At 46.8% G+C, this 70,321-nt stretch overlaps 3 protein-coding genes across 4 annotated transcripts; all 3 read right to left on the bottom strand.

The window, feature by feature from the left end:
- Positions 1-24,008: 24,008 nt before the first annotated feature.
- On the bottom strand, positions 24,009-26,029 carry LOC138391358 (eotaxin-like). Of its 2 annotated transcripts, XM_069481016.1 has the most exons (4): positions 25,847-26,029; positions 25,450-25,455; positions 24,562-24,673; positions 24,009-24,174 (listed from the first exon to the last, which is right to left on the bottom strand). In XM_069481016.1, the coding sequence occupies exons 1-4, from the start codon at positions 25,920-25,922 to the stop codon at positions 24,069-24,071; spliced, it is 300 nt and encodes a 99-aa protein (XP_069337117.1). In that variant the 5' UTR covers positions 25,923-26,029; the 3' UTR covers positions 24,009-24,068. The 2 variants fall into 2 exon arrangements, with proteins under 2 accessions (XP_069337117.1, XP_069337116.1); XM_069481015.1 differs by lacking the exon at positions 25,450-25,455.
- Positions 26,030-33,083: 7,054 nt separating this feature from the next.
- Positions 33,084-34,541, bottom strand: LOC138391359 (C-C motif chemokine 7-like). The gene is made up of 3 exons (XM_069481017.1): positions 34,460-34,541; positions 33,621-33,738; positions 33,084-33,189 (listed from the first exon to the last, which is right to left on the bottom strand). Exons 1-3 carry the CDS (start codon positions 34,533-34,535, stop codon positions 33,084-33,086), a joined length of 300 nt encoding a protein of 99 aa, XP_069337118.1. The 5' UTR covers positions 34,536-34,541.
- An 8,914-nt stretch (positions 34,542-43,455) lies between these two features.
- Positions 43,456-45,080, bottom strand: LOC138391357 (C-C motif chemokine 2-like). Its single transcript, XM_069481014.1, has 3 exons — positions 44,921-45,080; positions 44,001-44,118; positions 43,456-43,633 (listed from the first exon to the last, which is right to left on the bottom strand). Exons 1-3 carry the CDS (start codon positions 44,994-44,996, stop codon positions 43,468-43,470), a joined length of 360 nt encoding a protein of 119 aa, XP_069337115.1. The 5' UTR covers positions 44,997-45,080; the 3' UTR covers positions 43,456-43,467.
- Between the last annotated feature and the right edge of the window lie 25,241 nt (positions 45,081-70,321).

Raw genomic sequence — 70,321 nt, 5'->3', positions numbered from 1 at the left:
AGTAGCATTGGTTTCATTGATTTTTTCTCTACTGTTTTCCTATTTTCAATTTCATTGATTTCTGCCCTAATTTTTTATTTCTTTTCTTCTGCCTGCTTTAGGTTTATATTGCTCTTTTTTTTCTAGTTTTCTAGGGTGGAAGTTTAGATTATTAATTTTAGATCTTTCTTCTTTTTCAATATTTGCATTCAATGTTGTAAATTTCCTCCTAAGTGCTGCTTTTACTGTATCCACCAAATTTGGAAGTTGTATTTTTATTTTTATTTAGTTCACAATATTTTAAAATTTCTCTTGAGGATTCTCCTTTGACTCATGTGTTATTTAGAAATATGTCATTTAATTTCCAAGTATGTTGGGATCTCCCAGTTATCTTTTTGTCATTGATTTGTAGTTTAATTCCATTGTGGCCTGAGAGCATACTTTGTATGATTTCTGTTCTTTGAAACTTGTTTATGTCCAAGAATGTGGTATATCTTGGTGAATGTTCCATGTGAGCTTGGGAAAATGCATATTTTGTTTTTGTTGGATAAAATATTTTATAAATGTCAAATAGATCTAGATGACTGATGGTGCTGTTCAGTTCATCTATATCCTTACAGATTTTCCTACTGGGTATGTCAATTATGAACAGAAATATGTTGAAATCTTCAACTATTATAGTAGATTTGGTATCTGTCATTAATTTTGGAACATTTTCAGCCATTAGTGCCTCAAGTATTTCTTCTATTCCTTTCTCCTTTCTTCTCCTCTGACACTCCCATTATGCACACGTTATACCTTTGTAATTATCCCATAGTTCTTGAATATTCTACTCCTTTTTTTTTTCATTTTATTTTCCCTCTGCATTTCAACTTGTTAAGTTTCTATTGACATATCTTTAGGCTCACTGATTCTTTCCTTGGTTGTGTCCATTCTGCTGGTGAACCCACAAAAGGCATTGTTTATTTCATTTCTGTGACAGTGTTTTTGAGTTCTGGCATTTCCTTTTGGTTCTCTATGAGAATTTCCATCTGGCTGCTTACATTACACATCTGTTTTTACATGTTTACTTTTTCTATTAGAGTCCTTGTGTTGTTAATCAAATTACTTTAAATTCTCAGTCTCATGATTCCAAAATCTTCGCCATATCTTAATCTAGTTCTGTTGCCTGCTTTTGCCTTCAGAATGTGGATTCTTTTCTTGCTTTTTAGCATGTCTTGTAATTTTCTGTTGAAAGACATTTGGGTAATAGGAACTGAGGTAAATAGGTCTTTAGTGTCAGAGTTTATGTTTATCTGGCTAAGAGTCAGGCTATGTTTACTGTTTGCTATAGCTATAGGTATCTGAGGCATCAGTTTCCTCTAGTGTCCTTGTTTTTGTCTCCCCACTGTCTTTGAGTTTCTCTAGAAACTCCTTGCTAAATAGAATCTGAGCCTTACAGTTCTTTCAGTGGTAATCTTATTAGGATATACCTGTTATACCTGTTAATATGATGGCATGGCTTGGGGGGAGGAGAAGCATTCTGTAATCCTGGGATTAGGTCTCAGTCTTTTACTGTGTCTGTGCCCCTGGGCTGTGACTTGTACACGTGCATTTCAAACCCCTTTTCAAGAAGGCTAGAGGGGCTGGAGTTGGGTATTTCCTTCCCCATATAGGTTATGTTGACCTGAAAAAAAAATAGCTGAGGCAAAATTAATAGACAGAGTTTATCTGGGCCAAGGTTGGGGACTGCAGTGTGGGACACACTTCCAAGTCGCCTTGGGGAGTGCTCCAGAGAACGAAAGAAAGGCTCAAGTTTTCAAAGGAAAAAGAATGAAACAATAGAGTGGGGGGTGATGCCAGGAATTCTCAGTGGTTTACAGAAATAACATTAATTAGTGGTTGGCTATACATTGTTGAACTATAGGGTGTGTAGCATTTTATGGCTACTTGCCACCAGTTAGTCTCGTTCCTGCATAGCAAGCAGTTTCAAGAGGTAATCATTTAGCTCAAAGGGAAATGACTCAACTGCTGTTCTGTGGTTTCATTCCAATGAGTTCCAGGTCTTCTTTGTACCTGATAATTTAAAGGGGCTCACATTCCTCAGATAAAAAAGCTTTTCCTCTTCTCCTCCTCCTCTTCCTTTTCTTTCTTCTATTCCTCCTCCTCTTCCTCCTCCTTCTTCTCCTCCTTTCTTTTCCTTTCCCACAGTTAGGCTCTGGTAAAATAGTTTCCCTTATAGACAGTGGGGTGCACAATGCTCTGAGCATTTTTCAAAATGTCTACATCTCCTCTGAGTGCATTTTTAAGTTGTTACTTCCCTCTCTGCTCCTGCTGGAAGCATGAGAGACTATTTCTCTGATCTTTATTGTAAGAACCTGGTGTAGCTCCTGGAAGTAAAACTCATGAAGATGCAGAGGCCTCCTAAAACTGGGTCCCCAGAAATTTTTAGCTCTCAAACAAGTCCACGTTCAGTCTCCAGCACTTTGTTGATAACGGTTTAAGTTTTCTCAGCAGTTCCTGGGTCCATTGTCTTCTCCTGGTAAACTGTGGCTCTCAGTAACTCCAGTTTGGGGGCGGCAGTTTGCCCTGTGACCTCAACTCTATGATTCAACTAAGGAGAGTTGTTGATTCTCAGTTTGTTCAGCATTTTCCTTTTTCTGAAGGCAGGAGTGCTTGCTGACTTCCAAGCTCTTTCCATGTCAAAGAGGAAACTCGTAGTCACTGAGCATCTTTTCACATGTTTATTTGCCATTTGTATGTCTTCTTTGGTGAGGTGTCTGTTCAGATTTTTTACCGATTTTTAAACTTCTGTAGTGGTTTTTTGTTTCTTGCTTTTTTACTGCTGACTTTAAGAATTCTTTGTATATTTTGGCTGCAAGTTCTTTATCAGATACATCCATTGCAAATATTTTTTCCCTATCTATGGCTTGTTCTTTTACCAGTGTCTTTCACAGAGTAGAAGTTTTCAACTTTAATAAAGTTCAATTTATCGATTTTTTCTTTCCTAGCTATTGCTTTTTGCATTATATCTTAAATCTCATCACCAAACCCAAGGCTAAATACTGCCTTTTCAATTAACGTGTCTAGACTTCTCATAAGGCATTAAATATTCTCCAATTACCTTGAACTTTAAAGGCTCCAAAGCAGTTCATGTATAACAGTGCAGTATAACTAATTTAAGCATTTCTCTATAGTTGGGAATTATACAGTTTTCATTTGTTTGCAGTTATAAACAATACTTAATAAAAGCTGATATAACATTATTATTAACATCTCCATGTAATTCCATAGCAAAGAAATTAATAAATCAAAATATGTGGATATTACTAAGGCTCTAATCAAATTATCACATTGCTCAAAAATTTGCACCTTCACTGAAATATTAGTCTATTATTGTTAAAATAATTTGAAAACTGTGGAGAAGAAGACATACATCTTGTTAAAAAGCAAAAGTAACTTACGGTGATAGAGGTTAGAATAGTGGTTTCTTTGCAGGTATTGACATTGTGAGGGAGCCAGGAATGTTTTACATTTTGATCAGAGTGGTGGTTAAAAGGTTGTCTATATATGCAAAATTCATGAAACTGTATGCTTAAAATGTCTGCACTTTACTATATATAAGTTATACTTCAATATAAAGAAAAAATTATTTACATTTTAATTTATTTGCTTTTTAAAAGTACACGTTAATTGCTTTTTTCCCCCTGTGATTAGTATGTTCTTGTTCTTAAATCAGGGAGATTTTAATTTTTTTTTATTCAGAATAGATTTTTAAATATTTACCTCATGCAGTTTTCATTTATTACAAATACTGGGTGAACTTTTAATAGCAAGGAATCTATAGAATGTGGAACACATGAGTGTCCTTATTGTTTCCTCTGGCCAGAAAGGAATTTTGGCTGCTCCAGGCTGGCAGCTTTGTCCTCATTCTGGGGATGGTTCTGTGCCGGATAAATTGTGTAGCACCAAGCTCTGTGCGGGCTCAAGTTTGTGTATGTTTATCATTCAGAATGAAGTCCATGTCTGACGACATACCCTCAGGACTTTGTCAGTTTCTCCTCTGTGCTGACTTCATGTGAAAAGTACACCCATACGCAGACAACAGAAATAGTTGTGAAAATAATGGTTTTGGGGAATCAAAAAGAGCTAGTGAAAATGAAGGGAATTTAGTGTGAAGCAACTGGGTCTAGTCCTGATTTAAGCAATAATTAGCCACTAAGTTGCCCAAAGTGACCATGTACAAGTCGTCTTGACTTTGAGATTCACTAGCCTCATCTCTAAAGCGTGGAGTTTTGACAAGTTCAGTGACGGCAGACAGTCTTCAGTCATGTGTCAGCTTTATGCATTGGTGGTGGATGACCAGAAAGTTTTATTGTGAAAACAAAGCAAAGCAGTGAGGCATTGTCTTGGGTTTTTTTAAATATAATGCTGGGATTGATTAGTGATGTCTGCTATGGGCCCAGCAATAGGGAGTGGTGCTGCCTATGTGACATAGTTGCTATTCCAGGATTAAATAATACTTAAGTTCTTCTCTAACTTGATTCGTCCATGATTGTCTGAAAGGATCAAGTCAGAAGCAAAGAGGCTAGGATGCTAGGAATTAGCAGAGGAGTGCTCCCTGCTGTCAGCCCTAAGAGAGGTGGAATAGCATGGTGGTTAAAAGTCTGGATTTGGATACTGGGAACACTGGTTAATATCTGTGTCAGAGAAGGCACAGATTATTTAACCTCTTTATATTCAAATTTCTTACTATTCTTTAATTTTCTTGTGTAGAAATGGGGTTTATTATGAATACTAAATTATCTGACACCAAAAACGTATTTGGAAGAGCAAGTGGCACATGGCAAGTGGTCACTAAGCTGGCTGTACTCAGTGGTCAGGTAAGGTGGGTGGAGTGCCCAGAAAGTAAGTGGACAAAGATGGGTGGTAGGGATGAACCTTGGGGAATGCTTGTGCTGTAGATGAAGAAAGAAAAAATGTCTCCCAGAAACAGGGGACACACGAGGTCCTGGGATCCTGCCCCAAACCAGAAGAGTAGTATGTCCTGGGAACTCAGAGGGAATGGGAATCAGATCGCAGTGTTGACAGATGCCAAGGGCGCCAAGACTCTAGTTCCATAGGGAGTTTGGAGATGTCAGTTGACCAGCCACTTTGATTATGCAATTTCCCTGTCTTGTTTTGTTTTTGAAATGAGTTTGAGAAATCCCTACATAAAAAGTTAAAACGAAACTTGAAAACATGCAAGTTCCACAGCTGTTCTGTCCAGTGGTCTGGCTATGTTGCTCAGAGAAGTGGTTGTTCCACCTTTTCTCTTTCTTTTCTCCTCGGTGGCTTCCCAGTGAGCAATTTTCTAAAGCAGATTTGACAACTGTCTCAACTAGGACACATATGACAAATGTCTATGGCTCGGTGGCTAATGAAGCAGACCTTGAGATCAGAAGCAAGTATCTGTGATGAAAGGCAGAAAACAGCCACCCTGCAGGGAACCAGACTTTCTGCTCCTCATCTGGTTCCCAAGGAATGTGACTAAGTGGGAGAGCTTCCCGGGAGTCAGGATTTCTGCTTTCCTGTGTCAGCTCTGACCCAGGTGTTCTTAATGATCACAATATTACAGGATGTGTTGGGAGAGGCACTTGCATTTAACTTAATTGATTCAATCCTTTCCCTAGACAAATGAAAGGAAGAATTACAGAGGTGAAATGATTTGTCATAGGTTGTACAGCGACTTCATGACAAGCCAGGACTGGCAAGTGGAAATGTCACAACAAAAGCCGCCATGCAGTTCTGATTCCAGGGTAAGAACCAGGCGGAGACCTATAGTGAGTTTCCCAGGAACCTCAGAGACCCTCTGCTGCTCTAGTTTCCAGACCTGCCTGTGATATCAGGATGCCCTGGGCACTTGCTAGTAACATGGCAGGGAGGCCTTAACCCACCCCAAAATACAGCATCAGAATCTTTAGAGATGATGCCTCAAATTCTCTGTTTTTGAATTGCTCCAGGTGACCAGGTGATTTTTGACCAAGTCCATTTGGGGAACCATTAATCTAGTTCACATGTATCCCTTACATATATAAACTGAGGCACAGGGTAAGAAGAGGGTTTCCCCAAAGTCACGTTGACAATTGAGTAAAGAGCCAAAACCAGAACTCAGAGGTGGGGTCGTCCTGCCCAATTATGCATTGGGTCTCCTTGTTTGGTCCCTGGGACCTGGTAGAGTCTACATTCTAATGGAGGCTCCAGCATCTTCAATTTTGTCTCCGTAAGTTCATGCAGCAGGGTTAAGCAATCCTGGCCTCAGCTGGAATACAGATGATTTCAAGGCGGATTATTTGATGTGTCTTAACAAATGGAGCATGAACAGATTCTATTTGAACTTGGAAACACGTAGCACACCCCTTCAAGTCCTTGCAGCACCAGTCCCCACTCAATGTCTAATATTTGCTCAGCACAGGGGACCTTCTGAGACCCAGTTAACTATCTGTTGATGTCTGTACTTGCCCTTTATAACCCCATGAAACCAACTAGAATTTTGGGATAAACTCTTAAATGGTGGTTGGAAATAGGGCTGGGTGTGAGGAGGAGAGGTAGGCAGGGCTATTTTATTATGAGAACTAAGTTTTCATGATGACAATGAGCTGTCCAGTTGCTCCTGGGGATCTGGGAGTGCCATTGGATGTGTATGGAGGTATCCTGGCCTGCCCTGCTGGTTGTTTGGGGGATATTTCATGATCCTGGGCTCCTGGCTGGCTTGGTCGTGTGGGTTCTAGGCGCTGCCTCACCCCACTCTTTCCCTGTTGGCGGCTGTGGTGATGTGATCCAAGAGTGACGGATTCAGGAACTAGGGGTGACATGGTGTTTGACTGCCGAATCTCCTCATTTCCTACATGCACACATTATTATCTCAACTTTATTGATGGAGCAGCTGAAAAAGAGAGAGAGAGAGAGAGACAGCATACACACAGAGAATTTATTTTCCCTAGATATCATGAAACAGAGCACCCAGGTCTCTGGCTGTTCAGAGCAGGCTCTTCCCAGTGCCCCTGGCTGGTTTCAAGTGTGGCACATGGAACAGTGTGGTAGCGAGTGGCACACCATAACATGGGCTACCTCTTATCCAGATTCTAATAGTTTTCTCCCTAGCTGCAGAGAAGGCCGTTCTGCTCTGCTGTCTCCTCACTTGGGCTGTTGGAGTCATTATCATTGGAACGTCCCTGGTAACTATGGCAGGTGAAAGAGACTCTTGTCCTCACTCCTAAATGCCTCTGCCTGGAATGACACATATCACTTCTGCTTACCTTTTTTTTTTATAAAAGCGGAGCATGTGGCTTGTCCGTTTTCAAGATGACATGAAAGTACAGCCCTGCCGTGTGCACAGAAGAATAAGAACTGGAAATAGCAGTGGATATCTCTAAGCACTACCACATGTTCACATTATCCGTATCAGTTTAGCAACTGTTACATGTCGAAAGAAGTGACTGGACCATGTAACGTTACTAGACTAAACAATTGCTAATGCTTCCCATTCAAACAGTCCATTCATTTAAAAAATATTTTTTAATTTTAATTTGGAGCAAAGTGGTGGATCCAGATGGCTTCATAATGTTTAGTGAACTCCATAGCATTCTAAAGAAAACATACAAAGGAACCCACAAGTGATTTTTATCTAAATGTCAGAGAATGGTGTGATCATTGCCACATCAAGTTACCCACATCAACTCAGAAAAGTGGGAAATCATTATAAAGCCCTCAGTGGACACAGGTGTTAGTTGGTACTTAGGGTGATATTTTTCCTTCATTATTTATTAAGATCACAATTAAGCTTATGAAGGCTAGCAAGCCTCTAGGTTAGTATCTGGTGAGCATTGCAAAGGGGACATTGGACAATTAATTGTTCCACATCACATACAAAATAGTTTTGTTTATATCGCTGTTTTAAAAAAAAATTGAGACCCGATAGTCTACTTGATTTATTACTATGTATTATACTCCATAACATTCTCAGCTACACATGTTGCATTATCTTTGTGTCAAAACTAGCAGTTCATTTTTATTCTACATTTTTAAAGATAAGAAAGTATAATATTAAGTCAGCTGCAGAGTCTTTTGGCCAGTGTAAAATAAACACTAATGTGTTTTGTATAACGTGAACTGTTTAAAAAAAGGAAGACATCTCTTTCCAGGCACCCGCCAGCATTGGCGTTAGTGGTGGACAGCCACAGGGTGGCGCCTTCTCCCAAGGGAGCCCCACGTTCTCCAGCAGCCTCTGTGTGGGAGTCTTCCCATGCAAGAGGTGTTCAATAAGAAATTGTTATTGCAATTTACAGCTCCTCAATTTTAGCTTTGTAGTTTTTGATTCAATTACTTTTCTCATTCCAGTCTCTGAGATTGCTCCAATCATACATAATCAAAGGAGAGAAAGTTTTTTCTTTTTTGCTGACCTGTGGCTGCTGCAATCCATGGAAACACTGTGCTTCTTCGAGAATCTGCCCCCGGCAAAGTCAGGAGGTTTCTGTTTCATTGGTGGAGGGTACTATACTTCCATCACTTATCTGAAGCATTTTGAGGATTTGCTATATTTCTAAGAATGTCTTCTGAAATGTTTCTGAGACCCTAACTCTGGCATTTTTCCTAACAGAGAATAAGACACCTGAACTACTTTTGATGACTTTTAAATGATTGCATGTTCTTTGTAGAAACCATAAACTATATTTTTGCCTAAAGAAACGGACAAAATTTATCTGCATTTAGGGTGACCAACTCATCCTGACTTGGCCTGGATTTTCTTTTAGCACTGAAAGTCCAGTGTTCCAGGAAACCTCTTAGTTCTGGGCCAATCGGGACAGCTGGTCACACTATGTGTGTTTTAAACACTTAGGTTGGCCGGGCACGGTGGCTCACGCCTGTAATCCTAGTACTTGGGAGGCCGAGGCAGGCGGATCGTTTGAGCTCAACTCCTGAGCTCAGGAGTTCAAAACCAGCCTGAGCAAGAGCAAGACCCCATCTCTACTAAAATAATAGAAAGAAAATTAGCTGGACAACTAAAAATATATAGAAAAAAATCAGTTGGGCATAGTGGCGCATGCCTGTAGTCCCAGCTACTCAAGAGGCTGAGGCAGAAGGATTGCTTGAGCCCAGGAGTTTGAGGTTGCTGTGAGCTAGGCTGACGCCACAGCACTCTAGCCAGGTGACAGAGCAGGACTCTGCCTCAAAAAAAAAAAACCAAAAAACCCCCACTAAGGTTGAACCTCACTTCTGTATTTGTGTATTTTCTCCCTTTCTTCTCTCTCCATCTCACTTTGTGTATGCATATGTATATGTATACATATATGTATGTACATAGATGTATGTATATAAGATATATAAGAATATACACATACACATGTATATATATATAAATACAAATACATATGAAAATAACGCACATATGATTATGTTTACAGCTTTTTCCACTTAACATGGGTGATGCACTCTTCCAAGTCATTAAATAGTCTTCAATTGCTTGAATGTTAATGACCTCATACTATTTCATTATATAAATATACCATAATTAAAGCATTTCATTACAGTTGGGCATATATTATTTATGTTTTCACTTTAAGAATAATTTGAATCAACATTATGATGAAAAATCCCAGTTTAAAAATCTTCATTCACACCTGTATTTCTGTAGCTGTGGAATTAATACATCAAAATATACGAAATGTGAAGCTTTAACATATATCACCAAATTGCTTCCTGTAAAGTTTTTACTCAGGACAACATCTATTATTTGTGGTAGGCAGAATAATGGGTCTCTAAAAGTTTACTCCCTAAACCCTGGAACGTGTGAATCTGTTACTTTCCATGACAAAGAGGTCTTTATGGATGTGATGAAGGGTACAGACCTTGATATGGGAGTAGGATCCTAGACTACCCAGGTGGGCCCAGTCTGACAACATGAGTTCTTAAGAGCAGAGACTCTTTGCTGCTGCATCAGAGAGAGGAGATGGAAGAAGAGATTCAAAGTGTGAGAGGGACTTGACCCACTCTTTCTGGCTTTGAAGATGCAGGAGGGAGCTATGAGCCATGGAACACAGAGGCTTCTAGAAGCTGGGAAAGGCCCTTGACTGACAGCCATCAAGAAAATGGGTTATCTCAGTCCAATAACCCAAATGGAATGAATTCTGCCAACAAAAAATGGGTCCTTCCCTAGAACCTCTAGGAAGGAACATATTCCTAACAACACTTTTTTTTTTTTGAGACAGAGTCTCACTCTCTTGCCTGGGCTAGAGTGCCGTGGCGTCAGCCTAGCTCACAGCAACTTCAGACTTCTGGGCTCAAGTGATCCTTCTGCCTCAGCCTCCTGAGTAGCTGGGGCTACAGGCATCTGCCACCATGCCCGGCTAATTTTTTCTGTATATTTTTAGTTGTCCATATAATTTCTTTCTATTTTTAGTAGAGACAGGGTGTTGCTCTTGCTCAGGCTGGTCTCGAACTCCTGAGCTCAAACAATCCTAGCCACCCAGAGTGCTAGGATTACAGGTGTGAGCCACCGCGCCCGGCCAACACTTTGGTTTTGGTCTGAGATTCATGTTTGACTTCTAATCTTCAGAAGTGTATGACAAATGTATGTTGTTTAAATTTGTGGTAATTTGTTACAACAGTAATAGAAAATGAATACATTATTATTTTAAAATTTATGACACTTTGTTAATAGAAATATTATTTTGTGTATAGGCAAAACTAACCTATAGTGGTAGAATTGAGACTGGATGTTCCCTCTGGTGAGTATTGACTGGCAGGGGCATGAAGGAGGTTTGCAGGGTTTGGAAATCTACAAATGAGCTGGGTGGTGGTTCCTGGGGTGTACGTATGTAAAATTGATTCAACTTTATTGTAGGCAAGTATTACCTCAATTAAAAAGGAAGTAGAAAAAGAAAAACATTCCAGTATCAGCTTGTTTAAATTTTTATTGATTGATTGGTATTTTTATATACATGTTCAATGGTTTATGCTTTTATCTTGTGAATTCTCTGACAGTCTCCTTGGCTTAGAAGTTCAGTTATTTTTCTTATTTATTTATAAGAAACTTTAGAACTTCTACCTCTTGTACATTCCATTTAAAAATAAAAACACTATGTCACCTCTTAACAACACAAAAGTGGCAGAACTTGAAATATATCCCTGACCTCAGGATTTCCTCTCACAAGAGGGAACTTAAGCCCTTAAAAAAAAACTTTTGGGACTGTCCCCTGCCAATTGCATCACATAACACTGATGCACAGAGTCAAGTTTTACTTAGAAATTAAGTTTCTATAAACCCCTAGTCCGCATGCAAGGCCAGTGTCCTGCAGAATAAGCTCAGGAAATTTTCATCCTCCAGCAATGGGGCTTGATACAAAGGTGCATCCAGAGGTAAGAGCTAGAAATAGGAGTCAAAGTCAGTTATGTGGAAGCAAAGTGGGTTAGTAGCAACACAGGGGATTGATATCAAGTGTTGGGCCCAAGCCCAGCCTGCCTGTCAAGTAGCCATGTGGCCTAACTAGATACCATTAGATCCATTTTGTGCGCAAAATATGGGGATGTGCAAGACCAAGGATGGCGAACAGGTGTCAATGTGAGTATCAGCCTGAGAGGTTTATTGGAAAATATAGTGAGTGAGGCCTTAAATGGGCTATGAGAAATAGGGACCTGATTCTTTACTGATCTCCTCCATGGGCACAGGGTTAGGGATGAGCCCAGCTCTGGGACATGTTGGCCATATCTGGGCCAGGAGATATCTATGTTCCTTACCAGTTTATTCTCCCAGGATTGATTATTATCTTGAAACAAAGTGTATTCCGAGACCTGGACGTTTAGGGCAAAGAGTTCTTGGCTGCTTGGCCCTAGGACCGGCAGGATAGTGGTTAAGATGATGGACTTTGAAGCCAGACTGCCAGGATGTGGATGCTCAGGAAGCTTTCAATGCTATTGCCGCTCCCTGTCCCACAGTTTCCCTAGCAGGAAAATGGGTGTGAGTTAAACTAACTGACACAGGAAAAGGTCATTGAACAGTGAGTTAATAGCATATGGTGAGAATTTCATAAGTTAGTTGTTATGGATATTGACAATGAGGAGAATGCAGTGATCAGAGGATGCTGTGCAGAGACCCAGGATGTGGACTACTGGACAGAAAGACTCCCTTAACTATCTTCAAGCTTCCGGATAAAGACATGGTAGAAGTGGACCTTCAGGAATGCCTGTGCTATAGGTAACGAAATAAAAACCGTATCCTGGAAACTGGGGGGCATGAGGTCTGAGGATCCTGACGTGAACCAGAGGTGCAGAACACTCTGGGTCCCAGAAGGAATGGCAGAGAGAGCCCAGGTACGACAGACACCAAGAGGCACCGTGCCCAAGTTCTGCAGGGAAATCAAAGATTGCAGTCAGAAAGTCCCTTTGATTTTGCAATTTCCCTTCCTTTGGTTTTGGTCTTAATCTGAATTTGAGAAACCTTAGTGTTGAAAGCTGAAATGAAACTTTAGGCTGCCACGCTTCTGCAGATGTTTGGGCCCCGCAGCCTGGGTGCATCCCCCAGACAGGCAGCCACTCTGCTTTCTCTCTCTCCTCCTTGGTGGCTTCCTGGTTAACACTTACCTAAAGCAGACATAACAATTTGCTTGTAGCTTAGGGGGTGGTGCATGACAAGACTGTGGTCTAGACACTAAGTTGGTAGTGGACAGGTATAAATTAGCATTGGAAAAGAAATGAGTTTCCTGCAATGGATGCTGTTCTCTGTCTTAAGTGATCCTCAGGGAATGTTAGCAGGGTCAGGTAGAAGAATGTCCTGGGAGTCATAAGTTCTGGCTACATTCTTCAGCTTTGGCCCACATCTATTTCAGAGATCATAAAAATCACAGAGATAGTGGAAAGAGATATTAGAAGGAGAGATGAAGGCTTCTCAGCAGGCCACGCAGCTGGTCTATGGTGTGTCAGGACTGGAGAGTGAGTGGAAGGCAACATGGGAGTTGGGCAGGTCATTCATTGCAGAGGCTGCCCTTCGGGTTCAGGACAGTGGGGTCAGAACCCAAGCGTGAGAGCACAAAGGACCCTCGGAGAACACCCAGTGTTCTAGTCCCAGACTGGGCTGTAGCTTAGGATCCCCGGGAAAACTGGCTACAAACTTGATGAGGTTTCCCACAACCCAACGTCCTGGCTCAGAATCTTGGGATGAGGCCAGGAAATCTGTGTTTACAGAAGCAGCCCTAGCGATTTTGACTCACAGCCAATTTGGAAATGATCAATCTGGTGCAAAAGCTAAGCTGAGTTCCCCAGAAGGAAATGGTTTGCACAGGCTCACCTGAGAGTGTAGTGCAGAGGCACAGCCTAAGGGAAGAGTTGAGGCTGCAGTCTCAACACTGTGCAACGCTTTGGCCCACGGGCTCTGCTGGGAGCTCTATCAGAGGCCTTGACATCTCCAGTGCTTGGGTTCACGGACAGGTTCATACTACAGGAGTTGGAGGACAAACAGGCTGAAGACTTCTTTAACATAAAGAGATACGGCATTCACCGTTCCCCACCTTCTGCCCCAGCCTGCCTCATGCTAGAGGGTCTTCCGAGCATTAGTGCATATGGTGACATCTCAGTCATTTCTATTCCAACTCACCGTGTGCTTCCACACTTGGTTGGCGTTTTAGGCTTCACTCCTGATTGGTGTTTGGAGACGAGATCTTGGTGGCGGGAGAAGAGATACACAGGGCTACTGGATCTGTGTATGATGAATGATGTTGTCTGGTTGGCATGAGGATGAATGACGTTGTCTGGTTGCTAATTGTTCCCAGGGCTTTGGGTGTATCTGGGCAGGGGAGCTTTGATAAAAAATCTGTCTACACAAGCAGTGCATGAAGGAGTGGATTCATTATAATCCAGGTTTCTGGCTGCTATGTGAGGGCATATTTGAAATACTTTCCCTTCCAGCTCCTTCCTGGCCAGTGCCCAGAATGATGCTCACCAAGATAAATGACTCCTTGAGAGGGGGAAACGTGAGATCATCTGCTAGATTCTGTCATTTCCTGCCTGTAACACAGAACTATCCTCATTTAATGGAGAATTTCCCTCTGAGGCCCGGCAGGAGAGCCGGATCTGCTCAATGCCCAGGGAGTCAGTGCCGCTTATGGAATCAGCGCCGGCGTCTCCTGCTTCCCCGGCCGGAACGTTTCCAGTGCCCCATGCTTCTGAGTGCATTGCTGTCTACAGAAGCCACTCTCTCCCCAAGCCTGGCAGGCGTGGGCTCTGCTAGTTGGTCTTTACTCTTGGTGAAGAGGCTGGTTTCTATACAAGTGGGTCCCCTTTTGGAAAGAGGAGCTGGCCCAGGTCATGTTCTGCAGTGGAATCTTAGGGAGCATCTAGGAAGAGGGGGCCCTGTCTTTCTAAATGCATGTTCCCAGATCTCTGTAGTTGGGGTTTACAGGGATAGTGAGAGAGGGAAGGAAACTCAGAGCTCAGGGTGGGCCTGCCCCTAAATATCGCCTCAGGGTATTCTGAGAGCTGGTTCTAGGCCCTGGGCCCCTGGCCATCCACTTTGTCTTCTTAACTGAAGGTCTTCAGTAAATCCCAGCTTACCCCGTTCTTCCTATGAGCTTCCACCTCTCCTCCCCCCTCGCCATCCCTTCTTGCCTGGATCATTGTGGAGACCTGCTCGTGGGTCCTCCCTTCCACTTCCCCTCCTGACTCAGCCACCAGCTCTCTCTTCTTCAAGCACAGCTCAGCTCGGGCTGCCCCCTGCCCTGCTGGCTCAAACACCTTCAGTGTTTCCCAGTGACCTTCAGAATGGAACCCAAACTGTCCATCTTGACATTAAGGAGCCTTCAAAATGCTGCTCCAAAATTGCATTCTAAAATTTCTAAACATTTCTTCTATTCCCGGAGCAAATTCCAGCCAGACAAGATTTCTGCCTCTTGCTCACTCTTCTTCTGTCCACCCTAAACCAGCTCAGTCTAACCCTCATCTCTGACGTCTCTCCAGCCTTTAAGATAGGTCTTGCTTATGCCTCTTCCTCACTGGAAAGTGCAACCTGACCACTGGGTCCATTGCCACCTGTTCCTCCTCTGAGGTCTGGATTCATAGACGGTCGGTTTCTCTGGGTTGAGGGTAGATCGGATGGGAATGACCAGAGGTAGAGAGGACATTTCACAGACTGTTGCATCAGACTGGGTGGGAGACATCCCCTGGTAGCAGTAGGGGAGTGGGCAAGAGAGGAGAGGGGGTGGTGGGCAGGAGAGGCTGTGGGCTGATGCTAGACAAGAGACTGAAGTCCTTGGGTCCCAGGAGGCTGGTGTTGGGCACTCGAACTACAATGCCAGAGAGGTCCTGTCTGTCTTGAGTATGCATAGAGACCAGCCAAGTCACTAGAATCCTGGCCCTTACACTTCCTAAAACCATGCTCCCACTCCAAGCGCCACCCTTCCAGCTTCATCGTGCCCAAAAAGAAAATATAACTGCCCAATTTCATAAGCAAAGTGTATTCTTGAAAACCCCAGACCATATAATAATCAGGAATGGGTCTGTGCCCATAGCTGGTGTTCTGGATAGAGCCCAGAGGCTGGCTTTGGTGGCCTTGACTCCCAGTTCCCTCTTATACCAGTCTGGTCCTTCTTGAAACATGCTTCTCATTTCTAAAATGCAAGGTTTGCAGTGACATTCTGAGGACCGTCATTGCTCTGACTGTCCTGGAGGTGGCCCACACTGCTCTGGGAAGGAGCAGGCTTCCTGGCTGAGCAAGCCCTGGGGAGCTCACTGCGGCCGCCCAGGGAACAGACACAGCAGCCCTGTGGACCCCTTCATGCTGGAGGGCAAGTGTCGGAGGCTTCTGGGTTTTTCTCTCCTCCTCTCTCCTCCCCTGGTTGCTTTACCTGATTTTTGTAGACTCAGGATCTGTTATTTTATAGGAGGTGAAGAGTTAGGGAGGTGAGAGGGAATTCCTTGGCAGGGTCATGGTCAAGGAATGATGAACTGAGACCAGAGACCTACAGGGTAGGCTCTGGGCCCTGGAGAGGTTTCCAGGAAGTGAAAGGGAGAAGGCGTGGGCTGGGATGGGGCACAATTTCCATTCATTGCTGGGGCTACTGGTGGAGGGGTGGGTAGGACGGGGGGGTGCAGTTGTGCCCAGTCTAAAAACAGAAAATGCTCTGAGTCGGATCATTTCATGGGCTCCACTTCCTCTGCGCTAAAATGCCTTCTGAAGAAAAGGGAAGAAGAAAGGAAATTGGGTCACCAGGGAGAAGAGTAGATCTAAAATTTCTCCCATCTCCGCCTCTGGCAGCATCCTCATCATGGGCTCAAACTGTGGCTGGGATTCCGACCAGAGATTAGTGAAACCTCGACTTTTCTAAACTTTGCTAGCTCCTTTATGACCTAGTGTGGTATTAAAGTAGAACTTTGGCTGAATGAAGGACTCCAGGAATCCTGTAGCGGTTTTTTTGTTTGTTTGCTTTTTGTTTTGAGACTGAGTCTCGCTCTGTCACCCTGGCTGGAGTGCAGCAGTGTCAACCTAGCTCACAGAAACCTCAAACTCCTGGGTTCAAGTGATCTTCCTGCCTCAGCCTCCCCAGTAGCTGGGATCATAGGCACCTGCTACCATGCCTGGCTAATTTTTTTCTATTTTCAGTAGAAGCAGGATCTCACTCTTGCTCAGGCTGGTCTCGAACTCCTGAGCTCAAGCGATCCACCCACCTCATCCTCCCAGAGTGCTAGGATTACAGGTGTGAGCCACCGCGCCCGGCCAGGAATCCTGCAGTTGTGACGCACTTGGATCTGAGCATCAGAGGATGTCAGAGCTGGGCAGCACGTGAAGATGGAGGAGTGCTGTGGTTTTCCAACCTTGGTTTAGCTGTCAAAGTCTTTCCCCGAGTGAAATCATAGGGGGATTCCCACTAGATGGCCAGGGCGAGTGCAGCGGTCTGTGAGATGGAGAACAGGAGGCTCCCACCCCTCACTCCCAGGGAGCAGCACAGTGTGAGAAGGGCTGATCCCATAAAGGCCCCTCCCTGCCAAACGCACATCAAGGCAAGGTATCTGACGCACTGTTGATAGACCAGGTGCGAACACAGTCCAGGCATAGCCTCGACTTACTGCAGTGGACGGTCAGCGCAGGGTTGGGAAACTCGGCATCACATGCCAGCCTGGAAGTATTTTGGGGACATTTGTCCAGCTACCCGTGCACTCTGTGCTCATCTCTGCTTCTGACTTTGCCCATGGTCAGCCGCACCATCAACTCCTCGGATGCTTGTCTTTTCTTCTCCACTATTCCAAATTGACTTCCACCCCTCTCCTCTCTGCAGCCCCCCAGAGTTCAGATTTTACCCTAGACAATGGCCCTTCTACCACCTGAGTTGTACATTTCATGCAATTGACAGTGAACCTGCCAGGCCAGGCCTGCATCTTCTTTCCTAATCAAAGGAGCTTCCCTAGGCTCCCTCTGGATCCATGTCTTCACTGAAACCCTTTGAATGGCATAACAGCATGGAAGAAGGCACAGGGGTCTTGCCCAGAGGGGACTGGACACCTCCATTGGCTGTCAGATCAAGAATAGGTCAAGAGCTATGACCTTCAACTGAACTTCCTCAAGGTAAAGCCTTAGGGTGTCCCTGTCCTGAGACCGGGCAAAATGCCCACCTGTGCCTGCTATATAGACACACTGTGCTCATTGATCATTGAATGTGGAAAGGACAAAGAAGAGGAAGCTGCCCCTTGGTTTCCCCTTCTGAAAACAGTGTGACAATAGTGTCTTAAGGGTTAAATGAATTCACAAATGCAAAGTGCCTGGGCCAATGACTGGCACATTGTAAATTCTCAATAAACTCAACAGTCATTACTTTTAGGAATCTTGGAAGAAGTGCGACCAGGAAATGCCAGGAAGGGACTCGAAGTATAAGAGAATGGAATTTTTACAATTTCTCCAAACCCTGACTCATGCTTCCAAATTGACATGTATTGCAGCGGTCATGGTTTTCCAAGGAATGTTTCGTGTCATGGGAAAAAAATGATGAGGAATGCCAGAGATAGGGAAGAGGTCCAGGTATCTTGCCGAGGTTCAGATGTTTGGGGTGCTCTGGGCCTCAGAGAAATGGGGCCCATGTGGTGCAGGGATGGCAGCCCCTGAGTGATGCCAGTGTCTTCACTGGGCAGGTGTTCAGGGACCCCAGGCACCTTGTCTGTTATTTTCCTTTTTCAGATTCTCTGTCCAGACTTCAGCTTGGTGCTACTTGAAGAACTTCAGCATGGAACGTCAGGCCAGCATTTCAGACCTTCCGGGTCTGGCTGTCTGGCTCCCTGGCTTCTTCGTGTTTCTCTTGCTCGGTGACTTCCTAGCAGCAGCTGTCTAGAGTGGATTCAATTCACATTCTCTGTGGCTGGAGAGTGAGAAGCCTGTGGTCAGAAATCACTCTGATGGGGGCCAGAAATGAGCCCCTCTTCTGGAAACAGATCTCCTGTCTTCCTACCTGGTCCCCAGGAATCCAGAATCATCAGGTGGGAGCCAACCTGAATATCGGGACTCCCAGCTTTGTGCTATAGCTCTGACTCAGATTTCCTCTGAGACCACACAGTTAGAGAAAGAATTGAATAGGACCTGAGAACTCACTGTATTCCACCCTGTCCTTTCTCAGATAGAAAAACCGAGGTCCAAGGATAGGAACATATCCTTTTTTAAATTTTATTTTTATTTATTTATTTATTTTTGAGACAGAACCTCACTCTCTTGCCTGGGCTAGAGTGCCGTGGCGTCTGCCTAGCTCACAGCAACCTCAAACTCCTGGGCTCCAGAGAGCCTACTGCCTCAGCCTCCTGAGTAGCTAGGACTACAGGCATGTGCCACCATGCCTGGCTAATTTTTTCTATGTATATGTATTTTTGCTGTCCAAATCATTTCTTTCTATTTTTAGTAGAGACGGGGTCTCGGTCTTGCTCAGGCTGGTCTCAGACTCCTGACCTCGAGTGATCCTCCCGCCTCGGCCTCCCAGAGTGCTAGGATTACAGGCATGAGCCACAGTGCCCAGCAGGAACATAATCCTTAAAGCCATGCAGGATATTAGAGGCCCATGTGCCTCAGTGCCTGGGTCCCCTGACATACCCTATGAGTTCCCTACTCTAGTGTGTTCTCTCATGCCTGGGCCTCAGCTCTCCTTCCCACAAAGCAAAACCAGCTGGGATTTGCTCCCAGCCTTTCACAAAGTTGCTTGGAAATCCTTGGAAGAAACATTCTACAAAGTCATTTTCATACTGAGCTTAGCAGTGCCGCTGACGCGCAGTAGATAACTCAGTAAATAATGACAGCTGCTTTCGTTGAATTCCTTCCCCGTGCCAGGGACTGCAGAGTTTGTGTGTGTTATCTAACTTAATCCTCTTGACCTGCCAGTGCAGTAAGGACCTTTTTGGTGCTCATGATAAAGATAAATGAACTGAGGCGTAGAGAAGCCAAGTGCCTTACGTACAAAGCCTGTGAACACGCACACACCCTCGCACCTTTGTTTACAGAGCTCGCTGCCTATTATTTCACGTAATCCTCTGATGACAGGTGTCTTTATCCCTGCTCTACCCATGAGATTAAGTGATTTAGGGGCAAACCAGAGCTGGAGCAAGCCCAGGAGGTACGATCTGGTCGTAGGGGGCTGGGGCTCCATTCCCACCCTGCTACATTGAACTAGAATCTTGGTGAGGATAATCTAGAGTCTGTGCTTTTAGACACGTCTCTGGTGATTTTAATACGCAGTGCATTAGAAGCCATCTATCTAGTTCAAGAATTCATTTTATGGTTGGGTAAACGACAGCCCAGTGAGAAAACGTTAAGTTTCCCGAAGTTCTTTTATAAGTTAACAGTGACAAAGGAAAAGAAAAGGAAAGCTCTGGAGGATCTTGAGTGGGCACCGTAGTCTGGCTCAGACATGACACATGTCGCCTCATCTCCTCCCTTATCGGTCAAAATGAATTAACCCAATTTTGATGATAAATGGACAGTCACAGCAGCCGACAGCCTCGTCCTGAGAAGACCATGAAGACCAGGGCTGAGCCCCTCCGGGGGCTGTGAGTCAGTCCTGAAGGGAGGCCACCTCGAGCTGCAGAGGTGCTGGCGGAGACCGAAGGAATCTAGAACGAGTGTCTGAGCAGGTGGTGACGAGCACTGGCTCTGGCCTCAAGGTCAGCGGCAGCAGCTGTGTGTGTGTGTGGGGGGGGGTCAGTTCACCCCGTGCAAGTTTCCCAGAAGAAAGAGGCTCAGCGAGTTCCTGGACGGGTTTCCAAAGCACAATCTATAAACATGTGGATCTGAGGCGTGACAGGGGCGGGGTCCCTAGCGGAGCCCGGGTGAGCGGCCCCCCTTTTCCCCTCCCAGGGCTGCAGCGCTTCTTCCCCAGCTGCTGAGCATGTTGGCAGCCAACAGCCCTCGGCTGAGTTTCCTCTGCGGGACCCGGCCTCGGCTGAAGAGAGCCACCTTGCCCAGAGTGGTGTCCTGTTCCGGGAATAGCCTGCAGCCACGACGGGATGGGATGGGGTAGCAAAGCCTGGTCCCTTGTGCTCACTCGGGTTGTCGCAGTTCTAAAGCTCCCTGTGGGATTTCTGGGGGGTGGGCTGCGACCGCCCTGCGACGTGAATTCTCCCTCTGTGCAGTCCTGCTCCCCACTCTCACAGGACACGCTGCGTGATCATTTTCATCTAAGAGTTTGCTTCCCAGAGGAGCCAGCTGCTGACATCCCTGGCTCCTGGCTGGGGCTCCCTGTGCCATCAGAAGCTTAAACACCTCCAGTGCTTTGCACCTTCAGTGCCACGCTGCAGGGGTGGTGATGCTCTTCCCAGCTGGAGGTAAACTGGGTTCAGGATTCCTTGAACGAGAAGAGACGAAGCTTGGCATAGGGGATGTCAATACCCCCTTCAAGGCCTGGCACCTGAGGGCCTGCAGATCCCAGTGAGCGAGTCTGTGGCCATCCTGTGGCTGGTGCATGCCTCCAGGACATGCTGGGATTTGGAGGTACGTCCCAGGTTGGTGTTTAGGGCCGAAGTCTGCCAGGCTGTAGGAAAGGCAGAGAGGCTTGCCGTACTGGAGCGAGGGCCAGGGATTGCTCTGAGTGGAAGCCGTTCTGTGGAGCCCGCAGCAGCTCTCTGATGGCTCCTGGTTTCCATGCTTCCACCTGAGGCTCTCGCAGAGAAGCCTTCCAGAACTAGAGCAGGTGAGCCAGTGACCTCAGCCCTGTCTGACCCAGGAGTGCAACTGTAGAACCTTCTGCCAATCTTTCCAGCCCCAATAGGTTAAGCTAGTGATGTTTTCCAAGAGAATACTCTCAGAGTAGACCTTGTTGGGTCGTTGGTCAGATCCTATAGAAGATATTATTAATATTACCCCTTCTCTGGATGGGGTGGGTAGCCAGGGCCCACGATAACACAGTGAGAAAGATCAGTTCTAGAGATAAAACTGAGGCCACCTGCCTCCCAGATCAGAGCTCTTCCCAGTGCCTAGTGACATTCACATCACTTTGTGCCACAGCCATGACGCAGAGTGGCACGAGGGGACTTCAGTGTGAATGGTGGCCCCTCTGAACAGAGTGTGACACAGCAGGCCACTGGCCCTGCAGATCGGCAGCCTCAGACCATGCAGAGTTCCATCAGCGAGACACCCGTGACCATTTTCTACCCGTGGGGACATAGTTGGTCTCTGGGTATAGGTGCAGGGGTCACGTGACTGATAGAAATGCAGGTTGATTTTACATGCTGAAGGGGAATCCCGAAGATGAGGTCTTGTCCATTTAACTGGAAGCGCTCAAGCTTATCAAGTCAGGATGTAAGGGAAGCCTGATAGAGGGAAAGGAATTTTCTGGGTCTAAGCAGTTAACCTTTAACTGCAGCTCTGTGGGGTTCTCGAAGTTTCCATGTCACCGTCCACAATGTTCAGCATTCCACCCTGCCTTGGCCCATCCTGCTCCCAGTTACCTTTACCCCTCCCCACCTACCAGTGCTCTGGTTCCACCCCCATTCCCTTGTGTCTATACATTGCACGGTGCGCCAACTGCTTCTCCCTCCCCCAGACTGGGCCCACGGCTGCTGGCTGCCTGTCCTAAGCCCCTGTGGTCATGGCACTCCTCCCCACTGAATCACAACTTGCAATGCCTATGATTACTAGGGTGACCACATGCTCCAGTTTGCACGGGACAGTGTCCTTTTATAACCGTTATTCCATAATAATTACTAACAGTGTCACCTTTTGCTCTCAAAAGCTTCCTAACTTGGGTGATAAAAAGCATATGTTCATCTTACTTATTACTATCTGAATGGAGCCAAAACGCCCCACCCTGACAGTGAGAAATCAAAATCAAAATCCTAAGTCATCCAAGCTGACTGAACAAAACTTTTCTTAGCCAAGGGGACCCCAGAGAAACCTTAGAAACTAAAATCCCAGCCATGACAAGAGGAGAGGTCAGACATACCTCATAACACCCCTCCCTTGTTAACTGCCTTTAAGCTTTCGTCCCTAAGGGTTAAACAGAGCCAGCCCTTGGCAAAGACTTGTTCCACTGCTGACTTCAACCAGCGCCTAATGCTGCTCCTCCCCTGTTTGGTTTCAGCACAACTGTGAACAGCGTTTCTTCCTGATAAGAGGCCACAAACCATGGAGTGGAATTGGCCAGTGTACAGAGGATGTGCACAGAGGGACTTCATGTCCTCTGCTTCACTTTTTGAGATCAGAGGGCCCAAAACTCCACCCTCGGATCGCGCTAAGGCCATTTTTTTTTTCTTTCCTTTTTTTTTTATTTTGTGCATGGGACCTAGGAAGGGGCATGAAGCTCAGATGTGCATGTGCAGGTTTCTCTTTTCATAAGCATTCACGACTCCTCCTATAGCTTGTTAAATATGCATGTTCAGCCACCCTGCTTAGCACAAATTCCTGCTCCCCTTACTATTCCCTCGGAGTGCTTGCTCTCTGCTTCTGGCTGGAGGCCACGTTCCCAGCCTGCAAGCTGGCCGGCCTGCAGGCTGCCACCGTTTATGAGGAATAAAGCTCTCCTTTTCACACTTACGAACCTCAACATTCTTCAGTTGACAGCAGCCTGGCCGCAAGCTTCTTCCCAAATTTCCCTGCCATTTCACAGGTGCTCCAACCCTAACATCTTTGGATGGGCTCCCACCCCATTGGATAAACACATCACGATCCTCTCTACTTCTTGGTATTTGCCCAAGCAATATCTCTTCTCTTCGATCGAGGCTGAAATACCTCTAAGAGAGCCCCACTTTGTGCATCCACCAAGACCTCATTTAAGTTCCATCCCGCACATAAAGCCTTCGTCTAAACCGCTGGTCAAGGGCCATCTAGCCTTCCTCTGATTTCCCAATGTCTATAACGTAGGTACAGTCTGGGCGGAGAACGGAGGAGTAAGGTCGGGGAGAGGGAGAAAACCACAAGGCTGTTGAAACAGGTCACAGGAGAAGCAACCAGCTGCTGATGAACGAGTGGCTGGAGTCTGTGGAGTCTGGGAAACCGGGGTTGGGACTGGGAACCAGAGGGCTGGGACGGGTTTGTCAGTTTCACTCTAAATCTGACAGAAGACCGGCCACGCCCAAAGGTCACTTCTCAGGACCACAGTACCCAGCCCATAACCGTGCCTCCCCCACCCTCAGCGCCCTCCTCCTCCCCCATCAGCGCAATGTGGATTCCCCACACACCAAAAAACGCAACTGCTGACTATGATAAAATATGCATATATTGTAAATACTCCTAAAACAACATTTACTTCCATTTAACACGATGAGCCCACACTTTAGGCTCACGAGAGCAATGTTGCCCTAAAAACACAAGCCACTTTTACACTGATGATCTTTGCCAAGTCCCTTATGCGAGTCCAGGGAGGTGGGGCGGAGAGGCACAGTGTGCCCACACTTGGCAGGGGATTGGACTGGGGCTCACGGCAGGCAACGGACCTGCTCAAAGCTTTACATTTTTTAAATGACTGCTAAGTTTGAAAACTCCAATACCTTAAATACAATATATCTTTAAAAAATTATTAAATAAAACTAATTCCTTTAGAAATGATAATGAGATTATCTCAGAATGCATCTTAGGACGGGAAAACAAATCAAGGGGTTAGCTGGGTCTCAAAAAAGGTGAATATCTATGGCTTCGGAGCTGAGGATTTGTGGTCCAGGTACTTCATGGCATTCTGGACCCACTTCTCCTTGGGGTCAGCACAGAGCTCCTTGGCCAGTTTGGTTTTGAAGCTGTGGGTGAGAGAGGAAGCAATTAGAAGGATCCTCTTTGAAAATTCTGCCCATATGACCCTAAACCTTTCAGGACCACTTGCCATGGGGCAGAGGGGTTGCCGGCATGGGAGAGGAGGAAGGGGACAGAGGAGGGATGGGACTCCAAGGTCAGTGCTGCTCTTGATGGCCCAGTAGAGCCATCTTTGCTCTTGACTCAAAGGAACTAATATGACCTGCTCAAGTTCCCAGGCAGGGAGCTGGGAGAGAACATTTACTGCTGTGAAAATTCTCAAATTGGATTATAGGGTCAAATGGTCTGACTCCAAATAACGCCGACACAGTTCTTGACTCTGTGCCTTAGACACTAATTTTTGGGCTAGGGCAGGGCGAGCTTTGCCTACTTACATCACGGCTTTCTGGGGGCATTTGCTGCCGGTGACCCTTCTGTAGCTCTCCAGTCGCTGAGTGGGGATCTTCCTGGGAGCCATAGCGAAGCAGCAGGTGGTGGGGACAGCAGCTATATTCGGGGTAAAGTGAACACAAAGAATGAGCCTCTAACGAAATGTAGCTACTTCCAAGCATGAGTTTTAAGGGAAGAAGGCAGTTAGGAGAGGGTGAGGAGCTGCAGGTAGAATCCATCAGCTCTGACATCCTGTCCCTCTGCCTGTGACTCAGGAGCCCACCACTGCTGACAAGCTATGGAAAGGGCTTGGTCGATGTGACAAGCTGTGGCTCTGTCATTACAAGGAGCTCTGTGGCTATGTGATAGTCATGGTACCATTCACCAAATAGTCTCCATTCTCTGCTCTCTGGACACAAGGTAGACTTGCATTTCTCTACCACTTCTGTGTGGTTAGAGCCACTAATTAACTTTGACTGATAAGGGAGGAGACAAGGTAACATGTGCCATTTCTGAGCCAGGGTGTGTTGTCTAGGCAAGACCCTCGAGAGCTTTCGTTTGCTTTGTCACAGTAACCAGCAATATTCCCGAGGGCACTGCTCCATCAGTTTAGAATCTGGAGTATATATATGCAGAAGCCTGAACCATGCATTATAGAGGTTTAGTATGAGTGAGGAATGAATCTTTGTTAATTTAGTTCATTTTGTTAAGCCATTGAACATTCAGGCTTGTTCATTACCACAGCATGCAACTAGCTTATGCACTCAGGAAACGTAAGCCATCAGAGGAGGAGAGCATGAGTTACGGAACAAACTCCTAGATGTTTTTCCCAAGCAGAGTCAAAATAAGTCGCATTGAGAGATTTTCCTGGGACCTCATCCCCTTCTCTTAACCACTGTCTCTAAAAGCTGTCCTGGAGTCTAGTGAACATTCTGAGCCTCCAACCAACAGATTACCCCAACTCCACCCAAAAGATGCCCACCATGCCCACAGTGAGAGAGGGTCTTTCTTTTGTGTGCCCCATCCCCAAATGCTGTAAATGCATCTGGGTCGTCCCTTTCAATATGCGTATTCTGATGTCAGGACGTGAGCACTGAACGTGAGGACTGGCCTCGGGAGCCTGGGCTTCTAGTTCTGGCTCTTCCAGCAACTGGAGGTTGGGGCATTTCTTGTCCACTCCTGAGACCTGCTTGCCCATCTTTAAAATGCAGAGTTTGCAGTGAGTCTTTAAAGAGCCTGCTCTGAAGGTGGTTAACTTTCCCTGCAAGGAGCTGGGGGGAGGGTCCTTACCTGGCTGAGCGAGGCCCTGGGGGCTGAAGGTGGAGGCCAGGAGCAGCAGGCCCAGGAGCGCTGCAGAGACCTTCATGCTGGAGGACGAGGGGCGAGTGAGGGGCGAGCGTCCGTCAGCGAGAGAGTGGAAGGTTTCTGTGTCGTCTCAGCCTCTGCTCCTCTGGCTGCTTCGCCTGCCTTTTATAGAGAGTGGAGGGAGTGGGAGCTTCCAGGGAAGCCTTTGCCTAGATAAGGTCGTGGTAAAGAGGGGTCCGGACGGCTGCCTAAATTCCAGATCCTGGGTGTGTTAGCCAAACAAAAAGAGAGGCAAACTAGCAGGCGTGACTTGGCACATCCTTCGCCTGTCCTGGGACTTGGGGTGAGAAGGAGGGCAGCATGTGATTATGAAAGACACGTAAACGTCTGTAGTGGCTGGAGGGGGAAAGAGGCAAAGAAACCGAGGGCCTAGGAGATGAGTCCATCTGAGAACCGTCATATGTCCCTGTGTTCATGGGTGGTCTTGATTTTGGAGGCCAGGAAGTCATCCTAAAACTTGTGCTCCCACCCAGATGCAGAGAGAGCTCCGCAGCTGTGACCATTGCTGGGTCTCTGTGAGCCGGGAAAGACAGCACACCACAGCCTCGCTCTTAGGATTGAATCCAGTGAGAACAGAATCTCAGTGCTCTGGAACGCAGTGTCACGGGACATTGGAACTGGATGGTTCCTATTAATCTTGACCACCTGTGCATTTTTAAATTATTTGCTTAGCCACTACAGCCGTTTTCCAAATGGAGTCAAAAACAAACCCCTGTACATCAAATACACTGCAGTGGAGTGGGTTTGTTTGAAGCGGAAGCGGCAGCGCCCCTGTCCCCATGCCCCCACACCCCAAAGACTTAAGGAACACATTTGGAAAACCAGCCGTCTAGTTCACCCTCACCCCTGAGCACACACCACAGATAAGGTATCTGATGACTAAACATATCAAAGAGAGAGGGGACACAGAACCCATACGTAACCCTTTGTGCATAACACCAGGTCCCCTAGTCAGAGAGGGCGTAAGGGGAGGCAAAGTCTTTAATGGGGTCACTGTGGTGAATTACAGCATTGACACTGGCACGCAGGCGCTGCAAGGCTGTTTCCTGGCTTTTCCTGGACATTCTCATTTCAGATTGATTGATTGGTACAGGAAGCATAGATAAGTGTGTTAGGAAGGACTCTGAGGACTTGCCTTGGGTCAGTCGCATACAGTATTGTACTTGACTGATGATGTTTGTCATGGGCACAGGAGAGAGTGTCTTTGCTGGCCTATGAGGTCTCTAATCGCCCATCTAGAATAATTGGTCTATAAAAAGGGACCAAAAAAACCTGGGCCTCCCCTCCTCTTTCCTGCTCAACTCCAGGTGAGATGGTCTAGTGTAGACTCTGGATCCAGGATGCCCGGGTTTGGATGATGGCTCTGCGACTCACTAGCTTTGACACCACGGACAATTTAGAACAATTTACTTAACCACTCTGTGCAAGGGTAAGGGGAGGATGATAATCAGGCCTGCCTTGGAGGATTGTTGTCTGAATTAAATGAGTTCATATATATACAAAGTGCTTAGAAGGGTGGCCAGATCACTGCAGGTGCTCAGTGAGTGAAAGTTAATATTTATTATTATTAGGATACGGGGCAGATTTTGTGGACCAGGGGATGCTGGAAAGGGACTCAGGGTCTGGGCAGATGGTTCTCTTCATATATCCTTCCAAATCTTTCCACTGCTTCCAGGTAAAGGCACGCCACCCTAGGGATGGTTTCCATGAATTCCTGAGTTGCAGTCGTGGGAGATGTGAGGTCTCGAAAATTGTGTCAGAACAAGAAGTTTGGAATGCTCTCGACATCAGAAGTGTTTGGCTGACGTGGTTGAGAGATTCTATTTCTTTAGTAGGAATCGTTTCGTAACCCTGTTAAGAGTCGTTTTCTGTTTTTGTGTCTTCCTCCCTGGGTTTTGGATTTAATCTGAACCAGAGAAACCTCAGTGGAAATAAATAAAATCAATTTTTCGATATCTGAGTTCTACAGCTGTTTCATTCAACTGCCTGGCTTCCTCTAGCAAGGGGGGGCAGCTTCATGGGCTTTTTTTTTCTCTTTCTTTCTTAGGGGCTTCTGATTCAGCAGTGACCTAGAGTGAATTCACCACTTGCCAAGCGTCTGATGGATGGAGGGCGTGGGTCAGAAATGATGGGAAGGAGATGGGTCCCCCACAGCGAAAACAAAACCTTGGCTGTTTAAGTGTCTTTCAAGGGATGGTGAATGATCAGTAGAACAGGATCCCAGGAACCAGGACATCCTGGCTTTTTTTTGCAGGTTTCCTCTAATATTAAACAGTTATAGACAGACTTGAAAGAGACATTGACATTTACTTTATTCCAACCCGCTCTTTAAAAAATAAAAATAAAAAACGTAAAAGAATGTCAGTGTGACAAAAATCCCTCAGACAGCTCGTACGTTTTAGGCTGAGCTGATTCTAGAGTCCACTCTCTTGATTCAGGAGCAAGTAGGGTTCATTATCTCTCCTCTAGGGTCACTGAGACAATGTCTGCTGTTTCTTGTCACTTTTAGAGGAAAATTGCCCCAAACTGTATGTTAGTATAAAAATTCTAACAATGTGTCTCGCAAATTGCAAGTTGCCAATAACAACACTAACCTATGTGATCTATGCAAGGAACTATATTAGTTCATTTCATGTAAGTTGGCTTATTTAATCCTTTTAATAACCTCTTTTAACTAAGTCCATTTTAAAAATGCAAAAATGGAGACTTAGAGAAACCAACTTATCTTCCTCTTCTGTGAAATCATTTATGAAAGTGAATCCTGTTTCCCCGAGTTGCCTTGAGAAAATCTAAAGCTTTTTTATTTAAAATATTCCTACTGCTACATACAGCAGCACAATTCACAATCACATAGCTGTGGAAACAACCCAGGTGACCATTGATTAATAAAATGTGGTGTATGTATATCATGGAGCACTATTCAGCCATAAAAAAGAAATAGTGGACTAATACCTTTTGTAACAACCTGGATGGAACTGGAGACCATCCTTCTAAGTGAAGTATTGCAAGAATGGAAAAACAAACATCACGTGTACTCACTATTAATTTGAAAGTAAATGATCAACACTCATGTGCACGTATGGTAGTAAAATTCAACGGAAATCAATAAGGTGGGAGGGGGAGGAAGGGATGGGTAAATTTACACCTAACAAGCACAGTGAACACTATCTGGGTGATGGACACACTTACAACTTTGACTCAAACCATATAAAAGTAATTCATGTCACAAAAATGCTCGAACCCCTGTAATATTCTGAAATTTAAAGAAGAACTTAAAAAATATTCTTACTGCTATATAATCCTCTTGGAGTAATCAACTTTATCCACGCACAGAGGTGAAAACTGAGGCACAGAATGCTGTAGCTATTCCCCCAGGCCAACTGGTGATGGCAATGCTAGTCCATGCTTAAATAATCACAATGATAACAATCTCAGCAGCTTATTGCAACAGATATTTACTTTTTGTGTCACAGACTGATGTTGGTTAGGCAGCTTGGCAAAAGTGCTTTTTCTCAGGAGTGACTCAGAGATTCAGGCTGCTTGTGATTTATAGCTCTTGTTCAGAAGATGTGGCCTCCAAGTTTATCAAGGCAAGAGGAGAGAGGGTTGACAGATTGTGTAGGATGTTGTGTCGAATCACACATAGAAGCAGCTTACATCACTTCTGCCTGTATGCCATTGGCCTTAACTCATCACACAACTCCAGTAAAACTGAAAGGAGACTGAGAAATGAAGAGGGACACATGAATATTTGGTGAAGATGAATAGTTCCCACTAGAATCTGTCCTTTGCTCACTGCCTCTTACATATAGAGAACACAATTAACCCTTCCCCAAGAGAGACAGCCCCAAGTTCCATTTAGTCACTGTGTCAGCCTAAATGTATAGGATCTCTTGACCATGAGGGGTCCTCTCTTTCAGATGAGGATATGGATCTACTTTGTCCAGTGATCTGTGAACTAAAAGGACAAATTATTTGCCCCTTACCCAGATCATCATGTTTGAGAAGGACAGGGTGTTTGTAATCAACACTCCCATTTATGGTGGGGAAGATGGTAGACGCCCATAGCCAACACCTGGTAGCAAGCCTGCAGCCCTTCAGGCAGGTGTCATGGAAGCCCTTCACCCTTGATTAGGCTTGCTCCTTGGGAAGCTGTCCTGTCTCTCTGATCCTGGCTCCTGGTTGCCCTCAGGAGGCTGCTCCTTTTCCACTCTTCCTCTTGGCCTCCTCTGAAATGGGCTTTGAAGAGAGACATGCTCTTCTTGGGGCTCTGCAGCCTTTGAGGACTGCTTGCTGTACTGCAGACCTTGGAGTTTGTTTTCATCTTGAACTTTTCAGGCTCACTCATGGTTTCATTGACAATATAGTACAGTTCTTTCACTTCCTTAGTAGGCTTCTGATCTCTTTGCACGCCATCAACTAATTCCATATGCCAGCAGCCACACCCACTTTCCTTTCTAGGCATACTTCTCAAATTATTCTTCTGCCTTCTCTTCTCTTCTCTTCTTCTATCCTCTCCTCTCCTCTCCTCTCTCCCTCTCTCTTGATCTCTCTCCTCTTAATGAGGCTATTAGGCTTGAAGGAGTAAGGCTACAACTTCAATCTGATTTTTGTCACCTCATCCAACTAAGAGGTTTTTTTTCCCTGGACTTTTATCACTGATTTTTTTTTTTTCATCTTTAAATACCTTTTCTTAATGTTTGGGACCTAGAAACAGATGACTTTTCCAGCAAGGTCCTGAGTTTGTGGACTTTATTCTCTTTTGTTTCTACTTTAAATCAGCTAATTTTTCCCCGAGCTCATCTCTTTCTTGCAACCCCTTAACAAATGTAGCCAAAAACAACCAACTTACTACTGATGCATATTTTTCAAACTTTCTCCCTTGGAGCCACAATTTCAGCAGAGGGGACCTGACAACGTTGAGACTTTGTAACATAAATCTCTTTTCAACCTGGAATGTCAGCTTCCTTGCTGTCTGCTACTGAATGTCTAGTCAGTGCTACACATTTCAGGTTTTTAATGGCAGTACATGATTATGGTACCAATTCTTCTATCAGTCAAGGTTAAGCTAGGCTCCAAACATGAGTGGCTTAACACGACAAATGTTAACAATTTATTGGTGACCATTCACTGCCATCTATGAATTCCATTGAACTCGATGCCTGGTTAGGTATCAGCCTCTCTTCCTGGTCGTGGGATTTCTCTCTAACTCTCTGTGCCCAAAGAGGACAGGAGACCCCAGGCCTGCATGAAGACAAATGAGTTTAGAATTCCTTGGAAGTGAAAAGATAAGGCTTGACAAAGACAGTTGGAGCAGATTCTGTTTGGGCTTGGGCACATGGAGCCCCTCTCTCTCCTTGCCTGTCCTACCGTCCAGCACTCTGCTTAATATTTGCCTGGGCCAGGGGGCTCGCTGAGTCTCATTAGGTCTATTCGTCTCCTCTCCTAATCCTGTCTGCCTCTTGGTTGTTCTCTCCTGGAATTTGAGAATACACCCCTTTATTGGTGTGTGAAATTAAATAATTCAAGCTTAAAGCTGTTTGAACTTTAAATTATTCTGAGCCTTGAGAGGAAGGTGGCTACGCAACCTGAGTTGCGTGACATGCAACTACAACTTCTGCCTTCTTTTTTTTTATATATAGTTAGGAAGACCAAGCAGCACCAGAGATAAGATCCCTCCGATCACTATGTTTCCTCAGGGAGTAATAAAGTAATCGTCCTTGGAATGTAGCAATCTGTAACCAATCAAGTTGCTGGGGCATATGCCCCTGGTCTCGCATGGAAAATGTCGCAATTCTACTGGAACTTCTCTGTCTCTGCCTAGAGATTAAAACCTTAACTTTTCCACTTTGGAAACACAGACTCCAAATAAATAGACTCCATTTATTTGGAGTCTGTGTCTCTCAAGTGGCTATCCTCAAGCTTTGCATTTGAATAAGCTCTAAATGTAATTATATTTTCTGAATCTCATTAGTTAGGGTTGGCCTTCGTGCGTGGGGATGACGACCGTGGGCTGGAGAAGAGGGAGAAAGTGCTATCGGACCTGGCCTTAGCATCAGTGATGGCAGTGAATGGTCACCAATAAATTGCTTGCCTCTGAGGTGTCTGATATCACCTGAAATCTTGGGATTTTAACCTGGTGCTTCGGTGAAATTCCTGTCTCCAAGAAGCTCAGCTTGAAGGTATCAGAGGTTTGTCAATAAGCTGTATTGGGTGCAGGGCTCTCCCATTCCCCGCTCCTCAACCTGTAGAGATGGAATTTTTTTTTAAGGCACATGGTTTCCAGACGGGGAAGGGAACGCTCAAGGTCATCTGTTGGTCCCCTACCTGATTTCTCAATACAGATGATGTTTATATTACTCTGGGTTAGAAGATTGACCAGAAGGGGAAAACCAGCCATTCGCAAGGCTGATGTAATGGATGAGGGGAGAGAATTGTGGGTAGGGCTTGGGATGGTGACAAACAGAAAGACAAGGTATTTGAACAAGTGGCTGAAGCTGCTGGCAGACCTGGAGCTGTGGAGCTGGCTCAGCCTGGCCCTGGGCTGTCTGTCTGTCTGTCCATGACACGCAGGCGAGTCCAGGCTGGGGGAAGCCCCCGGGGGCCCGTCACATGCTCACTCCTCCACAATGCGAGCCCACCCTCTGCAGCCATGCCCTCCTCCCTGTCACCCCCTTGCTCCCCCACCCCAGCTTTATTTTATCCTTTAAAAAGACATCAAAGTCAGGTGTTAAACAAAAATATGTTTTCTGTATTTAATAAAAATTCAAGATTCATACATATAAATATATTTAATTCTATAATAACATTATGGTTTCATAGGGCCATCACCTGCTAACGTGAACAAACAACTTTGCATTATGCTTGCAAGGACCCGTCTAATGCCACCAAGAGGTAGAGAGGGGAGTAGCATCCCACAGTGTTTATAAGACTGAAGTGACATGATGTGTCCAAGGCTTTACATTTAAAATTCACTGAAATCAATGACGGATTAAATTAAAATATTAACTTTAAAACACATTGAAGAAAAACTACGATTCACATTATTACACAAAGCTCATATTCCCTAGAATTGTAATAAATTAATATCAGAACAGCCGTCAGAAAGGATGGGAGATACAAATTGCTTCTCAAGTCTTGGTTTCAGTTCAGGCATGAGTGTTCAAAGCCTTGGAGTTTGGGTTTGCCTGTCCAGATACGCCATGGAATCCTGGACCCACTTCTGGTTGGGGTCAGCACAGACCTCCTTGGCCAGTTTGGTGGTGAAGCTGTGGGGGGAGGGGCACAGTTAGATGGAGCATCTTGAGGATTTGACCTGGGAGTATAACCTGCCTTATGGGAAGCCTGCCTGGCCCTTTAGCCCAGAGAATGGGGGAGCCTTGGGACCGAGGAGGAAGATGACAAGATAGAGGACGGAGCCTCAGGGAGGTGGCTGCTTTTGCTGACCCAGGGGAAGCCCCCTTAGCTCCTGGGTAAAGAAATTGGGATCAGAACCAATGGCTGAAAAGGGAGCTAGGAACAAAAGTCACTTTCTTTTCTTGGATTCAGTTTTTCCATTGGAAAAATTCTGGAACTGAGTTAGAGATGGTCTAAGTGTCTGAGTGCTTGACTCTAGCCCATTCTGATACTAGCCCTATCCACTGCCACAGGGAAGAACTTGGGAGTGAGGGTCGAGGGTGGGCAGTCCCGGCTCACTCACATCACAGCTTCCTGGGGACACAGGGTGTTGGTGATTCTCTGGTAGCTCCTCAGCCTCTGGATTGGGATCTTCTTATTGGTGAACCTATAGCAGCAGGTGGTTGGGGTATTAACCCCATCTGCAATGAAACAATGACAAGGAAAGGCTCTTGAGGGTGTGCTCAGGATCTTTCTAGAGAGAAAGCTGCCCACCCCATGTCCAATGTCTCTGCCCTTCGAGACAGTCCTTAAAATCCCTCTTGCTTTCGTGGACTATGAAGTAGGAATGCATCACCCATAACAGGTAGAAGAAAAACTGAGAAAATGCTAGGTGTTGCTAGGAAGGGCTATTATAACAGTCCAATGCCTTAGAGCACAGGGACCCCAGCTTTGGGTCCCTTTTAGGCTCAGAGCAGTCTGTGCCGGGTAGTGACTTACCCTGATACCCACTTCCCCGCAGAACCTCTGCCTCTGGAAGCCGGGCTGAGTGAAGCAGAGACCAGGTTCTGTGTCTCCTCTCCCCTGCCCCATGTCTGGAAACAGCCTGCACACCCACCCCAGACGCCTCATCTCTTTGATCACCCTGATCCCCAGACTCTGCTGGAAGCAGCTGGGGCAGTAACTGCACTGAGGGCTGGAGTCCTGGGAGGAACTGGATTCGGGGTCCACAGCTGAACTTGTAGTTCAGGCTCTGTCTGGGAGCAACTGTGAGATCGGACTCAGTCCTCGTCCTTCTCTGAGTTGCCTTATCTTGGAAAAGCAGCTGTTAAAGTGAGACTGTGGGTACCCCTCCTGCTAGGACGGTCCATGATGCCCCAGAGAGGGGCAGTGTGCTCCAAGGGGATGGAGGAGAGCCCTTACCTGGCTGAGCAAGGCCCTGGGGGCTGAAGGCGGCTACTGCCAGCAGCAGGCACAGGAGGGCAGCAGAGATCTTCATGCTGGAGGGCGAGAGGCGAGCCGTGAGCTTCAGTGGGCGAGTTGGTGGCTTCTGCGTTGGTCTCAGCCTCTCTGCTCCTCTGATGGCTCTGTCGCTGGTTTTTATAGACAAGAGTAGAGAAGGGGTGGGGCGAGAAGCCTTTGTTATTCTGAATGAATCACAGGATGGAGTAGCATATCTGCCTCCCCCTGGGGAAAATAATAGGAAATCCAGGGAGGACAGTGTGAGTCAAGGGTGGCCTGCTTTTCACCGGTGGCGTGGTGGGTGAGGGGTGTGCCTGGGCAGACCACAGCATGTGATCTGTGGCTATTATTTACAGCTTAGCTTCTTTGAAATGAAACACGTTCTGTAGAAAAGGGAAGGAAGCAGGGATGCCAAGGTGGAGGAGTTGCAAGGGATTTCCCACTCTTCCCTTTCAGGCAGCACCCGGACCCCAGAGTCCACAAAGAGGCCCTGAACCTTTGGCTGGACTCTACAATGGACTCAAAGACTTTTCACCGTCTTATCTTTACAGTTAGATGGTGGCTAAGGTTGGGGTCATCATGAGGTCTTCGCACAATGTGTGGGGTTTAGGCTGGGAGGACATAAACAGCTGGCAGTTAGACCAGATGAGGCTCCTGGGTCTCTCTCTCTCTCTTTCTCTCCTCCCAATGGTCCTTCCACATGGCTAGATATTTTACATGATGGCTTAAGAATCCCAGGTGCAAGGATAGGGAACATAGACTGCACCTCTTAATGGGAGGAGTATAAAAGAATTTACAGACACGTTTTAAAACCACTGTCTGTTTCATGTGCTATCAGAACTGCGTGGCGTATAAAGATCTTAGAATGCTGTGGTTTAAAAAATATCCGATTACCTATGAAAATATTTTTTTAAGGAAAAGAATACAAAGAAGTGAAATTTATGAACAAATTCAGAGTACCCTCAATTTGAAGCACAGACAAGAGACTTCCTGTCTCCTTCCCCACACACAAATCTCAGAGACACAAAGTGTAGATTTTGGAGACCGCTGATCTAGTTTCCCATCACACACACACGTTACAAGATCACCAACTAATTGCCGATGATGCTAATGAAAAGGGGTTTGATGAGAGACCGTGTGTGGCCTCCTCACACCTGTCACTGCACCGCCTGTGCTGGGCACGGGATGCAAGGGAGGAAAATTCTTCAGTGGGTGAGACTGGAACATTGTACAACCTCGAACGCTGATTTGGAAGCAATTCAAGGCTTTGATGTACGGCTTGAGCTTTACATCAAGTTTATTCTTGCCTCTGTGACTTTGCTCAGGCTACCCACTCTATTAGCTCTTTTTCAAATCGCTGTTACTCCCAGTTCTAGAAATTGGTGAAGATTCAACCTACTTCCTACTTCCTTATCTATGGAGTCCCAGCCCACTCTGATGTAACACATTATAACAGTGTACTTTCTACCCCAGTGTGTATGTTTCATCTGCTTGGTGCTTCTAAGAAGCAGAACTCATTCTTTCCATTGTTTTTTTTTTTTTTTTTTTTTTTTTATCTCGAAGACAGCAGTCATGGATAACCTGCTGATGACCTACAAATTGGGAGGAGAACACAGGGGTCCTGCCCGGAAATTACCTTTCCTAGGTGGGTCTGGTCAGTAGGTCAAGGAAGTGCTCACGGGCTCCAGTTGATGCAACCCCTCTCCTTCATAAATCCCCAAACTGAAGTCCCCCAAGATGCCTCTGCCTAACACCCCTGAGACAATGCCTTACCTATGTTCATGATGAAAAAGCCTGTGCTTGTCACACCCACAGGAGCGGGGAATGGGACGAATAAAAGAGGACGTTGAATTGTTGCAGAATTTTATAAAATCTTTTTAATGATTTAAAGACCTGATGGCAAAATTAGAAACACTTAAAAAAAAAAGGACAAAATCATGTTGCATTATTAGTAACACCCAAAGATATGTGGTTAATTTTCTTCTAGATTAAAAAAAAATTTTAACCTTTTATCACTATGAAGATTCTTCTTTGTCTCTAGTAACAATTTTTTGTCTTAAAATCTATTTCTCTGATATTACTATAGCCACCAGCTCTCTTTTGGTTACATTTTGCATGGGGTAACTTTTACTTTCAAATTATCTGAGTTTTTGAATTTACAATGTGTGTCTTATAGATAGCATATAGCTGGTTTATTTTGAAAATCCATTCACTCAATCTTTGCCTTTAGTTGGATAGTTTAATCCTTTTACATTTAGTGTTACTAATGGTAAGGTAGGATTAATATCTGATTTTTTTTTTGTTTTCTATATGCTTCTATCTTTTTTGTTCCTCAATTCTTCCTTTACTGATACATAGAAATTTTTAGTGTGCCATTTCATTTCTTTATCTTTTATTATGTATTTTGAGTTTTTTTCTTAGCAGTCACCCTGGTTATTACCATTAACATCATAATTTATAACAACCCATTTCAGATTAATACCATTTTAGTTTCAATAGTATATAAAATTCTTGATCCTTTTATAGCTCCATTCCCTTTCTTATCTTAATGTTGTTATGGTCACAAATTATACCTTTATATATTGTGTTCCCTTCAACATAGATTTGTAAGTATTGCTTTATGCATCTGTATTTTAAATCAGATACAAGAAAGAAAAAGTAGTTATAAACAAACAAATAACATTTATACTGCTACCAATAATCTAGCTTTTGCCAACTGGATATAAGCAGAAGTTACATGTGCCATCTCTGAGAGGAAGTTAATAGCCATCCTATGGTTCCACCATGGCTCCCACTTCCCCCTTAACTATGAGGATGGCATAGCCCAGATGAGGTTGTCCCTTCAACCTGGATCCCAGACTGAAAAAGATACATGAAACAGAGAAATGGCAAGGTTTACAAGATATGAAGAAAGTATGATGCTAACATTAGGGAAAACTAAATGAGGAATTACAAGACCCACTGTACTATTTTTGCAACTTTTCTATAAGTCTACAATTAGTTCAAAATAAAAAATTTAAAACACAATATTAAAAAAACTTATGAGATACAGAGAAATCTAAGTGGGAAGTATAGAGCTGTAAATGCTTACATTAGGAAAGAAAAGATCTCAAATCAACAGTCTAGCTTTACACCTGAGGAACCCAGAAAAAGAGCAAACTAAACACAAAGCTAGCACAAAAAAGAAAATAATAGAGATTAGAGCAGCGATAAATGAAACAGAGAATTTAAAAAATAGAAAAAAAATCAGTGACACCAAGAGTTGGTTTTTTGAAATGATCAACAAAACTAACAAACCCTTAGCTAGACTGAGAAGAAAAGAGAGAAGACTCCAATAACTAAAATCCAAAATGAAAGAGGGGACATTACAACTGAGCTGCAGAAGTAAAAAGGACTATTAGAGAACACTGTGAATATTGTATGCCAACAAATTGTATAACCTAGAATAAATGGATAAATTCCTAGAAACACTCAGTCATGAAGAAACAGAAAATCCGAGCAGACCCGTAACTAGTGAAGAGATTGCATCAGTAATGGAAAAACCTCCCAACAAAGAAGAGCTCAGGACCAGATGGCTTCACTGGGGAATTCTACCAAACGTTTAAAGAAGATTTAACACCAATGTTCCTCAAACTCTTCCAAGATATTGAAGAGGAGAAAAATACTTCCAGATTTATTCTATGAGGCCAGGAGTACTCTGATACCAAAGCCAGACACAAAGATACTGCAAGAAAAGAAAACTACAGGTAAATATCCTTGACGAATATTGATGCAAGAATCCTCAACAAAATGAATGGCCAGCAAGCATTTGAAAACATGCTCGACATCACTGATCATTAGAAACATGCAAAGCAAAACCACAGTGAGGTACCACCTTCCGCCATTAGGATGGCTAGTATCAAACAGAGAGAAAATAACAAATGTTGGCAAGGATTGTGGAGAAACTGGAACACCTGTGTACTGTTGGTGGGAATGTCAAATGGTGCAGCCACTATGGACAACAGTATGGCAGTTCCTCAAAAAATTAAAAATAAAATTACTCTATGATCTAGCAATCACACTTCTGGGTATGTATCCAAAAGAATTGAAAGAAGAATCTGGAGGAGATATCTGTGTGTCCATGTTCATAACTGCATTATGTGCAACAGCCAAGAGATGTGAGCACCCAGTTGTCCATTGTTGAATGAATGAATAAACAAAATGTAGTATAGACATACAATGGAATATTATTAAGTCTTAAAAAGGAAGAGAATCCTGTTACATGCTACAACATAAATGAACCTTGAGGATATTATGCTAAATAAAATATACCAGTTACAAAAAGACTTATGTTGTATGACTCCACTTAGATGAGGTATCTAAAGTAGATAAATTCATAGAAAAAGAAAGTAGAATGGTGGTTGTCAGGGGTTGGGCAAGGGGGAAATAGTTTATACCCATTGTTTAATACCCAGTTTTGCCAGATTGAAATGTTCTAGAAACCTGTTGCACAACAATGTTAAGGATATTAACATGAACACTACTGAAGTATACACTTAAAATAGTAAATATGATAAATTTTATTATGTATCTTTTACCCCGATTAAAAAAATTAAAAATTACAAAAAACAGAGACAATGAAGCTTCATTGGAGTGAATTTTATAGCCTCCAAATAAAAGATTGATGGTGTTTTAAAAAAAATAAACAATTTATCTGTTCAATTTACATCCCATATACAAGGTGAAATAGGAACAAGACAATTGCAATAAACACTCTCATTGCACAAGGAGACAGGGAGAACCGGCAGTGACTGATTATAGCAGTTCTGATACACTGCTGGTTAGAGTTAGGGTTAGGGTTAGGGGCCTGCTCCAGAGGGGCTCTGATCCCTCTCTCTGGAGGAGCCTCCTTGTCCAGATTTCTAGATCCACCTGCGGTGAGGCTCTTTCATGTCTATTTCTTCTCCTTGGTAACAATGGACGTGGTATTTGGTGGACATGCCCTCCTCTGGTGGCCACCATCACTTGTCTCTAGCTCAGAGAAGATCTGAAAGTTGTTTTACAGTTAGAACAATCAAAGCCTTTTTCATTCTTGGCTTCTGATTTTCTTGGCAACATAGTCCCTCAAATACTTACTAGCACTTTCCTGATCTACAAGTGAAGACACGTAAAATCCCTCCCTATGTGTAGTTCTTAGCGATGTCTCTGCTTCCTCCACACCCAAAGCATGGCTCTCTTTTAGGCTAGGCTAGGATGGGAATGCCACAGGCTTCTTAACCCACTCTCTTCCTTAAGCCACCCTATCCCACTAAACGGTTTTGTAGATATCTTGTTGTTCAAAGTCTTTTAAAAATTCCATCTCATTGCTTCGGATGGTGAAACAATTGGTATTTCAAATTCTATAATGTCCTAAATTCCTGGACTCTGTATACCCTTTTACTCCTGATTGTAAATTGGCCAAGTCTACGTCAGAACCAAGGACACTATGAAAACCCAAGTCAGAGGTCACAGGAGTGGCTGTCAACTCTAATAACCTGAATGTGAGAGAGCTGAGGAGCACGGGGCCTCAAACTCATGCACCAGGACCTTCTACAGAATTTGTAAAATCTACCCATGGGAGGGGGAGCCTTCTCCCGTTCCGACATTCTAAATCAGAGTCTTCGGAGATGCACTGACGTTTTGGAAGGAACTCAGGTGACTTTAATGCACAGGCAACTAAGAAGCACTTAACGCATAAATGAAGTTCATAAGCTGTGGACCCACAGAGGAAAGGTGACTTGCACAAGGTTATCTGACAATCTAGTTAAACCCAGATCTAGATCTCAAAGGCCAAGTGGCAGTGCCCAGCTACCTGTTGTAAATGTTCACCTGACTCCTGGCTGTGGTCGTCTGAGTAATGTCCTCCTCCCAAAGATGCACATACACATACCCTTATCTACTCCCTCTGACCTGGGAGTATGTTACCTGACATGGCAAAAGGAATTTTACGGGTGTGATTAACTTAAGAATCTTGAGAAGAAGATATTAGTTTGGATTATCCAGATGGGCTCAATAGAATCACTTTTAAAGATAAAAGCAGGAAGGTCAGAGTCAGAGACAAGATTAAACTCAGAAACAGAGGTGAGAGGATGAGAGAGAGAGACAGAGAGAGAGAGAGCAAGAGAGGCAGGGAGGGAAATTTTGAAGCTACAGGAAGAGACCACGAGCAAAGGAATGTCGGTAGCCTCTAGAAGTTGGAAAAGGCAAAAAAAAAAAAAAAAAAGTATTCTCCCCAGAGCCTCCAGAAGGAATATAGCCCTATTAGTAGATTTCTGACTTCTAGAACTCTAAGACCACATATTTGTGTTGTTTTAAGCCATTAAGTTTATGATCATTTGCTACAGTGGCAATAAAAAACACTATTAATGATATAGATTTCAGTACCTAGGGGTGTGGTGCTGCTGTAACAAACACCTGGAATGTGGAAATGGCTTTGGAATTGGACAGCGGGCAGAGGCTGGAAGAATTTTGAGCATGATAGAAAAAGTCTAGATTTCCTGGAACAGGACTTGGCAGCCACAGGAAATGAATGCATTGCTCTTGGCATTCTCTCCTAAAATAGCTCCTCAATGCTGCCGGGGCCTTGTGCTCCGTTTCGTCGTGTAAGGGACAAGGAATCCCATGCTTGGCCGGAAAAACATATAGCTTCAAGATTTCCTGCAAATGAATAGATGTGACTTGAAAGGGGAATGTGAGCAGATTCTTTTGGGGGTTTGAGCACATGGATTCCCCCTCCCTCTGCCTGCTGTCCTCGCAGACCCTGCGCCTCAAATCCGCCTGGCGTCAGAGGGCCTGCCGCTCAGTGACCTGTGTGATCAGGTCACATTTGTGTGCGTTCCACTTTCTTTTTGCCTGTTGGCATCCACTGCAATTTGAGATTTCGCTCCCGATTGGTGATCAAGGCTGAGGACTGGAGGGGTAGAGGAGGGGGCAGGGAAGGGGGTTTGACCTGGAATGAGGGTCAGTGAGTTTTATAAATAGCTGCCAATAAATTGTCTGCAGACTGATGTAGAAGGGCACTTGCAGCTTTGAAGGAATTCTTTAGTGTGATTCAGGGACCCTGGATGGCTCAGGAATGTAGAAGCAGAATCCCCTCTCTCTCTATTCAGCTCCAGAGGGTAGAAATGGAAGTTTTCCAAGAGATCCCAGATCTGGAAGGGAACCTAAGTCCCCCTGTGTGTAACACATCACCCCGCGTTATTGACGAAGAAGACTTGGAATGCCTGACTTGCCCCGACTGACGGAGTGAGTCAGTGTCAGCTCTGGGATTGGAACCCACGTGACTTTCTTGCAGCCGGAGGTGTCCTCAGCTCCTCGTGCTGCCAAACGCACTGCCTGGTCTAGCCTGACACAGTGGTCATTTCCCCACCAGACTGGGAAGCTGAGAATTATGCGGTTTATTCAACAGAGTAAGATATCCATGTATTTTCCTGAGTGAAGGGGCTGTCTGGGTGCCCACATGGCCCAATGCCTTACAGGTGCATCCAATATCATTCAGGGGAATGACATTTAGGAAAAGGAGGCCCATCTGTTTAAATGGTTGATTCCAGGCTGCAGGGATTGGAATGGGGCAGGGATAGTGATGGCGGGAAGTACATTCTGGTTTCAGGGAAGCTGCCCCCTTAAAATGTGGGTTTAGCAAAAGGCTTCCATATCTGAAATCACAGGTCCTTCTCCTCCATCGACAACATGCAGCATTTCAGCCTGCCTAGCTCATTCTTCTCCAGCATTGCATCTCAGGCTCCATCTTTAGGCCTTCATCATTGCTTGGACCATAGCAGTAGCCCTTCACTCGCCCTACTTCTCCATGTCTGCACGAAGCCAATGCGTTAATTTCCTGAAACGCATCTCTGACCTCTGAAAATGGGACATCCTTCCTCATTGGAGTGAGGATTTTTAACATTTCCCTTTAACCTACAAAGTTGAGCACTGACTCCCCCCACCCCCATCATTCGAAACACTTTATCCGGCCTTCCTTTCTTAACTTCCCATTCCTTTGTATGGGCATCGACCCTGGCTCCCATGTGACGGCTTTTCGCCCTCTTTGATGTACACATCCTCATCATTTCCGCCTCCAGGTATTTCTCCTTTTCTTAATGATCCTGCAGTTCTTCCAGAAAGACCCTATGCGTTCCTCGAGGATAAGTTCAAGTCTTATGCTCTCTGTGAAACCTTAATCTAACCATCTTATTGGTTGATTAAGTTTTTTCTCATTTCCTCATATCTGCAGGGTCTGTCTTACTCCAGGTTGGAGGATTAATTGGAGGGGCACAGGTTGGCGGTGGGTAGCCCAGCTAAGGGGGAAGTTGTGATATATTATGGGAAGCATTGTGGGCAAGGGTCAGGGGCTGTGAGAACGGGAAAGAAGGTGGGGCTCTTGCTAAACAGGTAACCAGGGTTGTTGGGATCTGGGTAGCTGACGTTGAGGACTGGAACATTGGCACTAGAATTCCTGACTGGGCCCTGCCTTAAAGATTCTCCTGTGAGACCACCCAGTAGAAACAAACAGGACCAATCCACATTCCCATTCCTCTAAAACGGGAACCGCCCCCACCAAACCCATGCCTCTCCCTCACCACCAAGCTCATGCTCTCAGCTTTGTAACTTCCTTCAAGAAAACACCAGAGCCAGCTTTTGTAAAAAAATATACATTTTATTCAATAGTTACATAATATTCATTTCCACAATAATATTTTTAGCAATGCCTTGGAATTTAACAACAAGAACTCGTTGCATTAACGATCCTTGCAAGGACCCGCAAAATATCCCATTTGGGGTTCACAGAGGAAAAACAATTTTCCCAAGTCTCTAGATCTAAAAAACACTAGCATCACAGAAGACAAACGTAAAACATCAATAACTTAAATAAGATTAACATTACTTAAGGCATTCTGCTTCATACTGATAAACGCTTATACATTTTGAAATTATAATAAAATAAAATAGGGTGTTCAGGGAGAGCTAGGGGACAATAAGTTAGCTGCAGGTGCTTGGGTTGTGGAGTGAGTGTTCAAAGGCTTTGGAGTTTGGGTTTTCTTGTCCAGTTTGGCAATGTAATCCTTGACCCAGTTCTGCTCGGGGTTCGCGCAGATCTCCTTGGCTAGTACGGTCTTGAAGCTGCGGGGAGAGAAGACACAGTTAGATGAAGTTTCAGCCTAGACATACAGCCCATTCTGCACCAAGGGGCCACCGTGGGACTAGAGAAGGAAGGCAGGTGGAAGGATGGGACCCGGAGCAAGCTGCTCCTAGAGGTGTCCCAAGTGAAACCATCCTGACCTCAGGCTAATGAGATTGGGGTGGTCTGAATAAGCACCCACAGGGACAGTGATGTTAGGAGTCACTTTTTCTCTCTTGGCCCAATTTCCCCTTTGAAAATCTTTGGTTATTGGGTTAGATGGTGTAACTGTCTGTGAGTTTGTGAAGCTTGTCCCCTGCTCCCTAAGGAAGAACTCTGGACCAGGGAGGCTTGGTGTGCTCCACTCACATCACAGCTTCTTTGGGACACTTGCTGTTGGTGACTCTTCTATAGCTCATCAGCCTCTGCAGTGGGATCTTCCTACTTGAGAATGTATAGCAGCAGGTGACGGGGGCGTTAACTGCATCTGGAAAACAAACCACAAAGAAAATCCATTTTAGGATGAGCTGAATTCTTTTGATCTAAACCAAAGCAGGGAAGAGTCATGAGAAGAAGGCAAAGAGATGACAGGAGAAGTAGAACCCATTAAATCCCAATATTTCTGCCTATACTTCAGAGCTAGAATGCGATCTTTGACACATTGACTCAGTTTCCTATGCTATAAAATGGGTACACAACATTGATAGTGCTCAGACAGAAATGGGAGCTGTTAACACTAGGTAACATTAGAGGAGCTAATAATCCAAACTGTCAGGGCCAGGGAAGATCAGCTGGGGACCCCAGCTATGGGTCCCCTTTTAGGCTCGGAGAAATCTGTGCCTGATTGTGAGTTCCCCTGATACCCACTCCCCTGCAGAGCCTCTGCCTCTGGAAGCCGGGCTGAGTGAAGCAGAGACCAGGTTCTGTGTCTCCTCTCCCCTGCCCCATGTCTGGAAACAGCCTGCACACCCACCCCAGATGCCCCATCTCTTTGATCACCCTGGTCCCCAGACTCTGCTGGAAGCAGCTGGGGCAGTAACTATACTGAGGGTGTTCCCAGGGCTGGAGTCCTGGGAGGAGCTGGATTCGGGGTCCACAGCTGGACCTGTAGTTCAGGCTCTGTCTGGGAGCAGCTGTAAGATTGGACTCAGTCCCTGTCCTTCTCTGAGTTGCCTTATCTTGGAAAAGCAGCTGTTAAAGTGAGACTGTGGGTATCTCTCCTGCTAGGACGGTCTATGATGCCCCAGAGAGGGGCAGTGTGCTCCAAGGGGATGGAGGAGAGCCCTTACCTGGCTGAGCAAGGCCCTGGGGGCTGAAGGCAGCTACTGCCAGCAGCAGGCACAGGAGCATTGCGGAGACCTTCATGCTGGAGGGCGAGGGGCGAGAGACGAGAGGAGGCGAGAGGCGAGCCGTGAGCTTCAGTGGCAGAGTTGGAGGTTTCTGGGTTGGTCTCAGCCTCTCTGCTCCTCTGCGTCTGGCGGCTCTGTGGCTGCCTTTTATTGAAAGCCAAGAGGGGTGGAACCCAGAGGGAGGGCTTGGCCAGGGCAGCATCTTCAATGAATGATGCAGTGGAATGTTAAATCTGCTGAGCCAGGGCAGCACCCTGGGAGATTTCCAGGAAGCAGGAGAGGGAAGTGGAGGGTCTGGATGGGGCATGGTTTCCATTCACTGTTGAGACCAAGCGAAGTGGGGGAGGATGGGGTGCCGTGAAGCCCAGACTGACCACAGACAGATGTGGGCCAAGCGCATTATTCTTAAGGATTCAGCTTTCTCTGAAGTGGGAACTCTGCGAAAAGGGAAGGAAGCGAGGAAACTGAGATCACACAGCAGTATGTGGGGCTTGCTGCTGGCTCACCTTCTGGCACCAGTCCAAGGGCCCTCTGAGCCAGGAAGGGCCTGAAGCCTTGGTGGGCTCCCCCAAAGCACATTATAGCCACCTGGTCACTATCGTCACCTGGTGACGACACAGTGGAATCCTGGCAGAGTTGTAGGGTTTTGCAAACACTGAGCTGAATTCTAAGAGTCCTGGAGTTTCAGACTTGGAGGAAGGTACATACGTCATGTAGTGCTGCAGAAGGAATGCCTGTGTCGTGCTCACAGGGTGTTTGCTCTGTGCCAGGATCGTTCTAAGCACGAATGTTAAGTCTTTAAATTCCTGAGCTCTCTCTAGTAGGTATCCTTAGTTCCCATTTTATAGATCGGGCAACTGAGGCACAGACTAATGGGTTAAATAACCTTCCCAAGGTCCCCTCAAGCAGAACCCCAGGCAGCCCAGCCCCGGTGTCTGTGCTGTCACCTCTGTGACATACTTCTGGAAGGGGACATGTGCCAGTCTTCCAACTGGCTGCCTAGACCTATATCTGGGTCTTCTCTCTGCCCCAGCATCTTCCAGGAGAGCAGCCAGTGAAAGGGGAGTGAGTGGAGAAACATTCCTCACGGTAAAGTCACCGTGAGTTAGGAGCCTGTGGTTTGCACGGCCGTGGGCGAGAAGTGACCGTGTTACGGCGGCCGTTCTCCTCGCTCCTTTCTGGATTTCCAGGGAGCAGGAGCGAGCAGCGGCGCAGCCTTTCGGGAACTGGAATGTCTGGCTTCGTTCTGCAGTTCTGCCTTCGGTTTCCTCAGAAACCACAGAATCATAGCAATAAAAACTAAAAGATCTTAGAATTCGTTTCCCTGAACTTCTTTCTCTTACAAATATGGTAGGATTCCTTGAGGCGTGCTCGTGGCTGAGCCAAGCCTAGAGTTCAACCCTCTTGACCCCAAACCCTCCGCCTCCTCCTTCTGAGCCTGGAGTGGCCTTGCCCAGTGGGCACGGAAGGACCAGGGACTGTCTTTCATAAAGGGTCGCTAGACACTGTCATAAATGCGTGCAGCTTCTGGGAAGAGAACACCTGCCGGTCGCTGCATTTGTAATAAGAAGGGGGCTGTGTTACACAAATGACTGCGTTTTGCTCCCAGCGAGGGTCCAAAATGACACCACGGAGTGCTCACCCGGAGCCGGCATCCATCGTGCCGATGAGCCTCCCAGCACCGCCTCACGAGGCCTCCAGACAGCCCACTTCCTTTAGGTGGAAGCGGAACTTAAGTACCTTGCCCAGGATCGGAGGTAATAGCCGGTGTGGCTGAGACGCCCACCCAAGACATGCTCCTCTGTCCCCGAGCATGAGACTTGATGTCGCATGACGGATATTGGCTTCCTAGGGACTCCCAGAGCAACCGCCATCCCAGACTGTCGGGTGGCATCACCGAAAGGCAGAATGAAGAGAGAATAAACCAACGTGAGCCCTGCTTTGCTCCCACCTCTCAGGGGACCTCATTTTCCTTCAGCCCGAGTCTTGCTAGCGACCCCTTTGCTCCCCACTAGTGCTGAGATTGCTTGTGTTTGGCTAGTTGTTCACCCCTGGCTCATTCCATTCCTATCAAATGAATGAACTATTTCCAGGACAGGCGAGTCTGCAACGCCAGGCAGTCATTTCTCCCCAGATCTTCTCATCTGAACTTCCAAGAAGTTTCCCCTCATAGTCATGGAAACCCCTCTCGATGCAAATGCACCCTTTCCCTGTGGATTCCAGGCATTCCTTGGGTTTTTCCAGGTTAACAAGGTGAAAGAGGCTGACATCTCAACTCTCTCTGGGCTTAGTCACGTCACCATCACTCACAGAAGCCCAGACCCACGGGACCTCTCCAGACGCTACAGTACAGCCTCCTCTTTGTGTGTGAAGAAGCCACATTCCAGGGAGGGAGACCGACCGGCCCACGGTCACTGGGAAAAGCTTCCCGGCTCTGCTGAGCGTTCGGTCAGACTTCTGAGTGTGAAAGACTAGAGAAGGATTTTGGTCCTATGTCTGTACCCCGGGGAGAAGTTGTCATCTTTGGAAAGTGACTCGTCAGAGATAAACGGGTGGAAGGTGAAAGGGCGTGAATGAGAAAAGAAAGTCCTTGAGAAGGTGACAGCTTGTCGCCCTCCCACTCTGCTCTGTCCCCAGGCATGCTCCCCGCAGCTGGAAGGTCAGGCACAGGAAGGCAGAACACCGTGGAAATCCCCGCTCTGAGGCAGCTTTGGAAGTTCCCGGATCCGCAGAAGACGGCGCATCTGGCGTGGCCTGCATTCCAGATGCCGGGCCCGCTGCCAGGGAGCCTCACGCGGGCTGTGCTGGGAACATCTCAGCAAGCCGGGCTGGGCCCCTGCAGGGGGGCGTTGCAAGGAAAGGCCCGGCCAGGGGGTGCGTGCGGAGGTGAGGGTCGGGGTCTTGTTGCCCCGCAGAATCCCCAGCTCTCTGGGGCCCCTACCGTCAACTCATAGATGAGGAATGGAAAAATTTCTCTTGGTGAACAATACTTTCTTCCTTCCTCCCTGCGGGCTGACCCCACCGCCGGGGTTCTCGGGGTGTGCCTTGGTCATCGCGGCAGACTCCCACTCAGTGTCAGGGGTGAAGGAGAGAGGAAGTAAAAGTGAGCTTTCTAGAAAGATCAGAAGCCAGTGTCGGGGCCTCGTCCTGCTCACCTAGAGCAAGCCCCTTGCCTGTGCTTGCCGGGACCCCCTCAGCTCAGGCCTTCGGGAGAGATGCGCACACACCCCTGTGGCCTTTCTAGAGGGCTCCCCGACCTCTCCTCCAGGTTAGCGCTTAGCTCCAGGTAGACCAGAGCCCGTTTTCCTGGGGCCCGTGCTCTGCAATCCCTGTCCTCTCAAAGACCAAATCCTTCTTTATTCTTTCACAGAATGTCAGACATGAACGGGACCTTAGGGACCACCTGCCTGTTTCTCTGATGGGGACACTGAGGCCAAGGACAAAGCCAAGACATGCCCGAGGTGACACAGAAGAGGAATGGCCACGTTTGTGTTGGTTTGTGCACTTCTAGGCTCTCAGTGTCGTGCCCTTTCTCATCTGCCACACCACCTCCTTGGGACATTCACACAGTTAGCACCTACCCTGTGGGACACCCTGCAGGGGCCCCTGGGGGGATGCAGAAGGCAAGCACCACGGAGCTTACTTTCCAGACGAGATGCTAGAGTGAGCACTCGTGGGAAGGAGGACTGGGCTGAGGACTAAATCTGAGCAGTGCTCATCCCAAGCTTCCAGCTTCTAGGATTCCTTGCGTTCAGGGTGGATCTGCCCCGGGTCTACTTGCAAGAGGAAGCCAAGGATATTCCTGAGGACGGTGGGGGGAGGGCACAGTGATGGGACGCATTTGGGAAGAGAAAGGGAAGGTTCACCTGCAGGGGAGGGGGTCGGGGGGAGGGAGTGGTGTCTGAGCCAAGCAGGAGACTGTGCTGGGCCAGCCCACAGGGATCAGCTCCTGGGGCCCATGGGAGGGGGCTACCGTGGAGGAGGGGTGGGAGCTAAGCAAAGTCTTAGGCTAAGGGCAGCGTGAGCTACTCTGTGGCACCCCTGGGTTACTCCTGGGGGAGAAGCTGCTCCCCTCATGTGGGGTTTGCATTGCACAAGGTGGCCTGAGCAGTGTGATGCTGGGGTCAAGGGACACGTGAGCACATTGGAGGTGCCCCGGGAAGGCGCTGAACTGGGAGGGTATGAGGGAAACAGAGAATGTGAAGATATGATGGAACAGAGACAGAAACAATGTTAGAAAACTGAAACAATGTTTTCATAGCCTTCTGTTGACTCCTTTGACACCTGTGCTGGGGTCACCCAAGGGAAACTCAAGGGATACAGAAGAATAGAAGAATAGCATTAAACACAGAGATGAGGCCTGTGAGAGCCCAGCTGGGGGGCCCAGGGAAGGCTCATGGTGGTCCATTTAAGATAGGCTCAAGGATTGGGTAGATTTGGGACCCTGGGTGATTATTGGGTAGAGGAGGGGGCGCATTTTGGAGTTAACTCACAGAGATGGCAAATGTTATAATAGTATGCTTACCCATCTCCTTGGGATCCTGTTAAAGCGTAGATTCTGCTCTGTAGGTTTGGGGTGGGCCTGAGAGTGTGCACTTCTACCCAGCTCCCAGGTGAGGCTGCCGCTGCTGGCGCACAGCTCTGCTAGAACAGCCTCCGCAGGGCTGGGAGGAGGAAATGCTGGTCAGGTGCGGGGCAAGGTGAGCAGCTCCTGTGTCTAGACCAGGGTTCCTGCCTGTGGCTCTGGGACAGGCTCTGAGAACCATCTGGAGCTGTCGTCCACAGTTATGGGATTGCACATTTTCCTGGAGACAGGGTCCATAGCTTCTGTTAGATTAGCAAAGGCATTCATGACCTTTGTATAGTTAAGTACCATAGACCCTATCAGAAATAGAGAGTTCTGGGCCTCAGCAAGACTTGCTGAATCACAATATGCATTTTTTCTATGTAAAGCTGAATTTTTCCTATGCTTCCTCTGCCCCACCCTCGGATGACTGCCAGGCTGTGTTTGGGAAACCCAGAGCTGAGGCATAGGATGTATGAAGTAAGGGCTGTGCTGGCTGGGCTGGGAGGCATTGACAGGCATCACCGAGATTCCAGAACAGATAAGAGGAAAGAAACAAGAGAGGAAGGAGACAAAAGAGTAGAGGAGGGAGAAGGAAGAGGTAGGCTGGACAAACAGAAGGAGACACAGCTGGTGTCAGAAGCCTAGGGCCAGAGGCCTACCTCTGCCTCTGTCTAGCTGTGTGGTCTTGAGCAAGTTCCTTGACCTCTCTGGGCCTCTTCTGTGAAAGAGGATTAGTAAGACAGCTGCTTCTAACATTGTCATGAGACTTGTATGAAGTAATAAACCAAGAGTGCTTGGTAAGCAACTTGTAAAGAGATGTCAGTCTAAGGGCTGGTGACCTGCACTCTTGGGGGACATCCCAGGGCACAAGCCAGTCCCAAGCAGCAGATTTGTGGAGTCCCAACGCCCAGTGCAAGCCTCCACTCTTATTTATTGCTGTGAAAATTTATCAGCTATCTTTATTATATAATATGCAGTGAGGTTTCAATTTCCTAAGCTCCTTTTCATCCCTGGTTTCCTTTCTGCTTGTGGACAAATCCCTTGAGTCCTGGCAGCAAACTGAAAACTGAGGGTCAGAGAGGGCAACCCCGGAATCACGTCAGCCCCAGCTGCTCATACAGCAGCGGTTCTCGCCAGAAGGTCGGGCCCTGCCAGGTTCTTCCCGGCCTCCTCGGCCCATGTCACCCTCATCCTCAATCTCTGCTTCTAGAACTCTCCATACTCCATCCCAGCACCTGGGGCAGCTCCTTTCATGTAGTAGGTTCTTAATAAATATTGCTTAAGTCAGTTATTAACAGTCCAAGAATCTCAAATCATTTCCCCCAGATATCCGAATCGTAGGATGATTTAACATCAGACAGGGAGATCCGTCAAGAAGCAAGACTTTTGGTTCTGTGAGTTAGTTCCCTGCTTACTTCTTCGATTTGGGGAAGAGAGAGTAGCAGGCTGAAAAGAGAGTTAGGATTGGGAAACCGCTAGCAGAGAGAGTGATTTCAGGGGCCAAATGGATTCTTCTTTGGGGATGATCTGTTTCTTCCTTTTGGTTGCAAAATGTTGCGTGCTGAAAAAGGGTAACTTCCTCTGCCCCCCAAAGCTGCTTCTTTTTTAGGAGTTTGAGCTGGCTAGCTGGGGGAGCCCCAAGCCACAAAGCTCTGGCTCCATTCAAAACCTCCTCTTGCCTTTCCTGTAAATTAGAGTCTGGATACAAATGCAAATGGTGTTTGTCTAGTCGGGGAGGTGGGTCAGGAGAAATGGTTTTCCAAAGCACACACATCTCTTCTGATTTAAATGCAAGGAGTTGAAAACAAAGCACTACCAAATAATTCAACTCTGCAACTTATTTATTGCTCAAAAATGTAGCCATGGTAATGGGAGAAATTTTGCAAGCAAATTGCTCCCCTTGGATCTGTTGGTAATGGAGTGGGAACAGCAGGGATGTCAGTGTCACACAGTGTGAGGACGGGGTCCCCAGCATTAGCGAGTAGCGTTAGATGCTCAGTAAGTATGTGATGAATGCATGAATTAGGGAAAAATCAGAGCTGGAAGGCATCACAGAGATTCCAAAGCTGAAAGTCCCCGCACTGCTTAATTTAAATAAAGTTGCCCAGGATTATAGAGAGAGAGCCGGTGCCAGTGCAAGGGGTGTGTGTGTGTGTGCGCACATGTGTGTTGGGAGAAGTGGCTGGTGACCCAGGTCTTAACATTTTCCAGCAAGACTGCCAGTTTCTTTTTTCCCCAGGGAAACACCTCTTTCCTGAGAGAAATCTTGCTCAAGTCCAAGCAGGCACTTGTATTAATAAATAGGCACACATTGTCCTGCAGCAAGGGAGGGAAAAACTTTGGTGGCCAAAAAGACTTCGCTTCCTAGCATCTCTTGCTATGCAAACTGGAGGTAGGGGAGGAAGTGGATAAATTTTCTTGAGGGGCAAGAGACCTCCTAAGAGGAGAGAAACTGAGGCTCTTTCTTCTGAGTCCAAAGTTATTAGACATGGAGAGTCTGAAGACCAACTGGATTGGTTCCCTGAGTTCTACACCAGTGCTGAGAAGTCGGTGGGGGAGGGCTGAGGCGGCAAGACCTTCTGGAGCAACCATGTTGATGCAGTTGTCCTGCGTGGAGAGCAACAGCCAAACCTGTGAGTGCAAAATGAAGACGCTGCAACCTTGGGAGCCCAAGGGTGACATAGTGGCCTAGGATGGAGGAGGCTCCTTAGAACCAGGAACAGGACAACCTTTGGGTGATGTGCAGCTAGTGATCCACAGTTCCCCCTCGGGCAGTGACAGAAGCAGTGGCAGCCAAGAGCCCTGGCCCCTGGTAGGTAGGTGGGTCAGGTTACCCAGCTCCCACTTGGCCTGAAATTTAGCAGCAGGACTTTTCAGCTTGACTGGACAGGTCCCCGAAGTTCTTGGGCACTATGAGGCCGTTGGGAGGGGGTGCTCGAGCATGAGCCACTAGATTTCTTCCTTATAGGGACAACCTGGGGCCCTGGGGATTAACAGAACAGAATAAAAGAAATAGGAACTATTTTTTTTTTGCCCTGAGGTGACAAAAAGGACTATTCCAGAGACACACACACGTGTATTTATTGTGGCTAGTTTGCTGCACCAACACACCATCAGCCCACTTTTGTTCCCTGTCCTGCTCCCAACACAGTGAGGATGTTCTGATATTCTAAAATCGTGCCGTAAACTTCGCCATTATACAGTGCTGATTTCATGATGCTAAACGTTAATTTTACGTATTTACTTAATATCTTCTAGAACTTCTAGTTAATGAGGAAAGATTTCAAAATTGCTTGTCATGGGGTTCCAAAAATGATAATCCCTTATGTGTGCTTTATGATTCATTAAGTCATGTGCATCTACAAGGGCCTTGTAACCGAGGTGAGGCTGGTGTCACTATTCCTGCTTTATAGATGGAGAAGTTGAGGTTTAGAGGTTGACTTGCCCAAGGACAGAGAGCTTGGGAAGAGGAGGTGCTGGGATGTAAATCCAGGGGTTCTCACTGCAAGGCCAGGCTCCCATCTGGGTGTTTCCTCCTTGAAATCCAGGCCTTTCCTTTCTGCCTGCTGGTTACTCTCTGTTCCCTTTAGCCTAAGCCTCCCCTTTTGAGATCACCTCCCCCCGCCCTGCACATGGAAGGCTCAGGGAGGAGGGGGAAGGTTAAGGGCAGGAACCACTTAGGGGATGTAAGTTCTCCAACTTCCTCTGGGTCCCTCATCAAATGAATTCGTCACCACTTCATTTCAGCCCTTGCTGCCTGGTCACTCTCCGGGCTTTGTCATCTCCCTGGACTTTTCCATTTCTTAGTGTTCAACTTAGTAATCCAGTTCTTTGACCACAGCCTTTGGCTTCCTTCCCCTTCAGCGACTCTGAATCTACTGCATCAGCTCCTCCAGGGCCCCCCGCTCCTACCTGGCCCAGCCAGTGTCCGTTGCTCTCTACCCTCGCATATGAATTCTCTCATTCCTGCAATCCTGCCTCCCCACCCTCCAGTGCCCTCCAGGTCATCTGATCACCTGACCTCCCTGACTCCTGCAAGGCCTGGCCATCCTGGACGACAGGAGAGCTACCGATGCAACAGACTGCTCAATGCCGCTGCCATTCTGTAACGTGGCCCCGGGTCTTTCTTGCTGCCGTGCCTGACCATGGCACTCCACACCTTCACCATTCCCTGTGCGCCTTGAGCTGCAGGCTCAGGCTTTGGTGTTCTCAGGAGACGACATACTCCCCGGTGAGAGCAGAGACTATGAGACAAGAATTCCCTCCATGCTCACCCCAGGCCCACGTCAAAACTGAATTCCATCTTCGTGTGATGACATCTCTTCCTTGCTGATTCAAACGAGCAGGTCATTCTTGTTGAGGGACCCGGTTCAACCTTTATCCGTGATTTACTGCCGCTTCTTCCAGAAACTGGCCCTCTCCATTGGCTCTATGTCTTCTCCATCTTCTTCTGTCCAGTCTCCCCTTCCCTTCCACCAATGACCTGCTCCCGGTGTCTTCATTGTTTACAAAAGCTTGGTTTCCCTTAACCCTGTCTTCCCTCAAGCCACTCCCTTCTCTCTCTTGCTTTCCTGGAACCATTTTTGAATGATTGGTCTCCACATGTGATCTCTACATTGTCACCTACGATTAATTCCTCACGCTGTTGCCATTTATCTCCCACATCCACTATTCAACTGAAATTCTTATTATCTCATCGGTGACGTCCTCATTACCTAATGTGAAGAATTCTTCATAGGTCTGGTCCGACTTGAAATCACTGCCGTGTTAATGCTGTTCATCTCCCTCCTGTGTCTGGATCTTCCTCCTGTTCATCCCTGAATGCTGGTCTTCTCTAAGGATGTATATTTCCATTCTTGCTCACAAGAGTTTGCAAACTGGTGGCCCATACCACGTTTTCACCCATAGGCATGTTCTCTTTGGCCTGTACAGTGCTTAAAACAAATGCAATTAATTGCTTAAAGTTAGGAGATTTCTCATTTAAAAATATGAGTGTCCGGTTTGCCTGGATAGAATCAGATTTGGCACCACATCTACTGGCAACAAACCACGAGAGCAGAGTGGCAGCTGTCCCTCTAGGGGAAATCATATGCTCACAGGCCATCAGAGACTCCCCCCATCCCCGCCCCAATTCCTCTGTTATCTTATGCTTGGTCCACTTCACTCACTTAACATACATGCCTGGCCCCTGTTGTAATGGAGTTTAGAGTCTTTTTCCCATAACTCCCACATTCAGCACTCTTGTAATTCAGCAATGACTCTTCAGACGAGAGCTCTAGACTCGCCTTTCAATATGCTTGCTGGCATTTACACTCAGATGTCACTCACTTCAATGAGTGTATCCTTCCTTCTACGCATTTCTCCGTTCCTTTGCTCTCTTTCTTCTTTCTTTCCTTTTTTCAACCAAGATGTAATAAGCCCCTGTGGCAGATGTAGAATTCCTACCTGAGAGTGACTTGGGAAATCAGTTTTGCTGGAAGACGTAACCTAGGACTGGTGTTGAGGTTGCGTTTGCATAGGAGGTACATGATTTTCCTTTAATTGTTATATTCGTTTGGTGTGTCTTTGGTGGGCAGGAGTCTACAAAGGATTTGATGCCACCCTTTGAGTGTCTGCTCTGCCAGGCACCATGCTGAGCGCAAGGAAGGCAGGGAAACCCTCCACGGTCCTGCTGTCATCGTGCCACCCCAGATCTGCTTCCCCTACCACCAATTCACACCCCGACCCTCCCAGATGGCCACAGTAGAAAGTAAACCTCCATCCTTTGGATTTTCCTCCCTGCCTCCTTTCACATTTAACTGATCACTTAGATCTGTACATTCCATTTTTAAAGCATCTCGTCATTCATTTCCTCTTTATCCCAAAAGATGTGGGCTCAGTCTGAGCGCTAGGAAATCAGTTTAGTGTCATTTCTTGCCAAGAGAAGCTCTACCATCCACTCCACCCTTCGTACTCGCGGCAAATTCATCTAACCCGAATCACCAATCTGATCTGCTTACGCTCCTCCAGCCGCCCTCCACATCCACGCGATAGAGCCCAATGCCTTGACGCGGCCATCGGGAGGCCTGGCCTGGCCCCACTGTATCTTTCAGGCCATATGTCACCCGTTACTTCTTTCAAATGCCCTGCGCTGCAGTGACACCAATTTTCTCATCTTCCCCAGAACATGGTCCTTTTATGCATTGTTCCTCTTGCCTGGAAGAGCAGTGGGGCCTTTTCTGAGAAGTCTTTCCAGAGTCCTTTGGACACACAAGCCTTTGACTGCACCCTGTATTGTGAAGGTTATTTATGTGCATGTCTTCTTTACCTCCTCTATGCTGAGACAGGCAAAATCTACCTCTTCTTTGAAGCTACCTTAGCACCCAGGACAGGATCTGGAATTCATTTATTCATTCATTCACCATTTATTTATTCATTGATTTAATCAGCAGTAATTAAGTGCCTACTCTGTCCTAAGTCATGAGCTCTGTACCAGGCACATGTTTGCTGAATGAATGAATGAATGGAGAGGTTGGGGATGGTTAGACTCCAGCTAAATAAAAGGGTTAGAATCTGAAAATGGCTATTGTGCTTTGACCGGGTATTAATCCAATGGACTGACATCCTCTACTGAATTATTGTATGACAGTGGCCTAGTGGCTGGCTGTCTTGGGCCCTCGTATGCAGAAGAGAAATGATAGATCTCTGAATTTCTTTTATAATTCTTAGGTTGGCTTTTTCCATTACTTTTTCACTTCCAAGGCAGCTGCAAAGGCAGGAAATACCTCAGTTCTGGGGATTCCCCAAGGGACGGGCCATGACGCTGTATGCCCAGGACACAGTGTTTAGCATTAGTTCACTTCATGTGCGTAACAACTCTGTAAGGTGCAGGACAGAGACTATGGTGCCATTGCACAGAGAGGCCAGACAACCTGCCCCTGGTCACGGTGCAAGAACACGGCAGAGCAAGGGTTGGAAAACAGGTCTTCTGCATCTACAGCCAGCACAGTTTGGACTCTCCGGCACTGCTCTGCCAGGCAGCTGGGCGACAGAGTGGGTCACAGACTGGACCCCACTGTGGTTCACGGTCTGGTCTGCTGTCCCGTCTTGGCTCAAACCGCATCCTCCTCATTCCCATTTCTCGGATCTGTTTTGCAATGTAATTCTTTTATCTTCACAGCTCTAGGCCAAACATCAAGACCCTGGTTCCCTTTTTTGGTAATCAGCTTCCGCTGCTTATTTTTTTTATAGCTATTTTTTTTTTAGTTCCCCATTTTTCTTTCTCTCAATTCATTTTCATCTCCTTGGAATTTGTCATAAGCCAAACCGGCAGTTTCAGTTATGTCAGATCTCCCATTTGGAGGGATGACACAGATTTTTCCAGGGTGATGTTAGTTTTAGGCCTTCTAGGAAAAAGAAAGTCAGAAAAGCTGCACCACACCCCCATTATTTGCATCTTGCAATACAAACAGGTCTCCCATCTTGCTGGGGGTTGCTAGGTTCTTAGCAAGACTCTTGGAGACATCTGACTCTAGACCCCTCACCCTTTGCTTGTGGCCTTTTCTCCAAGCCGACTAGAACTCAGGGGGTAACTGACGTCCCACACACTAAGAGATCACCCTTCCACCAGTGGGTGCAGCCATCACGTAAGAGGGTTGCTTGACGTGAACATTGCATAGCTTTGGCATCCAAACCTTGTTTCGCAGATTGAAGATCCTAAAACACAGAGAAAGCAGTGACTTTTCCAAGGTCAAACAGCAAAATGGTGACCAGGGCTTGGGCTGGAAGTTGATCTCTAATTCCTTTTCTAAGAAGGGGTCTTTCCTCTGTTGCAAGGTGCTTGTAGCATCAGGAACCCCTGGTAAGTGATTTGCAAAATCTCCAAACATGGATTCTGGATAAACCTCTTGTAGTCACTGTAACTTCATACCCTTAACCCCTAAAGAAGTTGCCTGGTTGGGGGGGGGGTCATACCTCTGGGTCACATGCTCATCACAGGAAGTGCAGAGCTCTTTAAAGACATGATATCAGCCATCTGAAGCATTGATGAGGGAAACTGAGGCATGAACATGCTAACTGTTGGCCATTCACATGCCTGCCCCAAAGCTGCGGAGACCCTTGCCTGTTCTCACAAAATAAGACTACCAAATAGTCGTCCCCAAAGAAGAACAATCATCAAATTGCCTTTTCTATTATGATTAGTATAAGAACAACTTTAATTCCTTAGAGGTATATTACACTTTACAGTTGATCAATCTCATTTGCATATATTCTCTCATTTCTGGTCTTTACAACAGCCTGCTGTAACAGGCACTCTGTTTCCCATTTAATAGTTTGGGAATGTAAGGTTCAGAGAGGTTAAACACCTTGGCCAAGGTCCCACAGAAGGAAAATAACAAAATTGAATCTCCAAATCTGGGGCATTTTTGCTAAACTGCTCTCATACACAAACTCATGATAATTAAATTTCTCTGTAATAAGCACCTTCAGTAGCCTCGTCTCTTTAGATCCTTACAGCTATCTTGAGAAGCTGATCTCATTTTTCATAAGAGGAAATTGAGGTTCAGATCATGCAACAATTAAATGGCAGAACCAGACCACAAATGCAGGTCACCTTCTACTACTGTGCCTTGCCTCCCATGTCCAGGCCCCCAGCCCCATGGGAAAGTCCCCAGTTGTGCCCCGGGAAAGCCTGCAGGCAGATGGCCAAGGCCGGGACAGCCAACAGCCAGGACCTCACTTCCTGCCCAGAGCTCCCTCTCCCCACGGCCTCCAGCTGGGCCTCTCTGAGGGAACGAGGGAACTTTCTAGTCTGAGCAGAGTGGAGTTTTCTGTGACCCTCTTCTCTTTAGGGCCTCCACTGACCCTAGAGAGAAGCTAAGATGCAAAGTAATAACCAATGTTGATTGGACATCAGCGATGTTCCGAGGGGTCTTAGAGGAAGATCTTATTCATTCATTTATCTATTCGCACATTGATTCACCCACCCATCCTTTAACAAAGCTTTATCAAGGATATGTTCTGTGTCAGGCACTGTGCTAGCTTCTTGGGGTACCAGGATTGATAACACATAGTTTGTGACTCCAAGGAGTTGAATTTTGGTTTGGCAGGTTGAATAGACAACGGTAGGTCTCCTGGACTCTTCCAACTACCTTACACTGCAGGTCCAGCCCCTCCTCACCCTCTTAATTGGCAGTACTCTTCTTTGGGTTCTTAAAACTCTTTTCCTGGACACCACAAGGCTCCCAGGTAAGATCTTTGCCTACCATCTCACACCTGTAATTCGTCTTCTACCCTGCTGCCAAGAGATTCTGAAAAGCCCAGCCAATTATGTCCCTTCCCTGCTGAGAATCCTTCATTGGCTCCCTCTGCCCTCAGGTGCCTGCCCAGAGCTCGGTCTCTGCTCCCTCTCCCTCTCCAGCCTCACCGCTCCTCCCTCCTCCCAGGCAACCTGCCTCCAGAAAGGTTGAGCTGGGCTTTAGAAACTCTCATTCCTCTCCACCCTACCAAAGGGACACTTCCGGGTCTTTGCACAAGCTGTTCTCCTTGCCTGGTGGATCTTACTTCTCTCATTTTCCAGCCAGTGTCCGCTCACCCTACCAAGCCCAGCTCAGAAGCCTGTTCTTCCTGCAAGCCAAGGCTGGAAAATATGCCGCTCATGAGATGTAATTTTAGGTGTCAACTTGACTGGGCTAAGTGATACCTAGATAGCTGGTAACACGTGATTTCTGGGTGTGTGCGAGGGTGGTTTTAAACGAGATTAGCATTTAAATTGGTAGGCTGGGTAAACAAGATAGGTCTCAGCAGTGCCTGTGGGCATCCTTCAATCCATGGAGGGCTCAAATAGAGCAAAAAGGCAGAGGAAAGGGCAAATGTTCCCTCTCTTCTGGAGCTGGGACACCCATATTCTTTTGCGCTTGGATATCAGTGCGGCTGGTCTCAGACCTTTGAACTTGGGCTGAAACTTACAGCATTGGCTCCTCTGGTCCTCAGGCCTATGGGCTTGGACTGGAACCCCTTCTCTGGCTTTCTTGGGCCTCTAGCTTGCAGATGAGATGGTGGGACTTTTTAGCTTCCATAATCGCATGAGCCAATCCCTTGCAATAATTCTCTTTTCTACCTATCTATCTCTAACCTTTTGTGTTCTGTTTCTCTGGAGGGCCTGGACTCGTACACCCTTCTATATTTCTACAGCACTGGTGTTTGCCCCACACCGGTGTCGATCTGCTCTGCTGTTGGCTTTGCCCGTCTCTCTGATTTATCTGTGGGCTACTGGATCCCTGCTGCATAGATGATGCCTGGCCCACGAAGGTGCTTCTTTGTGTTCTGTTGAATGAATGCAAGAGAAATCCCAAAGGGAGAAACTGCTCATTCTCTCTGCCCCAAAACAGCTTGTAAAACGCAGCCAACTTGGTCCACCCTCGTGGGTGGCTGGGGCTCAGGAGAGAGGAATGTGTCTGGTTTTGTGGGGAACAAAGGGGCCCCTTTCAGTCCCACAGAGGCTGCAGAATGCAGGAGCAGCTGTGAGTAAGTGTGACTGGGAAAGTCCACACGCTGTCCTGTGGCTTTTCCCTTTGTTATCCGGCCTTGGGCAGCTTTCAGGAGGAAAATCACAAGCTATTTGACCTTTCTCTTTTGCTAGCCAGTGTTTCTCTTTCTGTGCTCCATGGTCAGGGTTCCATCCTGAATCTTTCTGCTCTCCCTACTCACGGGCAAACTGGCAAAGCTGGAGCTTGGAGAACCAGAGGGCTGGCCCTGCAAGTGGGTGTCTTGCTGGACCCACCCACCTGCCAACTTCTATGTCTCTGGGGATCCACAGAGAATCCTTGAACTTGTCAACTAGCTTCCCGAATTGTGCCCTGCCACAGATTCACTCTCACTGCAGAGAGTGTTGGTGCTGAGGATAAGGGAAGGATGGTCAGTAGACCTGCCAGGTTCAAGCACCCACAACAGGTAGGACATTTCTGCTGGACACCTGTATATATTAATTCATCAAAATATTTAATAATTGGGAACCTACCATGGGCAGACACTGGGTCTGCATTACCTCTACAGGAACAGGCATGGTTCCTGCCTCGCCAAAGCTTGCTTTTAATTCTTCCAAAAGCCCAATGCACTAAGAGATATTGCCCACCCTGTCCTTTTGCAGATGACAAAACTAAGGTCTGGGGAGGTGAAGTAAGTGACTTGCTTAAGGTTAAGTAATCAGGTGAAATCAGACGTGAAATTAGAATCTAGAGGATTCTGACTTCTATTTATATGGTCTTTCTATGACACAGTTTTAATAAGTGATGACCTGTGACCTGGCCATCTGGCCTTCTGACACTGGCGCAGATGTGTCTGGGAGCAGCATCCTGACTCAGACACGGCACGTGCAGCTGGTCACCACCCATGACAACCCAGAGCTCACACCCCCGGCAAGCCCAGACCTTGCTGACCACCCAGCCAACCAACCTTGGCCTCTCCCCCATCCCCCTTTCCCCAGCTGTACCTCCTAGGGCCCAAACTTGGTGCAGGACAGAACTCCCTGTTCAGTAATTTTTTGTCTCTTAGACTTTTTTTTTTTTTTAACATACTGCTTGTTGAATGCATGAATGGTTAGGGGAAGGAAAGGTGGGGCTTATTCTATGGGCACTTGATAACCTCAGAGCTGAGATTCGAGAGGACATCAAGAAACTCTGTGTCCCAAACACCTCCTCCGCCAACCAGTCCCAGGGCCTAGAATTCTCCCTGTTAGGATGTGTCTCTCCGCTAAAGCATAGTCTCAATTTTGGCACTCCACCTTTGCGATTTTTGACAAGTCTTTGTAACACCTGCCTCTTATATACTTAGCAGTTTTCTTTAAAATGACTCATTTTTTTTTTTTTCTTAAATACATTCATTTTGAAAGGAAATGTGTAACTGCTGTAAATTTGAAACGGGTATTGCTTACCATAAATACAATCAAAACAAACCCGTTTTCCAATTCCAAGTTGATGCGGCTGTCTGCCTGGCATACCGAGCACCCAGCTTACTCTCTTATTAAGAAAAAAAGAGAGAGATTGGAAAATACAGGCACTGAGGCTTTCTTCTTAATGGAATCAGAAAGATCAAAAGATCATTGAAAGAGAACGCCTCTCTCTGCCAGCGATTCCTGGCTGTCTAATGTCCTGGTCTGGGGGGACAATGGGCTGGGCTGTCACGCTGTGCCTGTTTATCACACTGTGGGGCTTTGTGGAGCAGATGCCCTGGCGGAGAGACCATCTGAGGACACACACACTTGGCCGAGGGCAGCTGGGGCAGAGCAGATGGCCTGGGCCTTGCCACGCTGAGCTGTCTAGGTAGCATTCAGGGGAAAGAGGGTGCAGGCAGGGTGTTTGGGGGTGCCATGGGGAAGCCCCAGGGAAGATCTGGCTGGCTCCCATTCTGCCCAGAGCCTGCGGGGTGGGGCAGGGGGGCGCTAACTGCCGCCCGTGCAAGAACTCGGAGCCCTCGCGTGAGCCTAGGGAAAGGCCCTGGGGCCCTAGGACTTCCTCTAACGGGGGCAGGGCAGCCCCTATTTGCTGCCTATTTCACAAAACAGAGAGGACACTTCTCAGAAAAACACACAAATGTGCTGATATCGGGCAGAGGCGGGGATGAAAGGGAGCTTTGAGCAGCAGCTGGAGCAAGGCCTGGGTCAGGGCGTGGGGGAGGCCAGCACTCGCTGACAGGCCACCCGCTGGGCTCAGAGGTAAGGGTATGAAAAGGATCTGCTGCTTTAGACCTCGCCGGGCAGAGATGAGGAAATGGAGGCCCAGAGAGGGCAAGCACCCATAAAGATGGCACAGCTGGGGAGCCAGGAGGTGTCCTGGGCCTTGGCCTTCTGACTCCAAGCTGGAGGTGTGGACCGGCCTGGCTGCCCACATGGCCTGGGCACCCCTCTGGGGGACAATTGAAGTGTGGGGAAGGTGAGGCTGCTGCTCCAGCGGGTCCGAGCTCACAGTCCACCCTGGTCCTGGCACCCTGCCCTGCACATGGTCTTGCTCATCTTCCCTGTAACTCCGTGAAGTCACCCATTTCTCCTCCTTTAGGGGTGCAGAAATAAAGGCTGCAGAGGTGATGCTCACACACCGGAGTCACTTGGCCTCCGCCTGATTCTAACAAGCGTCCTGCTCCACAGGCGCACCTGGAGGAATCATCCGCTCCCTCCGGGTGGGGAGAATCCCTGGCACTTCCCGGATGCCTGCGGGCCTGGGCGGCTGGCAGGCCTCCCTCTGGCAGCAGGACAGCTCCAGAGCCGGGCTGGAAAGAGGCCAACCTTCATGGCCTGCCCTCCAGGCTCAGAGTTCAGGCCCATGTTGGGGGTTCTTCCTGCCTCTGGGGACATTCAACATAACTGGGATGTTCCCGTTTTCGGGGTCTAGAAGGGAATTCTAGACTTTATCTCGAAGGCCAGGAGCACGAAGGGATCTGCCCAAGTGGAAATGCTGACGAAAGGGGGGGGGGGAGGGGCACACACAGAGTCCCCAGGGTTCAGTGGTAAATGCCAGCTCCGGCTCCGGCTTCTCCAGGGATTAGTGAGGGGAGGCCAGCAGGTTGTGACTCTCCGCACACGTCAGCCCCTGCCCGGGACTCACATCTCCCTTCCTCCTGCCTCCGCTCCTCCTCCCTGATTCCCAGGTCCGCTTTAGCTTGGGCCTTTGCACCCGCTGTCCAGAATGCCTTTCCCAGAGCCAGCCGGGACGCCCAGGAAGGCTCACGCACAGGGCCATCAGCACTGGGGCCTACACTCATCGGGCTCCTCCTGTGTGCAGGGCCCTGTGCTAAGTGCTTTCAATGCAGCATCTCACCTGAGTTGCAGCGCCGCCCTGAAAACCGCATTGCTGCCTGATTGTTCAAGGTCAAGGACATGGCTGCTTTGGAGAACACGGGGCTCCTAGGTAAGACTTGGCCCCGTAGTCAGATGTCTCCACAGGTATGAAAAATCTTTTGTCTGGAGACCTGTGTGAGGGACACCCAGGAGCTGGGGGTGGGAAGGGTAGGAGCTCCAGGGTGTGGAGCTCTGTGTCCCTGTCCTGGGACCAGCCCCTCCCACAGTGGAGCAGAGTGGGGTGCTAGGTGCTGGGTGCTGGGAGAGACGGCGGCCAGGTCTGGTGAGTGAAGCTGGCTGGGCCCCCTCCTACCATCCCGACGCCTGGAAGAGGACAGTTGTCCTGTGTGTGAGTGTCTGCACGTGCCTGAACCTCTCTGTCTGGTCAAGGGGCTCAAAGAGCAGCCCACAGAACCCGACTCCTGGGATCTGAACCCCAGCTCTGTTACTTGTGATGTTATATGACCTTACCTTTTTATTATCATTATTTTAAAAATTCCAATAGATTTAGGTAGTACGAGTGGAGTTTTGTTACATGGATATGCTGTATAGTGAAGTCTGGGCTTCAGGTGTACCCATCATCTGAATAGTGTATATTGTACAAATAGGCAATTTTCTACCCCTCCCCTTCTCATCCTCCCCACTTCTGAGTCTCCGATGTCCACTCTGACACTCGGTATGACCGTGACCATACACACCCATAGCTTAGCTCCTGCTTGTAAGTGAGAACATACGGTACTTGGTTTAGCTTAGTCTTTTAGTTCCTGTTTCAACATCTGTAAGATGAGAACAATATTAATAGTAATAGTCCCTACCTCCTAGGCTTGTTGTGAGGGTTTGATAAGTTAAACAGATATTTGTCAAGCCCTTAGACTAGTGCCTGGGGCAATGCACAAAAGTTAATTGTCTTTGCGGTTGCTGCTGTCTTTGTCACAGTCTGCCTTATCAGTCACCTGGCTCTGTGGGTGTGCGTCTGTGGGAGAGATGAGCACGCAGATCCACCTGGCCCTGCTGTTTCTCTGCTTTATCTCCTTGGCTTTGCCTTATCTTCTCCTGCAGAGAACCTCGCTAAGAATAGGTTGGCAAGAAATGACCTGGGAAGACAAAGTCCTACTATGCTGGTCCCATGGCCGTTCTTGGGAACCCCCCACCAACACTACGTTTCACCTCCCTCCACTGGCAGCACCCAGCGTGCAGCATGCGGGAGCTGCAGCCCAGGGGGTCCTCTGCCAATGACAGGGCCATGGGGATGTTAGCACCAGCTGCCTTGCTTTATAGAGGAGGAAGCAGATTCCCAGGGCAGTGCGTGTGTGTGAAAGCAAAGAGGCGAAGTTGCACAGTTAGTAAATTGCAGAGAGGACCTCACGTGGCACCTGCTGGGATTTACTGCAGCAGTGGCTCTGGCACCCTGGGTGACACCTGCTCTAGTGTGTTGCTGAGTGGGAGGCAGGTGGCTGAATCTGGCTGGAAAGCAGGGGCAGGGAGAACAAAGGTGGGAGATGGGAAGCAGGCACAGGACCGCGGCCCCTGGGAGCCGGCCAGCAGCCCCGGGCAGGTCCAGAGGGGAGGACACGGCCCCTGGCAGGGCAGACCCCATGCCTGCCGGGTGAGTGAGAGGACTCTGGCTCAGGGGAGGGGCAAGGCACAGTTCGGGGATAGTGTGCGGAGAGGCTGTCCACACGATCACACTCGGGTCTTTCCAGGTCAGGTTCCATCCAGCAGAGCGAGCGAGAGCAAATTAGGCCCAGCCCTCTGGCATTGGGCACTTGTCTAGGAGACACAAAGGTGAACGAGGAAGGAAAGACCCGAACACAATTTATTCTTCTTTTTAGTCCTCCCAGTACCTGAAAAAATCCATTTTGCAAACCATGCAACTGAAAGCTTGTTCCGAAAAAGAGTGTTTGTTGCTGTGATTGTTCAGGTTTGCACAGCTATTGAGGCGCAGACCCAGTCAGAGGGCCTGACGCATCTATCTGGCTTAGGGCAGTTGTTACCACCACGTGGTGAGTGGGGAGGTGGGAAGGGAAAATGGAAGAATGAAGACAAATTCACCAATACCTATCATCTGGGATGGGAAGGAAACAGAGGCAGGAAGGAAGTGCTGAGTTCTATGTGTGTCCTGAAGGGGAAAGTTCTCATTCATTTGCAGGGGTCATTACAGAGAGGTAGATGGTGCCTGCCAGGACCCCATGCCCACCTCAAAAAAAAAGGAATATCACACACAGAAAACACTGTAAAGCTCTGCGTGGGCATCTCTGTCCTCCCCTGAGCCCTTTCTCCAGACTGTCAGCACCGCGACAGGAACCGGGGCCCGGGCAGAGCTACTCTCCATGCTCTGCAGAGCCTGGAACAGAGTGGGCTTCCCAACACTGTCTGGACTGGATGGAGCCACAGGCGATCAGACCCAAACCTTCAGCAGGACAGAGTTGACCACAGAAACGTATTTGCATGGAAGTATTTCAATTCAGTGTTCGCTTAGCCAATGTCTACTAAATATCCAGCACCGAGCTGGACTCTGGGAGAGAGGTGAGATACCAAATAGTGTACAAAGACAAGAAAAACAGGTGAGATGCGGAGTGTTTTTAGATGAAAAGAAGAGAAGAGGATGAGACTCAAGTTCGTCAATCTATGTGTCGTATTAGGTGTGAGGCATTTAATAGAGGGTATTTCACGCAATCCTTATCATGCCTACATTAAGAATGTACTACTGTTCTCACTTCACACATGAGAGACCTGTGACTCAGTGAAGTCAAACAACTCACCCGAGGCAATAAGGCTGATGGGACAGATTTGAGCTTTGATACAGGATTGCACAAACACAAAATCCACAGATCTCTCCCCTCTAACCACACTTCCTTCTAAAACATTCTTCAAACAGTGATCCCTTAACCAGAGCACTCTCTCCAGCCCAACTGTCAATTCCATTTTAACACTAGATACCTCAAAACCATAGAAGCATCAATAATAATTATCTGCATGTATTCACTATTGGACGTTGAGGCTTGAACAGTGAAAGGAATTAGATGGTATCATTAGGATCGGAGGCTGGAAAAATCAATGCGTGGAGCCCCGTCTGGTGCTTTGATTCTTATCACCCAGCCTCAGAAACGTGACTTCAGTTGGAATCCTAGATGATTGGGTTTTCTTCCTTTTTCTGATTTTATAATGTTAAGCTCCAAGGCCACAATAGCTTTTAATTCACTGCACACATCTGCTTCTCCACTTTTCCATTTCTTCTGAGTTTCTGGGTTTGTCTCGGCTTACTTAATTCCAGATGCCTGAGGCTAACTTAAAATAATGAGGTCACAGGAGTAAATTTAACCTCAAACCAGATCATCGGGTCTGTAGGCCATAACGTCTTTACACTGATGATTCATGCATTTAGTGGAGAGTTGGAAGTCCGGGCCTTCAATGTCCGTGTGGTTAATTACTGTATCTCCTCATATCATGGAGACTGTTTTTCACAAGTGAGTTGGTTGGGTCTCATGAACTGTGAAAAATTGAGCACTTGACATTCCTTCCTTCCTGCATTCACTCATTTATATGGCGATTATTTTGCTGAGTGTCTATTATTCGTAATGACGAATAAGGTAAAGTCCCTGCCCTCAAGGAATTCAGGGTCTGTGAACCCCAAACAACCTGTTATACTCTAATGCAGCACTGGCTGCCATGAGAGTTTGTAAGCACGCGGCATCTAGGTTTTTCCAAAGCATGAAAACTTCAGTTTTGGATTTTTAGAACCTTGGTACTGTCTTTGCTCTGTAAGAGGGGTTTGCCTTGGGGTTCGGTTCTTTCCTTCAGAGCCAGGAAGACCTCGGGGTACCACCACATGTGCTGCTAGCCAGAAACAAGCAGGAAGTTGGGACGGGGGTCAAATGAGCTGGGAGTAGGGAATCGTCCTTCCTCAGGTGAAATGGGACCTTGGATGTAGTCTCGTTTGGTTTTGAATGGGCAGCAGAGGCCGATTTTTTCCAGTCTGAAACATCAGTTACTACAGATTTCCTGTTTGCTCTGATTATTTGATTCTGTGATTTCAGAGCTGGACAGAGACCATCCCTTCTCCACCCTCTGTCCTCTTTCTGCCAGAGCCCACTAAAGACAGCCCGCTCTCAGACAGTTCTGGAGAAAGGGTGACTCACCACAGTGACCATTGACTCGTAACTAAGAGAAACAGTGAATCACTAACAGAGGTGGGGCCCCTTATAGACACCATGAAGGTGAAGAGGGAGACAAATTGTTTCTAAATAATAACCGCTCTTCACCTGCAGTTTCCAGCTAACTCACAACCGTGCCGTCCAAGAGCAGAGGGAAGGGAACACTCTCTAGTGGGCTTTGCGTGTGAGCATGTACATACGTGTATGTGTGTGTGTTGGGGCTGGAGAGAGCTGCCATGCTGCTGTGCCACTGGAGTCCTACAGTAAGCAGAGAAGCAAGAGTCACTTGGAGACCAGTTCTTTGGGTTGGCAAGTGCCTGCTTGCAAGTATTGGCTGTTGGGACAAACTTCTGGACCCAAACACACTTGCCCACTCCCTAAAATAGATACGTTGCTATTTGCTTTCCCTTAACCCCAACCCACGTGCTTCTACAAGACTTGTTGTCTGGTGTTGAATCGACAGGCAAGATGATAGCTATGCAAGTAAAGATGAATCATGTTTGAGCTTCGCTGTTTTAGTAGATAAAATACTTGGTGCGTATCCAGGCTTTGGGACTTCCGTTTCAATCATCTTATCAAGGTACTCTGAGACTGAGCTCATGTAATGGAAATTAACTTTTCTGTCGGCAAGAAAGCAAGAGTGGAAGTACAATGGTCTATAAAGGATGTGCTCAGTTTTCGATCTTCCATGCCACAAGAAGGAATGAGGAAGGAAGGGGTTGGTGTGGGGTAATGCACAATGGAAAAACAAAACAAAACAAAACATTGCTATTTCTTGTCTTTTACACAATTCTTTGAGACACACAAATACACTTCTAGCCTGTGTCCCAGGCCTTATCTCTTTCATGAAACTTCAGTTTTTCAGAATTCCCTGAAGGCTTTCTAAAAAATGGAGCTTTCTGGGCTCTACCTATGAAGATTCATTAAATCTACGTATTTAGTTAGGGAAGGCAAGCAGAAATGACCCCACAGTTTCAATGGCTGAACAAAAATAAGATAAAGGCTTATTTTTCATGCAACAACCCAGTATGGGTCAGTGGGAATGGAGTTCTCTATTTCATTCTTGGTTATTCTGGGACACAAGCTCCCTCCAGCTCATGGCTATATCATTCCCCATGGCCTCAGGGACTTTTCCTGGGCCCTCTGTGTCCATCCCTTAAATGCTGAGATACTCTGCTCTTAACTGCTGCAGTGTGGAGACCATGTCACTTCTACCCGCATCCCATAGGCAAGAACTGGTCTCATGGTCCCAGGCAGGGGTCTAGGTGATCTACGCTAGCCATGTGCCCAGGAGGAAAAGGCAACAAGTCTCAGACATGATCTGGGATGGGGAAATTGGGTACATTTGAGGTTTACAACATAATGTTACAAATATGCATTTATTGCAAGCATCCTTGGTAACTCCAACAAAGGTGGCTTGGAGCCCATTTTCTTGAGAAACTCCCATCCACAAGAACCTGGTCAGTAACGTCAAGTGGATGCTACCACTTTTGGATCATGGAGATTGGCTTGTGGTGGAAGAAATGGAAATGTACGAGGCAAATGCCCACCAGTATCCAAGTGTTTTCAGGAAAGTAGATCTTATTTGCAGCCACAGCGTCCCCAGCTGCAGCTCAAGCCCACAATTCCACAAACAATGAAAGCCCAGCAATTAAGAAGTTTCTTCCATCTCCCTGAGACTCAGGTTCTTTATCTGTAAAATAGGGGTGTGAACACATTACATAAATGGTCCAGTTGAAGTGCCTATCACACTGCCTGCCATACAGTCAGTGCACAGAAATGCTAAAAAGTATTTAGCAGAGGACTGGGCTTCCAAAGTCCCAGGAGGACAGTGAGGTCCATAGTTCAGAGGTACAGTGGACTCTTGTTACTCAAAGTGTGGTCCACAGACCAGCACCATTTGCATCACCTGGAGCTTATGAGGAACACAGAATCTCCGGTTCCTCCACAGATCTACTGACCCAGAATCCACCATTTATGGGATCTGCAGGTAATTCCACTACTTAATAAGACATGCATATTAAGGTTTGAGATTCCCTGGGATAGAGGCCATCTCCAACCTCTTCCGCTCCAGTGTCTTCATTCGAGGGTGACACGGTGAGGGCAGGGTGTGAGGGGTGGGGCCAGCACCGTTGGCCTGGAAGGAAACAGGTGATGAAAATCGTTTTGGGAAGGAATCATTTCCATGACCTAACAGATCTCCTTTGTTGTCCTTGTCTTCCTAGTAAAAGGCCCTTGGCCCCCTCAAGGTTCACTGAAAATCGCTGACATGAGGCAGATTGATTAATTGGAGAAAAGGCACACAAATTTATTTAACATGTATACGTGGGAGCCGTCAGAATGAAAATGCAAAGATACAAGGGAAATCGTCCATTTTTGTGCTTAGGTTGAACAAAGAATGGACAGCCATGTAGAAATATGATTGGACAAAAAGGGTATGAATTAATGTTAACAGACTGAGTGGGCAAACCCAGCAAGGCCTGTCTGTCTAGATTCTTCTTGGCCTCTCTGATCATGCCTTCCTTCCTTCTGGGTATGGGGCAGGGCCCTCTCTGGAATGGGGGTCTTATGACCTACCGTCAAACAAGGTAGGTCAGATAATTTCTTTATGGCCAGTGTTTACACAGACTAATTTTAGGTTTTACGGCTGGCTTTCAGGGGTAAGAGGTTCTGGCTTTTATCATCTGCCTTGGGGAAGGGGGATTCTAGTTTCTACGGCCACCTCAGGGGAGAATGGGTCTGAGAGGCAGGAGGACAGGGGAAGGTCAGAGAAAAACTTTCACTTCTGAGGCTGCTTCTGAGGTCCGCAT

This window comes from Eulemur rufifrons, chromosome 9 (genome assembly GCF_041146395.1).
Source record: "Eulemur rufifrons isolate Redbay chromosome 9, OSU_ERuf_1, whole genome shotgun sequence".
In the NCBI taxonomy this organism is placed as follows: Eukaryota; Metazoa; Chordata; class Mammalia; order Primates; family Lemuridae; genus Eulemur; species Eulemur rufifrons.
The sequence above is the reverse complement of the archived record's forward strand: the minus strand, read 5'-3'. Positions and strand labels throughout refer to the sequence as shown.

Bases quoted from the DNA above. Each gene is read 5' to 3' on its own strand.
- LOC138391357 (XM_069481014.1), bottom strand. From the start codon at position 44,996: ATGAAGGTCTCCGCAATGCTCCTGTGCCTGCTGCTGGCAGTAGCTGCC. The intron at 44,119-44,920 runs GTAAGGGCTCTC...TTTGTTTTCCAG, and splicing joins CCAGGGCCTTGCTCAGCCAG to ATGCAGTTAACGCCCCCGTC. The intron at 43,634-44,000 runs GTGAGTGGAGCA...CTCTCCCCGCAG, and splicing joins TGTCCCAAAGAAGCTGTGAT to CTTCAAGACCGTACTAGCCA.
- LOC138391359 (XM_069481017.1), bottom strand. From the start codon at position 34,535: ATGAAGATCTCTGCTGCCCTCCTGTGCCTGCTGCTGGCAGTAGCCGCC. The intron at 33,739-34,459 runs GTAAGGGCTCTC...GTTTCATTGCAG, and splicing joins CCAGGGCCTTGCTCAGCCAG to ATGGGGTTAATACCCCAACC. The intron at 33,190-33,620 runs GTGAGTGAGCCG...CTCCCCCCACAG, and splicing joins TGTCCCCAGGAAGCTGTGAT to CTTCACCACCAAACTGGCCA.
- LOC138391358 (XM_069481016.1), bottom strand. From the start codon at position 25,922: ATGAAGGTCTCTGCAGCGCTCCTGGGCCTGCTGCTCCTGGCCTCCACC. The intron at 24,175-24,561 runs GTAAGTAGGCAA...TCTCACCCACAG, and splicing joins TGCCCCCAGAAAGCCGTGAT to CTTCAAAACCAAACTGGCCA.